Here is a 61,918-nt window from a genome sequence, read left to right as displayed (position 1 = left end):
CTGCATAACTCATTACATTCCTCTCAGATCAACCAATCCCTCCACCCAACAGCACAACCTCTGCACCATTTACTGAATTACAGACAATTTGGTCCCCAGGATTCCCTTTCTATACGCACAGTTCTGCCATTTTTGTGTCTTGTTTATCTATTCAAGAAATGTTTGTCACATTGATGACTAGTCTATAACATTCATTCTGAATCTCTCCATGCATGAGCCATTTCGCTGCAGCATAACTGAGCTTCCACATGCACTGTAAGCTTGTCTAAAGCAGCCATTGATTCATGGAGCATCCGCTCAAACCTGACAGGCTGCTGTCACGAGAAAAAAAACTGTTTCGTTTGCTTTTGGAGCCAATAACAATGTTGGCGCTGGGTTCGCACAGCCCACGCGAGACAGCCGCGGATGGTGCTGCAGGCTTAACAGAGGGGAGTCGTGTTGGCTGCTATCACAGAGCAGATATCAGGGCGGCTCTCTCTGTTCTTTCTCAGGGGGCGAGTCATGTGCATCAGGCACGCCCAGGATGTTGTGTCCACGGATAGGCATTGCCCATGGACACGTCTCCTGTGGTTCGCTCTCTCGGAGTGACTCCACCCTAGAGGATGGGAGAGAACCTCAGGGAACGGATTAAACAGAACAGCTAATTATGAGCAGGACAGTAGTCAGGAGAGGTTCGGGATGATGTTTCCATGCGGTTTAGTTTTCTAAAATGTTTTATACCTTAGTTCCTCTTTTCATATCGATTGTTAATTATCATTACAAAAACTAAATCAAAACAAAAGCATGCACATCACTGGAAAAACTCAATAAAATTCAGTCTGATGAAAAGCCTGAAATGTCACTTATGTGATAGTCTGTTATTCAAGTTTTGTAATTTTGGAGCCTAGGTGTGCCAACTTTTTTCTATTTTTAAATAGTCATTAAAAGCAATACATTTTAGGCAATCTGAAATGATTATATTATTATTATAAATTATTATATTAATTATTATAAAATTGTTATTCTTAGGAATAACATTCTACAAATAACAAATAATTAAATATTAAATTAAATATTGATAGAATAAAGTATAATTCTATAAATATACATTTCAGGATTTGGGATGATGTTTGCATTTAGTTTAGTTTTGTAAACTGCTTTATGCATTATAACATGCTCTTTAGCTTCTATTTTCCTTTAGGTTGAAATTAATGAATGAACGAGGCATTTATATAGCATTTTCATTGTGTATTGCTGTACACGTTATCATTCAATGCAATACATTTGACCATGTATGGATATTAAATATTTAAGTATTTCCAGGCTGTCAGAATTTTTTTAAAATAGTATTTTACTATTTACTGTTAATAACATTCTATAATTCTATATAAATGACATTTAATAAAAACTTTATTTAACATTAAATTAAAATAAACATACAATTAACAAAAATTAAACTAAATTAAATAATTGTTTTATAAAGTAGGAAAGAGTCCAAGAAACATTTCAGGATGTTGTAAAGATTACAAAAGGATATTATTATAAAATTATATTATTATTATATTATTAATAATATTCTATAGTTCTGTATAAACTAAATGTAGTAAAATATTAATTAAACATTATTTTAAAATAATAAAAAAAGAAAAGAAAAGAAAAAAATATTCCAGGAAATATTTCAGGATTCTCAGTGATTTGAGACCTTAGTTCATATTCTGTGCTTGTTCCGGAGAAGAGCAACAATACTAACCCCCTTGACATGATATTATTTATATGCAAAGGTAGGATGATGCTTTTGGACAGGATTAGTTTTGATACAATAAGTGTTTCCCATAAATTTGTATTTTCAGCAGATCTCTTGCTGTCCCTCACTGGCTTTTTTTTTTAAATTACCCATTACAGTTATGAATAGTCACTGTGTCTGGATGGTCCCTGGAGCTCTGGCTATATTCTGCCCTAACAAGCATTTCTGTGGCAGAGCATCAGCACCGGAGCTGCCGCTCTTGCAGCTGTTGGGCTGGAGAATCCCTTACAAAAGCACACATGCCTGCAGCTCTCCCTGGACTCTACTCACATGCTGCTTCATTTCATCTAGAAGTGGCTTACAATAGATGACAGAATCTTACCGGATGTTCCTCTGCATGGGAATGAATGTTATCTGTGCCAGTAGAGAGAAAAAGAACAAAATGAGTCAAAATCCCAATTACCGTTAGAAAACGGCTATAAATAAAATTTAAATAAAATTGTTTGTCTGTATTCATAGTATAAAAGTATTTGAAAATCTAAGAAATGAACTCATTTTGCTAAACAGATAATATACATGAAGATACGTTTTAGGAAATGTAATTTTCTAATTGGTATTCATTCTAATTGTGACATATAATTCCTCCTCAAAACATATTTAGATTAAATTATGTAAATTATCATTAAAAGTGCAATACATTTTAGTCAGTATGGACTTCTGAATGTTTTAATATTTCTTGGCTGCCAGAAGTTGCAAAAATCGTGCAGTAATATTCTAACATTTTACTATATATATTATCATTTTTTAATTCTTTAATTTGATTTATTATTATTTAATTTGATTTAAATGTTTTTCGCTGGGTTTTATTTCAATTTCCAATATATGTGTGTGTGTGTGCGTTTGTGTGTGTAATAATATTATAGTTTTATATTCTATTCAATTTAATGTAATAAAATGTTTTGTAATAAAATTTTTGCAATTTTTCTTATTTTATAGTTCTCCAAACAGTAAATTAAATTTTATTAAAAAAAAAAGAATCCAGTGAAATGAAAAACAAATAAACATACTAAAAAAAATAAATAAAACCCCCAAAATTTAATAAAGTAAAAAAAAAAAAAAAAAACAACAACAACAAAAATATATATATCTCAGTTAGCATCATAGACATTTTTTTGACTTTAGACTTTTTAATGAGATTACATGTCTGAATAAAGAAAAGAAAAAAACATTCTCAAATGACTGTAAATAATGGCTGCAAGTCTGTACTTTTGAATGTTATGTGCTGGTAATAATCGATATTATCTTATCATCAGCTTTCAGGCACCAGAATATGAACAAACACAGAATATGTAAAAAACAAAACGATTTCTCTTCAACTTTCTTGTCACAAACGTTTAAGATTTGACGTGTGTTTGATTTCATTAATACCAGCAGCCGAGTGTAATGTGAATGAACTCCTTTTACAGGAGAGGTCCTGCCTAATAAAGGTAACTTCCATGAATCACTGGGAACTAAATTAAATTGCGAATCTTTCCCACACAGGAGAATAAGTGCTTGATTGGGCTGACCTGCTGCTGGGAATCTATGTATTGATCATATATAGACGGTTTCATCGGGTGCATGCGCCTGGCCCTAAGTTAACTTCCGGTCTGTGTTGTGTACATCGGTCTGGCTGCGGTGCCTTCTACAAACGCTGTTAAAGTCAAGGTAGTGAGTAGACTGAAGTTGGGCTCAGGTGGTTGGTATGTGGGATGTGTTTCCCATACATTTATTTATTTTTGGAGACTCGCCACGATTTTAAAACTGATCGATTTTCAAAAAGGCTTCGTTGAATAAACATGAGTAACGTTACGTACTGCATGTTTAATAATAATAATTCCTTACATTTATATGTTTAAATATCAAAAAGAGGCACGTGTGTTTATATATATTATTTCTGAAGGAAGACTTGCATGTTATATGCCTGATAACGCAGCGTTTGTGAGCGTAGCTCTGCTGTGTTTACAGCTGTTACTGGGGAAACCTCTATTTCTCGTGCTTTATGCATCTCCTGCTCGGAAATAATTAATCAGTATTTTCATTAAGTCCACCTGATTTACGCAGCAAACATATTTTGTTTGTTATCAAAAAAACATCTACTCTAGAGGGACTTGGCTGTTGTTATTGATTCTATTTGGAAGTCTACCGGAAGTTAAGTTAGGGCCACAACAGTGCTGAAAAAATAAAATAAACACTTTGATCTGAATAATGCATCTCTTCTGATCTCTGTTCAAAAGGAAATGTAAGAAATGTCTGTCGTTTGGCCTGTTTATTACTGGAATCTGTATAATGATTTTGGGTGTGTTTTCTGCATGCGAGTAAAGAAGTGCTGACCCTTTCCTTTATTGTGATTATGACACAGTAACCCCACCCTGCCTCATTGACCACTGACCACCACCCACCTGCCGGCCTGCTATTGGCTCTCCACACTGATTCACGCCCAGCAGGACTCTACTGGCACAATGCAATAAAACAGCACTGGAGGAGAGACAGAGAGAGAAAGAGAGAGAATGAAAGGAGCCACTGAATGAAAGTGGCATCATAATAGTACCTTTGATAAGTCATTCCAACTACAATTTCATTTTGTAACTCAAACTATACATTTCCACTACTATTCCAGCAAAATTATGAATTAAAGTAAATGTCTACAGTATTTAAAATGTCCACCACAGTCTTTTCTGCCAGAGAATACTACTAAAAAACAACATATGTTGGACATTTATTTGAAATTACATTTACAGTAGTTCAGAAAAGATAACCAAAAGTAACTGAAATCTGCTGTGATGCTGGATATTCTTTAATAATTTGTGAGTTTATGCAGAATTTTTGAGCACGAGACTGTCGGGTTTGACTCTGCACAGTAATCAAAGCCTGACTGTTACTCTTCCAGCCGTACAACCCATCAGACAAAACCCTCACACAGGCTTACAGTGTTGCTTAGTAACAAAAGCACATGGCTGACCTTATGTGTGGTCATGAAAAAGTTGTTTTATTTATTTCTCGATTTTGTTTCTCACTTGCAGTTGTGTCTCACCAGTAGCGGAATGACTGTGTGCAGATCATTATTGACTGATATTTGTTTTTATATAACTGAATAGTATTGCTGCATTTTTTCACTTTTAATTTGAACACAATTATAATAATAAGCAATACGCAATACGCAATTATATTATATTATATATACAGTATATACATATATATACAGTATATATATATATAGTATTTTTTTACAGTATATTGCTATAAAAAATTCAATTGCAAATAAATGCATCTAATGTTTTCAACATTGATAAAAAATAATTACAATATATGTTTATTGAGCAGCAAATCAGCATATTAGAATGATTTCTGAAGGATCTTATGACTCTGAAGACTGCAGTAAAGGCTGCTGAAAATTTAGCTTTACATCATGGGAATAAGTTTAATTTTCAAATATATTAAATTAGAAAACTCTTATTTTGTGGGTTTTATATATTAATATATATTATATATTATCAGTGTTGGGGAAAGTTACTTTAAATGTGATGCATTACAATATTGCGTTACTCCCTAAAAAAGTAACTAATTACTTTTTAAATATGAGCAGGGCTCAAAATAATAAAAGAAGTTCTATTTTTAGTAAATATAAAAGCCCTTTCATAACAAAAAGTGTAATGAATAAATCCCAGGCTGAAGGAAAAGTAAATTCACGTCTGTAGAGTAGAATACAGGAGAAGAAGGTTCAACCCTCTTCCGCAATAAAAAACAATGAAGCACCATTGTTAGTTTATCTAAAGTCTTTTCTGCCTATATGGTTGAACTGGATCATCAAAGGTCAGCAACAAAGACACTGGTTAATAAAATGGAATTAGATACATATGTGTTATTTAACATATTTAATTATTGCAGGTTTGCGTCATATTCTGAGTTTGCATTTCACTGTTTTAATTCATTTTGACGAATACTAAATCAGTTTTTTGTGAGTAGGATGAATTAATGCACATTCACATTTAGCCTAGAACTAAAGTAAGCAATGCCTCTGTACTCCGATTTCTCCCAATTTGAGGACAGGAGATTTGCCAGTCAATAAAACAAAGAAACTACAATATTTTCTTGTAAATTAAAAAGTAATGCTTTACTTTACGAGTTACCTGAAAAAAGTAATCTGATTACGTAACTCACGTTACTTGTAATGCTTTACCCCAAACACTGTATATTATGTATATATTTTTTACGTTTTTGAAGGAAGTTTCTCTCTCTCTGTATCTCTTCTATTACTTTTTGTATAATTTTGCAAGGTTAGGAAAAGTTTAGTCCAGTGAATACTGCCTTTTTATTTTACACTTACATTGCAAACCTCACCCTGTCTACAGAACTGCCGGCCAGTTGCTGTGTTTAAGGCCAGCAGCAGCTGAGTCGCTCAACGGGACATTCCCCCCGTCTGTCCCACAGGACACACAGATGTTGGGCTTGCTGTCTGCATAGCTGTAGGCCTGCCACGCACGGCGGATCCTGCAAACTGTCTGACGGAGAGACGGCAGGTTGGCACAGATGGCATGGAGGTGTACCGGGGGCTGGAGGGAGTAAGCTGGCAATGGAAATAGAAAGGCAGGTACCAACATATCCTCCATCTGGACTCATCACTGGAGAACAGCCACGGGACGTTAACATCGCTGCGGCTGAAGACCTGTCAACATGACAGACAGATAAATGTACAGAGCTGCGCTTGGAACGTGCACACAAAAATAAGCCAAATGACACAAAGCAATTTCCTGATTGCAGACTTAAGTGTTATTAGTATTTATTTTTATTATATGATTATATAAATAAATAAATAATCATTTAATTGGCATTATTATTTTTATGTATTATATAAATACAAAATACAATTAAAATGAAAGAGTTTGAATTCAGGAATTTATGATTGCACACATTCGTATGATATATTTTAGAATTATACAAAAAATGCATTATTGTTATATTACATAATTATATAAATAAAATATACATAAAAATGTAATTAATTAAAATTAAGTTAAAAAAAAGACAATTGCTTTTAAACGTTTTTATTTCTGGCGGGAGACTTTTGTATTATTTTTTATTTTATATTATATAATTGTATTGGAATTTCTGATACTTTATTATTTTGGGAAATCGGAGAACAGTATGAGATGTTAATGAGGCATTGTCTTGAACTCTAGAGGAGACACGTGAGATTTGAGGATCCATTTCTCAGGAGAAACATCTGAGGAATAGAAGACTTAAGCTAAAGTCTCACATTGTCTACATTTAACCTCATTGCTGTCCAAGACGCACAACTGTGAGACTGAAGAGTTCTTTCTTACGACTTTTCTTTCTCACAGAAACACTGGGAGAGTGAGACTTACATGCACCGCCACAGCTTCCTCTGATCCAAAACCAGATTCCTCTTCCCTTTCATCTTAAAGCAACACAGATGGACTTCAGCTCAACTTTAAAGGCAATTCAAATCCAAGCTGCAACAGAAAGTTTATTGCTCTATAAAGTCTTAGAAAGCTTTCAGGTGTTTGCATCTGAATATACTGCATTGTTTTCAAAACTGGCAATGCTAATAGATGCCAAACCTTTAAAACAGGCATTATGGGTTTAATGACACCCTGTTGAATGTATTTTGCGATGCTTGTTGATAAAGATGGTTAAATTGATGTTGATGGTGATAGAGAATTCTAGCAAAGTAAGCTCGAATCTAGATTTAAAGGTCATTTCAGTGACCATTTTCATTTCAGTGTAAATATGCAATGCAGTTCTGGAAACAAGATTTTTTTGTTATTTATTTACCTCTCCATTTAATTCACATGCTGTTCGGTTCAGTAGGCCATAAAATGAGGTGTTGTTTCATTAATGGGAAATAAAAGATGATTGCATCCTGGAGAAAAAAAAATGTAAACACTAATTGTGTTATTCTACAGCTGTCTCAATTTATTTGCCTCAATTACACTGTATCACATAAAACATTGAATTAAAGAAATGAGACGAGGATGGACCATCAGTGTGCAGCTCTGGTTTATTTCTGTGGCAGAAGCCCAGAGAAGCTGGAGACTTCATTCATCATCAGAGAAGGTGTCAATCACTCCTGTAGAGGACATGCTTTACTGCTGCCCGAGGGCTCCTGTGTGACCTAAATACAAAACTGTCAACAGAAAGACTGACCAACACAGAACAAGCTGAAGAGAATCGCAGAGAATATTCTGTCTCGGATTAATGCATACATTTCTATTTATAATGCATACAGAAGAACTGAAATGCAATCACTGCTATTTATACCAGGTTCCAAGGCATGTATAGCCTACGTATGAAAACTCTTTGCAAACAACAAATATATTTAATCAAAACTGTTGTCAAAAATGGTATATGAAAAAAAAAACGGCATGACATATATATATATTAATATATATATTAATTCAAAACTGTTGTCAAATATGAATCAAATGTGTTGTCTGTAGGCCTATTCAAAGTGTAGGCTACAGGAAATCTTTCTCGATTTGGTTTATTAAATCAAAACTGTCATAAAACATTTTTACATGGACGCTATGAGCTTACTTTCCATAACTTTTACTGAATTATTATTAACCTATTTCTTTTAAAGGATTTGGATTTAAATGTAGACTGACCAAAAAAGTGTTTTTTCAGCCAATCTGTAGCAATATCGTCAAAAACACTTTGACGCTTCCAGATTTTCTATTTTTAAGCAGATAAGTGAGAGAAACTGAAGGGAACCCCCACAACTTCGATCTGTGCGCTTTGTTTAGGTTATTCCTGACAGTCCGTGACGCCGCCTTCTGTTTGTCAGGAGAACTGCATAGACACACTAACGCATCACACACTTCACGCTTTTATTATTTCCTTTTTAGCATCTACAATGCAGTGTAAAAAAAATCTCTACATATTTAGATTAAGAGCACCTTAATTTTGCATCAAAATCTCTACATATTTAGATTAAGAGCACCTTAATTTTGCATCAAAAAAATAAAATAAATCCTATAAATCCTGATTAGGCTAATGTTTGATTTTAGCTACAAACGTTGTCAAAACATAAGATTCATCACCCGTTCAGGCAAAGACGATGGTGCAGAGTTAAAAAAAAAGGAAAGATAAGAAAGCAATAAAAAAAATATTCTTGGACATTTCCTATATAAGGAAATAATTTGATGTCAGCAGGTAGTGTTCCTCTAATAAGCCTAATATTGCTCGTGTTGCTGAGGTGAGCTGATAGTTGATGCTATTAGCTGATCTTAAATGCAGCACAGAGTGCTGATGTTCAGTAGAACCGCACACAGCAGCACAGGGAACCTATGGACGCTGCTAACGCTGATGTATGACATCGACCTCAAGAACACACACAGAGAGAGAGAGAGAGGGAGAGAGAAACTAAACCCATAACTGCCCAGTAACAAGCTCTCTCCCCTCATTGGCTGCAGAGGCAAGTGTATTTGATCAGGCCCTCAGACTAAATGACACACTCTGTTTGATGGGTGGACAGTCTGGACACTAAACCTCATGTGAGAGCTAAAGGAAGACCTCAGCATCTGTCCTGTCTGAAGAATCTGCCCTGCTCACAACTGGGTAGTTCACAAAAACATGCCAAATTCTGCCAAACCCCATCTGTCTTCTCTAGAACATAAAATGAGATGTTACGCAGTACATCATGGCTGCTCTTTTCTGTGTAATGGTTTAAAATGGTATAAAACTGGTTTATCACTTGTTTGTTACATGTACACAAGTCTTCTGAGGACATAATATGATTGAAAATAAGATATTAAATCTCATTTATACATGGCACGACATTACTGTGTAAAATTGAAATCATACCTGCAGTTTGACCCTTTTTATAGTATGTTTATGCTCCTTTTATCATTTTTGGAGCTTGACTGCATGTGTATATTTACTTTCATTGAATGGAAATAATTAGATAATTTATCTACAAATGATCTTTTGTGACACAAAGTGAGTAAATCATTTCAGTTTTTAGCCTTTAGCTTCCCTGATGCACTTGGGAGAATAGATATTTCAGATGCAGATGAGACAAACAAAGCGAAACACCAAACCAAAAATAAATAAATAAAACGGCATTGAATGCAGCAATGCAAAATAAAATAAATGTATTAAAAAAAAATAAAAAATCCATTTGACAAATTCAAAATCAATGTCTGTGGTTTGAATTAATTGCTCTTGTTAAATATATATATATATATATATATATAAAAATCTTAATAAAACCATTTCATATATATAATATACAATAATATATCCTTTAAAATTCATTCATTCATTATCATAACTAAGCTCTAGCGCAGCCCGGGTCAGGCCTAAATCAGCATGACATTTTGGGGTTTATGGACTTTTCAGCATATTTTCCCCAGTTGGGGGATGTGGGGGGGGGGGGGGGGGGGTATTACGGGAAGCAGGTTTGTTTGTCAACACACCGTGGGTTCCCTGCCAACATTTTCCTCTCACAGAGACTGAGAATAAAGCTGAAGATGAAATGTGTTCCCAGGCTGCCGTGTAATTGCGTAGCCCTTATGTTGAACCCCTTGAGCATTCATTCAAATGAGGCCGTAATTGTCACATCTGTTAACCCCGTGAAGAGCCTTCAGCCGAGTGTCACGCATCTGCTAATTGGTACAAACAGGTAGCAGACGCTGATCTCCTCCACTGAGCATCTGCCGATTAGAGTCGCAAATTCAATGAGCGGTAGTTAAAGGTCCTGCTAAAATGGCAAAGGAGAGGTTGAAATACTGCTGCTGAATATGCTATAACACTTCATAATGGTGATTAACTGGGAGCCAGGAACCATGAGGACTGCGTGGGTTGGTGCGAATTCATTGTTTTAGGGGTGAAAAACTGAGGAAAAAGGGTCATAGGAGTTTTACTCCTGTGGTTTGGTTTGCTGATTGTGAAGCCTTAATGCTCCATAAATCCATAAAATATTATATATATTCAGTAGGGGGTTCTGTTACTCTTACAGTTGAATCATTCAGTTACAGGTTTAAAAAAATTAAATAATGTAATATAATATATATAGTCTTCAACAGTCCATATATAATATTTTCAAATACCTTTATATAAATGTTAAATATAAAAAATGATATAGCTTCATTTAATAACATTCTACAAATTAATATGACCTTGGACATTATATTATAGAATACATATCATAATATCCATGCATCCATGTATAATACATGTATAAAATCTTTAAAATATAATAGTGCAAGTCATCAAACGTGTAACATAAATTATGTGACCCAGATTTTATTAAGTTAGAATATGGGAGGTTGACATGAAAATGGATTTGAGAAATGATGCATAATAGACCATTTAAAACAATTTTTAAAAAACGTTAAACTTATTAAGCTTAGATTATATATGCACCTTTTTTCCCTCATTTAAATTCAGAGACAACATTTAATCAATTATGTTTTCAATTATGTTTATATTTCATTAAATCACAAAGATCAATCAAAAATCAAAAAGACAAAATATTGATATTGAATCTATGTCCAGTCAAACATTTATATACATTTTAACATAAAATCTTGATGTTGTAAAAACAATTTCAGCTATCCACATAGTTTTTTTTTTTTTTTTGCCTGTTATTTTATCCAATACTGTAATAATGCAAATGTGAACTGTTGTGGTGGCAAAGAAACCCAGAGAACAGAAACACGTCAGTGATGTAAAACCTCATGGTCAGGTAGAGATTTTTATTTAAATCATTTGTACAATTGTGTTCTTTATACAAAACATAAAAAAAAAAATAATAATAGCATATTGTAGCATAATTTGCAATTAGCTTCATTATTGACACTGGTGAAAATAAATAACTGGTTCTTTTAGATTTATGTGAATACATTTATATGAAAACAAAAGACTACAAAAAAAAAATCTCTCACATTAAAGGTCCCCTGGACCTTGTAACAGTTCCTGAGAGTTAGCGATTTGGATCAGTTGCTCTTCTCAAAAAGCTTTTTTATTAAAAAGCTAATATCTCTGGAAAAAAGAATATTGTATTTTAGTTTTTCTTACTGCATATTATTTTTATACCTAATATTTAGAATTCATTTCAGTTTTATATAAACTACTTTTTACATTTTAGTTCATACAAAATTAGGGTAAAACAAAACAAAGAGGTAGTTTTCTTCTTGTGTAATAGTAATAATAATAATAATAATAACAATACATTTTATGTGGCACAGTTTGGGTTTATATTTAAAATCTTACCCGCATTTGTTCATATATCCAGTCAAGGAAGTAGGTCACATTTCCATAGACTCCAGGCTTGTTTCTGAAAGCACATCCATCACCCCAGCTAGTGTCCCCAACCAGCCACCATAGAGAATTCTCCTTTATGACCAGAGGACCCCCACTATCCCCCTGTGTAGAAGATCACGTGTTTAATTTGGCTTTTGGCACATACATTACATTTACAGTGCTCGAATTTGCTCTTTTGAATGATCAAGCAGATTCTAACTGTGTTGATCCAGAGAGTGTTTCTGACCTGACAGGAGTCCACGCCGCCCTCCAGCCTGCCAGCACAGATCATGGTGTCTGTGATTCGTCCGTTATACACTGCTCGGCTGTTGCAAGTCGTTCTGTCGATTAGCTGGATTTTGGCTTCTTGTAAGGTTTGTGAGGCAGGTCCTTTAAGAAAACAAAATTAGCTTGACACGCTTTTCAGTTTCAGAAATGTAGAGGCATGAGTTATTTTGTCTAATATGAATCACTACATATGTATTTGGATCTGTAAATGGTTTAGTACAGGTCTGTTGGGATTTGCTTTTCAAAAAGTTTCAAACCTCCACTAAACAGTGCCCCCCATCCAGTGATGTAACTTTCCCGCGGGGCAGCAAAGTACATGCCTTTAGGGGGAAGACAAACTGGCCTGACGTCCGCTGAAACAAGAAACAAAATGCAAACTGTGAACTTCCAAAACAAAGGAGGAGATATTTTGCAGAAAATTTCAAGCTGCTGTTTTCCACACAATAGAAACTTCTGTCTCCAAAAATCACCACAAAGATGGTCCATTCAACTTATTCCTTTTCTTCTGAAGTCACGAACAGGCTGATAAACAAGGAGTTCTATGAAAAAACAGCTTTACTATTCTACAAAAGCTCTCTCTTTAGGTTCGACACAATAAATATCTTTTGAACAACCTGATGGTGAGTAAATTATGATTCTTTCACCTATAACTCAATTAGCGAAGATATGTTCTATATTACAAATATTTTACTCTTGGGAAAAAAAAAATTACCCAGAAATTGCTAGTAAGAAACACACGTAATTAAATGTGAAATTATGAAGCAGAAAAACTGAAATAGCATTTTCTTGCTAAACATACTCCTCGATAATCGGTTCCATTTAAAACTATGAAAAAATATTTTTATTAATATAATTATTAATACTATGAAATAAAATATTAAATAAAAAAAAATGTCATTTATAAATATAAAATCCAAAAAGAATTATTAAATAAAAATACAGAAATGTTGACTTTCCAACTAACTAAAATGTAATTTTTAATCAATTCAAATGACAAGCACATAACAGAATTACTAAAGCTTACGCTTCAATAAATTTAAACCTGAAAATATTCTCATAAAAGCTATATTGTAAATAATACCTAAATAACAGTGTGAAACAAAAACACTTTCATTTCAGTTATTATCATTATCATATTATCATGAAATTTTCTTATTGGCTGGGGGGAAATGTGAAATTCAATCTTACATGTAAATGTGAGTGGATGGTTTAGCTTCATCAGGGCAATGTCATTTTCGTTGGTCCTCGGGTTAAAGTTGTGCATGACAATTCGGTTTACAGAATTGCCAGTGGCCGACCGCATCTCAGCACGAGTCAGATATCCAGCATACACAGTCCAATCCCTTGCATTTGAAAACCTACACCAGTTTGTCAGTTATTAGAGTCATAACTTGTCAAATGAGACTGGACTAAATGAGAGAACTTACTCATTAACACAGTGAGCCGCAGTGATGATCCAGTAAGGTGTAATGATAGACCCGCCACACAAATGGTTTCCAGAAATTTGCAGGCTGACCTGCCATGGCCACACCCCCTTAGAGGTCACAGTGGTTCCTCCCACGATTCGGGTCCCGCTGTTCCGTCCACAATCTACAACAGAATTCAATAATCATTATCAGTGTATGTGGAAACGTAGCTTTCCTGGCTACAAGCTACACTTCATATTAATACTTTAGAATATTTAAAATGATGGTTCACCCAAAAATGAAAATTGTCATCATTCATATGAGAGTGAGTAAAAGATGTACATCGTGATCACTGTTATTGTTTTATATTTATTCACTTTTATAGTATTTGCTTTAATTTTTGCATTTTCAGTTTTCATTTCATTTTAGTTATAGTTATGCTATGATGTGCTTTTGACATTTTTTTTTAATTTAACTTCTGTTTTATTCCAGTTTTATATATTTTTGTACTTATTTTCATTTAGTAGCCAATGCATTTAAAAGTTTTTCTCATATTATGTTTTAGTTTTTCTTACTACATATTATTATTATTATTATACCTAATATTTAGAATTCATTTCAGTTTTATAGAAACTACTTTTAACATTTTAGTTCATACAAAATTAGGGTAAAACGCACAACAAAAAAGAACACACACACACAAAATAATAATAAAAAATAGAAAATTAATAGATGCAATTATTATCTTACCTATACATTTGAGTGACACTGCTTTGTTAGATGGACAGTCTGAACTGAATTATTATAAGATAAATATAAAAAGAGTTTTTATAACATAACCAACATGCAAAACCTAAACATTTTAGATGTGAAAAACTGGAAAATTCTGTATATACAGTGTGTGACGCACCTTTTACTGAGAAAACTTGTCAGATTGAAAGAGCTGGGAGTATCTGTCTTCACCAGCATGTAGTCAGACGATGCTCTAGAATTAATCTCCACATAACCCACATAAGTGTTCCTAAGAGATAAACCACACACAAACACACAGCACATATTACAAATCACCTCTTTCAAAACCCATTCAAAAGCCATTTGATGGCAAAGCTGAATTTTCAGCATCATTTTTCTATCATCTTCAATGTCACACGATCCTTCAGAAATCATTCAAAAAATGTTGATTTGGTGCTCTTAAAACACTTATTATTATTATTGATGTTGAAAACAGTTGTGCTGCTTATTTTTTTTTTTTTTTTTGTGGCAACTAAAACATTTAAGGATTCTTTTATGAATAGAAAGTTTAAAAGAACAGCATTTATTTAAAACAAAAATCTTTTGTGTAGGTCGTTATATAGTAGCAGTCGCAGACTTCCTCTGAGATGAGTCGCACTAATATTACCTCTCGTATCCCATCTCCTCACATGCTTGTTTCCCGAGGTTGTCACTCCATCCATCTATACAGACATTCTCCCATTTTTGGGTCTCACGTGAGTTCATCTGAAGAAGCGAGTTAGATCCATACAGACGATCTACAAAAAAAGGTACAGTAAAGAGCTTTGAATGGGATCAGTTCATCATGTCAGACCATATGCTTAAGGGATTCTTACAGCAATGAGTTTCATCGTCTCCTGATGGACAGTTCTGCACGCCGTCACACCACTGTGAGAAGCTGATACATTTGTTATCTGTTTTACAGCGACGCCCTTGCAAACAATCAAACTCACCTGTTGGAGTAGATGGAGGATATCAGAGCAAGAAATAACTGGATAGATGTATAGTAGGATAACCAGTGTGTGGGTTTCTTACCGTAAAACCAAAGCACCACAGCTATGACCCCAGCAACAACCAGTAGGGTGATGACTATGGAAAGGATCAACGGCCATTTTTTTCTCCTGGAAGCTGTTGGAAAATCAAAGCTCATAAAAATAAAAAAAATTGTAAACATAAAAATGATAAAAGAGGTTAAAGGGAGAGCTCACCCAAACTTGTATGAATTTATTTTGTCTGTTGAACACAAATCAATATATTTTGAAAAATGTGAGTAGCTAGAGGGTTGTTGGTCCCCATTGGCTTAAATAGTATGGGGGAAAAAATAACAAAATACTATGGAAGTCTATTGGATACCAGAAACTGTTTGGCTACCTGCATTCTTCAAAATATCTTCTTTTGTGTTCAACACCACAACAGCTTGGATGAACTTGAAGACATGTAAATGATACAAAATTGTAATTTTTTGGCTGAACTAAGCATTAAATACCTTTGTGAACCGGATTAACTTCAAGGTAGAGTCCAGGTGTGACCGTGTGGTGTGTGTTTACAGGTGCTGTTTGAGGCGTATACTGATGCAGGCTCTGAGCAGGCGAGTATCTCTCTGAAAAGTTTTGTGGCGGAGAATTCTGGTGTATATACTGTGGGTTTTGGGAACCGGGGTGCTGAGGTAAAGCCGGGTTTACTCCAGAAGATGGTGCATATGGAGGGGGGCGCTTCTCTTCATGTTGGAAACCATGGTTCACGTGAGAAACATTGTCGGAAATCTGAGAGAAATTTGGTTTTTGTCAGTTTCTCAGGATTAATAATGTGACAAATCAGACTGAAAAAGATATCAAATTAGAAAAATATTCATCAAAAAGTAACTTTAGACTACTGTGTGAATATTAACAATTACAATATGACTAACAGCAACAATGTGCAGACTGTTCCAGGAAATACTTGCCTATTAAATACACATTTTTCTTTATTTAAACAATAATATGCAATATTTACTCCTTTATTGACATGTTTTATTATATGTAATAAATGGTTAACTATGGAACTTAACACGCCTTAAGAGTAATCCAATATTTCATCTGATCAACATTTTATTGCAGTAGAGACAGGAAATGAGCTGCACTTGCTTATATCTTACAACACTGAAAAAAATGAATATTTTTTTTTCTTATTTCAGATTTCATGTACTTAAGTCTAAATGTCCAATATAGACTACTGAAATTAAATGTTATATTGTTACCTCCCCCAAATTAATGAATATATATATATATATATATATATATATATATATATATATATATATATATATATATATATATATATATACGCACTCAAAGGCCACTTTATTAGGTACACCTGTTCAATTGCTTGGTAATACAAATTGCTAATCAGCCAATAACATGGCAGCAACTCTACGCATTTAGGCATCTAGATGTGGTGAAGATGACTTGCTGAAGTTCAAACCGAGCATCTGAATGGGGAAGAAAGGGGATTTTAAGTGACTTACCTGACGGGCTGGTCTGAGTACAACCCGAATTCCGGAAAAGTTGGGACGTTTTTTAAATTTGAATAAAATGAAAACTAAAAGACTTTCAAATCACATGAGCCAATATTTTATTCACAATAGAACATAGATAACATAGCAAATGTTTAAACTGAGGAAGTTTACAATTTTATGCACAAAATGAGCTCATTTAAATTTTGATTTCTGCTACAGGTCTCAAAATAGTTGGGACGGGGCATGTTTACCATGTTGTAGCATCTCCTTTTCTTTTCAAAACAGTTTGAAGACGTCTGGGCATTGAGGCTATGAGTTGCTGGAGTTTTGCTGTTGGAATTTTTGTCCCATTCTTGCCTTATATAGATTTCCAGCTGCTGAAGAGTTCGTGGTCGTCTTTGACGTATTTTTCGTTTAATGATGCGCCAAATGTTCTCTATAGGTGAAAGATCTGGACTGCAGGCAGGCCAGGCTAGCACCCGGACTCTTCTACGACGAAGCCATGCTGTTGTTATAGCTGCAGTATGTGGTTTTGCATTTTCCTGCTGAAATAAACAAGGCCTTCCCTGAAATAGACGTTGTTTGGAGGGAAGCATATGTTGCTCTAAAACCTTTATATACCTTTCAGCATTCACAGAGCCTTCCAAAACATGCAAGCTGCCCATACCGTATGCACTTATGCACCCCCATACCATCAGAGATGCTGGCTTTTAAACTGAACGCTGATAACATGCTGGAAGGTCTCCCTCCTCTTTAGCCCGGAGGACATGGCGTCCGTGATTTCCAACAAGAATGTCAAATTTGGACTCGTCTGACCATAAAACACTATTCCACTTTGAAATAGTCAATTTTTAATGAGCCTTGGCCCACAGGACACAACGGCGCTTCTGGACCATGTTCACATATGGCTTCCTTTTTGCATGATGGAGCTTTAGTTGGCATCTGCTGATGGCACGGCGGATTGTGTTTACCGACAGTGGTTTCTGAAAGTATTCCTGGGCCCATTTAGTAATGTCATTGACACAATCATGCCGATGAGTGATGCAGTGTCGTCTGAGAGCCCGAAGACTACGGGCATCCAATAAAGGTCTCCAGCCTTGTCCCTTACGCACAGAGATTTCTCCAGTTTCTCTGAATCTTTTGATGATGTTATGCACTGTAGATGATGAGATTTGCAAAGCCTTTGCAATTTGACGTTGAGGAACATTGTTTTTAAAGTTTTCCACAATTTTTTTACGCAGTCTTTCACAGATTGGAGAGCCCCGCCCATCTTTACTTCTGAGAGACTCTGCTTCTCTAAGACAAAGCTTTTATAGCTAATCATGTTACAGACCTGATATCAATTAACTTAATTAATCACTAGATGTTCTCCCAGCTGAATCTTTTCAAAACTGCTTGCTTTTTTAGCCATTTGTTGCCCCCGTGCCAACTTTTTTGAGACCTGTAGCAGGCATTAAATTTTAAATGAGCTAATTAAGTGGATAAAAGTGTAAAATTTCTCAGTTTAAACATTTGCTACGTTATCTATGTTCTATTGTGAATAAAATATTGGCTCATGTGATTTGAAATTCCTTTAGTTTTCATTTTATTAAAATTTAAAAAACGTCCCAACTTTTCCGGAATTCGGGTTGTATTTCAAAAACTCCTGATCTTCACGCACAACCAACTCTAGGGTTTACAGAGAATGGTCCGAAAAAGAGAAAATATCAAGTGAGCGGCAATTGTGTGGATGAAAATACCTTGTTGATGTCAGAGTATAATGGGCAGACTGGTTAGAGATGATAGAAAGGCACTCGTTACATCCAAGGTATGCAGAATACCATCTCTGAATGCACAACACATCGAACCCTGAAACAGATCGGCAACAGCAGCAGAAGACCACACCGGGTGCCACTCCTGTCAGCTAAGAACAGGAAATGGAGGCTAAAATTCGAAGAATTGGAAATTGGAAAAATGTTGCCTGGTCTGATGAGTCTCGATTTCTGCTGCAACATTCAAATGGTAGGGTCAGAATTTGATGTAAAGAACATGAAAGCATGGATCCATCCTGCCTTGTAATGGTGTGGGGGATATTTTCTTGGCACACTTTGGGCCCATTACTACCAATTGAGCATCGTTTAAACGCCACGGCCTACCTGAGTTTTGTTGATGAGAATGTCCATCCCTTTATGACTACAGTGTACCCATCTTCTGTTGGCTACTTCCAGCAGGATAATGCACCATGTCACAAGGCTCGAATCATCTCATACTGGTTTCTTGAACATGACAATGAGTTCACTTTACTCACATGGCCTTCACGGTCACCAGATCTCAATCCAAACAGAGCAGCTTTGGGATGTGGTGGAACGGGAGATTCGCGTCATGGATGTGCAGCCGACCAATCTGCAGCAACTGTGTGATGCTATCATGTCAATATGGACCAAAATCTCTGAAGAATGTTTCCAAAACCTTGCTGAATCTGTGCCATGAAGAATTAAGGCAGTTCTGAAGACAAAAGGGGGTCCAACCCGGTACTAGCGAGGTGTACCTAATAAAGTGGCCAGTGAGTGAATATATATATAAATAGTTTTGGTTGTATTCCCATCTGAATAAAGAAAGGCTATTTTGGTTTCAATTTAATTGTTTGCATACATTTTTCAGGTACAATAGTAAAGTTCCCTGTAGCTTATTCAGAAAAAAGTTCCTTATGGAAATGATGTATGAATCAGGCCATTATCCATTGTGTCTAATGTTATCATTATTTTTCATGAATTCAATTCTAACTGCCTTTCCATTATAAAAGACCAAATGGCCTTTCTGATGAATCATTCATTAAGTGCTTGGTTTGTCCTCAGGATAGTTAATGCTTTACAAATATATCTGTTGACTGACAGTATCTGCATTGTTCCATAAAATCAATGACAAACAAAAGACAACGGGAACTAAAAGATCCAAGCTTGACAGAAGAGGGTGTTCAGACAGGAGTTAAGATAAGAAAAAACAACTATTTTATGTCATTACCGTATCTGTCGTCTGCATCTTTTGCCTTTGGCTTGTTTGAACTAAAATCACTTGAACTTCAAGCTCAATCTAAGATCTGCTGAGTAAACATACATTAAAACATACATTAGTCTTAGAAGCAGCTACAGATCTGTATGAAATGATACATAATGTCATACAAATTATAATAATATACAGTAAAACTCACCTGGGTTCTCCTTGTGTTTGAGTGTTAGTGGACTCTCTGTCCGCTCTCTGTGTGTGTAATGAGCAGCCAACGCCACACCTTTGCTTGGTAGATCAGCTAAAACACTCACCAGTCAGGTGACCAGAACTAAGGGTTTATTATTCAGAGCATTTGATTGGTTTTCTTTTCAATGACTATCTGTCCTCACATTTCTCAAAAACAGAAGACGCAACTTTGCATTGTAAATTACCAAGCAAACAAGTTGTGTCAATAATAAGGAAAAAAATATTCTTTCTGTCAAAGGAGCTTCCTTCTTGCAAACTTCATTTCACAACATTTTGAACGGTCACAAATTCAATATAAAAATATATAAAATTACATCTGTTTTTGATTTATTTATTTATTTTTTTAAGTTTTCTAGTCTCGTAAATGCAAATCTACATTAACTTCAGTCTCTGTGATTTGAATGCTATGGTTCAAGTCTGCTGAAGTCATATGATAGCTTTGTGTGAGAATTTAGCCAAGTTTAGTTCCTATACACTGAAAACCTTCCATTCATAGCTCAAATCTAATTTGTACAAATAAAGCATGCTTTTGCCTACTGCAAGTGTGCACTAAATATTCCCTTTCACTTGAAGAAGGAAATATTTGGTACATCACAATAGATTAGAAGACACGAGAATCAAACATATTAGGTATTGTTGATGCACCAGTGTTATTATAGTATCATATGCCATCATAGGTTTTATTAATATTTAAAGAAGCAATTAGTTTTTTTTTTATTTTATTTAAATTTGATTTGAAAGTTTTCATCATTTTTAGTAGTTTTTCCCCCTTTAATATTTTAGTAAACTTTAAGACTTTAAGGAAAGATATATATATATATATATATATATATATATATATATATATATATATATATATATATACACATACTTATATACACACACACAATTATTTTAGTTTACGTTTTACTTAACTATAATTGGAATATATATACTGACTACTGTTATTGTACTTTCAATGGTTCTTTTCAACTTTTTTGGCAAAATGACAAAAATATGAATAATTAGTTGTACTATTCCATACCCCTTTAAATCACAGCACACAGCAAATCAAACACTATCCCCCATGTGTGTCAACTTTCTGTGCATCAGAGAAAACTAAACACTCTTATGTTTCACAAGAGTGCTGTTCTTTTCAGTGAAAGCTTCAAAATCATGTATGAACATAATTTCAGTGTCATGTATGAACAAATATGGAGAGGAAATAAATATGAACAAACTCAACTGTAAGTTATTTAAATAATTTTGTACACAGAATCACCTGAACTGCTTAAAGCTATAAATTCTTTACAAGGCTTTATTTGATGAAAGTTTAATCGGTTACAAGCTGTAACTAGACTTCCTGTTCAATTTCCTGACACAACACAATTTCCACATGAAAAACAAGCTGTAAAGATCATCTGCACTATGAAAATGTGTGGCTTTCCAAACTCATCTCTCGCACAGGGGTCAATCTCAGCCCTGCTGTTATTCAGTAACTAAGTCAATGAGCCGATACTTTGAGATCCATGACGTTACAAGTGCTCTCACAACATCATGTTAATATTTGACTCCCACGCCTGTCTCTTAGACTGAAGCACAATAGCATTTCAATGACAAATAGAAGGAAGAAACTGAACATTTGAACTGGATAAACATTCTCTGTGTACTCAGTAAAATCAACATACGGTGTTATGTGACGTGGTAAGTCTGGCGTCTGGAGGTGGAGCCAAAGTTTGTTTTCGGTCAAGGTGTTGGATTATTGATACAGACCCGGAAAGAAGCTCTGTCAAGTTCTCAGGAGGAAATAAATGTTCCTTTTCACTTGCTGAAATCCTGGTTACAACCTAGAAAAATTCTGGGGCAAAGTTAACTCATTTCTGTTAAATAGTTAACAGGCATTTTCAAGGTGAAGTGACTGAAAATTAGCTATTCAGATTTACTTCGAAGTTTTTCACTTCTAATTTTTTTTTTTTTTTTTTTTTTTCTAATTTTTCTTTGTGATTAATGAGGGTGATTATTTCCCAGCAAGTAATTTAAATGCTCTCAGCCATATAAGTTTGGAATGACATTAAAGTGAATCGTTTATAACAAGTTATTGTCATTGACATATTTAGCATCTAGTTGCTTCTAGTTCTACCCCTTTGGCAAAACATATTTTACAAAATTTTCTAGTAACACAGGCAATTTAATAAACAAATAAGTATTTAAATGAGCATAATTTCTGCAAAAGAAAAAAAAAGATCCTCAAGGACTCATCTGACAATAACCAGGAACATCAGTAACAAATTCTAATTATGAAACTTGAGATATTGCACATACAGTACGAACTTAAAATTTAATTTATGTGATGCTTAACCAATGCTATTGTATAGGTAATAGTGATCTATCATAAAAATAAACTGATTCTGAGTTATTTTATTATTATTCATTTTGTTTTGCCTTTTGTCGTTGGTTTTTCCCACTCTTTTTTTAACAATCAAACGTAATATTACAAAATCTTTTTCATTAAAATAATAATAATAACCTTTTAAATGAGGAAAATATATAGAGAGACTGATTAAGAGACTGCTTAAAGATTAAGAAGAGTAAAATATGTCATATTTACCATTTTGTTTGTAGTTTAATGCTTTGGGAAAATAATGGTACATTAGTTTTTTTTTTTTTTTTTAAACCTTTGTTAGAATCAAGATTTTAATCTGCCTCATTATAGTCTGTGAAAAGCATCCATTAGCCAATCAGCACACAGAGCTCAAAGCACACGCCATCTGGTGTTCATTCAGGTGAAATGCATTGTGTTATTTCTGAATATATTCATTACACATTCAACATCAACGAAACCAACCAATAATCTATTTCATTGCAAACACACATTTTAACATTCTAAACCCTTTTATTAAACCATTATTTTGAGAATGAACACCATGTAACAAAATATGTAACAAGAGCAGAGAAATGTGTACTGTATGACCATTCACAAGTTTGTTTCCTATTTTAAGAAAAAAACAGGACTGACATCGCATTAATAATGCAAGTATGATGATATATCTGGCACAAGGACCAAATCCTACATGCATTCTGTAGATTAAAGTGCAAGTCCTAATATTTCTGGATCAGAATAGAGGAGGCGCCACCTCCTCCATTGCAGATTCCGGCCAGGCCGTACTGTCCCGATTTCAGATTGTGCACCATGTGTCCTACGATTCTCGCCCCCGACATTCTAGAAATCACATTAATTATTGAGCGGATATAATTACAGTATGTCAATATAGTGAACAGTGATGCATGAGAAAGATGCTGCATATATTTACCCAATTGGATGTCCAAGAGAAACAGCTCCTCCGTTGATATTGACTTTGTCGGGGTCGATGTCTAACATCTTGATGTTGGCCAGCACCACAACACTGAAGGCCTCGTTGATCTCCCACATGGCAATGTCTTCTTTCTTCACACCAGCTGCTTTTAGGACCTGTGCGAAACAGATGTTACCGAAGGACTTCAAAAACTTCACTTAGCAATAAACACATAAACATCAGCTAACCTTGGGGACGGCAATGGCTGGAGCGATAGGGAAATCGATGGGGGCGACAGCAGCATCAGCAAAACCTGTGAATTAGAATAAAATGGTGATCTAGATGTGGAACTATAATTCTTTGATAAAACAAACCATAAATGAGTAGCTAACTAGCATGACAGTACCACAATTGTTCAGTCCAAATAGTGTAGTTTTCCCAGTAACAAGACTTTTGTTTCTTCTCAAGGGGTGGAGCTATGGCCAAACTCAAATGCTGCTTCTGTCTCTTTTTTTCTTGACAAGAATTGCATTTATTTAGACACAGAACATCTTTAAGACCACATATATATGAAATATATGCTTTAGGTAAAGCATACTTTTTTATTTAGTTTACAGCATGTATGCATTATGTATAGATTATTTATTTTATATTTTAAGAGTGATAATTTTACCATCAGTCTGGGACTGCAGATGTTAAAGAGCCTTATGGATAATTCTTGTAAATTTACGTATTACTGATGTGCATTGTCCCTGTGAATTAAACCTGAATAATAATAAATAGGATGTCAGACCTGCGTCATGTCTCATTAGAAGTTATTTTTTAATAGTCTAAGAAATCTAAACATTGATAGTTCTCAATTATACTGTGATGTTGAATGGCTTTAGTCAGTGGTTAAATATTAGGAGGGAAAAAAGTTCATTGAGACATCAGTAGTATTTGTATCAGTGATACATTCTGGCCATCAGTCATAAAAAAAGATACCATTAAACAAATATTACAAAATATACTGTCCTTATGTTGTCTTTATATTAATTTGAATATTGAATGTGAAAATATTGCAATTTAAAAGTTAAGTGGGACTTTTTTGCGATTCATTTCATGAACAAATGCGATTATCTAATTTATTTATTTTTCATTGATTGACCACACTGGTTGATGATATATAAGAAAATCTTAGAATCGCTTCTATGCTGTAATATGATAGATAATACATTTTAGTTCATCTCTGAATTTAAATGTGTTCTTTGTTGCAAAAACGATACTAAAAGAAAAACTCAAATATAAAAAAAAAATTATAATAATAATTTGATGCGTTAGTAACATTTCGTTTTTAGCATGTAGCTAACTACTTTATTAAAAGGGTAGTTTAACAAGCTTAACTAGTTTATTAAAAAAAATTAGATTAATTATTAAAGTATCTTTGAATGAAGATACTTCTATCTTGGTGTAGTTCTACAAAAAATATTCAGGTGGATTTATCATAGAGCATGTATCACAGTATCATTCAAATTAATAAAATAGACATAAAATGTCATTTAATTTTAAACAGGTGCAAAATGGCTCACCAACGATCTTTGCAAGCGGCGTGATGTTGAGTCTCTTTGCCGCATCTGCGGTCATGAGCACGAGAGCCGCCGCGCCATCGTTTAGCGTACTAGCGTTGGCTGCCGTCACTGTGCCTGCAAAAACAAATGTTTTTCAATAACCTCACATATGGAAAAGAAGCACTTTAACATACTTTTTAAAACAGCAATTATTACGGAAATAATCTAGTTTAAAAGAAACTTAAGTGAACACTAAATATGTTTTCAGACACTTAATTGCATGTTTTATGCAATTACATGAAAATGTATTATAGTTTAAATCTATAATAAACACAATTAGCTAAAATTCAGAGTGTTTTTTTATCCCATTTAAGTAAGCGTTAAGTGCATCTTTAAATGTAATTTCATAATTACTTCTATTGTCTACTGAATGTACTGACAAGCGTTTAAGTTAACTAAAATATACTTTAAAGTCATTTTTTATTGAAACTTGTATGTCAGCTATTTGAATATATTTGTAATTATTACATTTGCTCTGATGAAGCTGCAATGAATAACATTTAAAATCTATTAACTTTAAATGTAATATTGAATAACACACTAGAGTTAATTCATAATCAAGTACTCTAATCTGCTTTAATGTTAGTCAGCACATCAAAATAGGTGGACAAAATATTATTAAAACAATGACTTTTTAGTCAAATTTTTAATTTGAGATTAATACGATGTGATTAATATTTATATTATTTTCAGGTAGAGTTTTGTAAGAAATATGCTTTTAAAATGTGAAGAACACTATGTTCAGTACTTTTCCACTAGGGCTAATGATAATCATGTACCGTTCTCTTTCTGGAACACAGCCCTCAGTTTGGGGACTTTGCTGAAGTCAACCTTCTTATATTCTTCATCTTCCTTCACAACGATGTCTGGTTTTCCTATATGGCGAGAGAGCATATTTTATTGCAATTTTGTATCATATTTATATATTATGCAATCAAATATTTTAATTCTTGGGGAATGATGAAACTTAAACCAACCTTTCTGAGGAATGCTCACAGGAACCACTTCCTTGGCCAGGATGCCAGACTCCCATGCTGCTTTGCTGCGGCTGTACGAGTTTATGGCAAACGCGTCCTGCTCCTCCCTGGAGATACCACTGTTCTTAGCTGTATTTTCAGCACAGCTGCCCTAAAAATGGGGATATGTGGAGGTGTTTTACACAGTCATGGTCTCTACAGTGTTATACGCACTGTACATTTGCTGTCAAAATGTTACTTATTAACAGGCTTAACTTTTATGCAAATACAATGCATTTGGTTTTACCATGTGGAATTTGTTGTAGACGTCCGTCAACCCATCCTTAACAATCAGATCCTCCATCTTCACACCACCATAAGGGGGCGCTTCTCTAGCCATAACATAAGGAACCTGAGACATGCTTTCCATTCCACCAGCAACCATCACATCCTGAAAGACATCATGTAGATTTACTATCTCTGCTGTATTACCACGCTAAAGGCTGTTACTTTCACACAAAACACTTTCTGAATCTCTGGCAACGTGTCTTTCACATTACCTGATGCCCACACATGAGACTCTGAGCAGCCATCATGATGGACTTCATCCCGGAAGCACACACTTTATTGATGGTAGTTGCCGGAGTGGATAGAGGGAGACCTACACGAGGAAGATCACAAACATCACTGCATTTTTAAATTCCTAAATAAAAGTTGCATTTTTTTGTTTGTTTATGTGAATGATATAGGACTCACCTGCACCCAGAAGAGCCTGCCTGGTTGGTGCTTGTCCTTCTCCTGCCTGCAACACATTGCCCATATAAACTTCCTTCACCTCTTCAACAGGAATTCCTGTGGATGACACATAAACTTTTTTATCATGCAGACAGCTAGAACAAATAAGACTTAAAAATGCAGAAATAGTGAAGTGAAGTGACATTCAGCCAAGTATGGTGACCCATACTCAGAATTTGTGCTCTGCATTTAACCCATCCGAAATGCACACACACAGAGCAGTGAACACACACACACACACTGTGAGCACACACCCGGAGCAGTGGGCAGCCATTTATGCTGCGGCACCCGGGGAGCAGTTGGGGGTTCGATGCCTTGCTCAAGGGCACCTAAGTCGTGGTATTGAAGGTATTGATATATTAACATGCATATCAATGCATTAGAATACAAAATATCAAACTGTGTTGCACTAGTCGTAGAAAAAAATAGCACACCTTTCTGATTACCATTATAATTTCTCTAGATTATTTGATAAACAGAGGCTCCAAAGAACAGTGTTTATACAAAATAATTTTTTTGGTAACATTATAAATGTTTTACTTTCACTTTGGCTCAATTTAATGCATTATTGCTAATTAAAATTATTATTTCTTTTCAAAATGTAATTATACCGACTCAAAACTTAAAGGTGAATTAGTGTACATTTGAAAATATTTATTAATAAAAAATATGAACTATAATTAGCTATATTCTTAAACTACATAATTATAAAATCTGCATAATATAATATGAAATGAAATATGAATTCCTCCTAAAACCATCAGAATTTTACCTGCTTTCTCGACGGCTCCTTTAATAGCAATGGAACCCAGTTTAGTTGCAGGGACTGTGGAAAGGCTTCCTTTGAAAGAGCCCATAGGAGTCCTGACTGCACTGACGATGACAACTTCCTGTGCAGACAGAAATGAGAGGAAGATAACGCTCAATCAATGCAGAGCATATTCAATGAAGGAACCAGCGCTGGCTCCGTAAACTGATAAAATCGCATAATATTTTACTCACATTTAGAGATGGTCGTGTGCTGTAGGTCCTGTTCAGATATTTATGTGCCTGCAACGGCAGATTCAAAAACTATTTTGCTGGCGAAATAAATGGCTGCATTTATATGATCACCTCATATTTTGCGTATCTACAATTTAAGAGGTGAGGTGCACTGTTTAAAACAGTACTGGGTAACTTCGGTTCTAAAATAATGAAACAGGCCTACAGTCAAACAAACTACTGTATGCGCCGTTAAGTCTCGCGGCATAGTCAATATCGGCTATCGATATCGATTTATGTATTTCAGACTCACCATATGTCTGCACAGGTTTGTGCGTGTACTGTAAAGTGCGCAGGACGTCATAATCGCGATGGAAAACTGCATACAGAACAGCAAATTTCACCTTCAATCCTCTGAATGAGAGCGTACAGCGTAGTACTTGCAAAAAGCAGCCAATCACAGTAAGAGAAGTGTCTGCGTCACATGGCGACGTCCAGTGCATTATGGGTAATGTAGTTTATGTCAAGGCGTTCATATATAGCGCCAGCACACCAAAACAACGTCTACCTGATTACTAGACTAAGTTGTCTTCGCTTCTGATTGATTTTGCGCCTAAAACTGTCACCAAAACACACATTGTTTAGCTAAACACAGAAGGTTATGTCTAAAATGAAAGTAAACAGTTCAGAGAGCAACAGATGCTTGTAGCTCTTAAAGTGACAGTAAACATGCTGCAGCTTCTCATTAAAGGAATAGTTCAACCCCAAATTAAATTTCTGCCTTTATTTGCTCACTCACACGTTGTCCCAAACCTGTATTAATATGTTTCTCTTGCTGTACATAAAATAAGATATTTTGAAGAATGTGGGTAACTAAACAGTTTATTTTCTTATAACAAAGATAAAATAATAATACAGACATGGCCGTAGCTGGGGTTTGCGGGGCCCCGGTGCAGGTTGTACCAGTGGGCCCTGTTTGAAATTGTTTAATTTATGTTAATTCTATTTATTTATTTGTGCTAGTTGCACAATGTTTAAGTTATTTCATGTTTGTGTCCAGGTACAGAAAACAAATTATTAAATATTAAATAGCACTGCATAGTCTTCACTGTAAAAATTTAATTAACTGTCAAACCAAAATGTATTCAGACACCTTCAACATTTCTTACATTATCACAGTTTATTTGCTCTAGTTTATAAAATGGTAATAAAATATGATAAGAAATCAGAGTTGAACTGTCAGAACAAATTCATTTTGATAATATCAGATAACTTTGATAGAAAGATATGTAATGGATAACAATCAAACCAAACTTCAGACAACTGTTAGTATGGCAATATTTACACAACTATCAATACTTTGTTGAACAATTACCAAGCAATGCTTAATTCTGCTCAGTGAGTCTGTGGTGTGAAAAGGTTGCATTAGCAATTAAAGAAAGAAAAAAACACATAAGCAAAACATGAGGTCAGAGTGTCTGAATAATTTGGTCCCATTTTTTTTCTATCAATTACACTAGTTGTCCACTGTATGAAGGTTTTTTTTTTTGGGGGGGGGGGGGTATAATATGTCACAGTTCGCTTTATTTTGCTATACTCACTTACCTAAATTAATTATAGTGTCCTGTATCTACTAATAAAACTTTTTTTTTTTTATAATATATGGTGTCTGAATAGTTTTTGGTTTGAATGTGCAATCATTCTTGTTAAAACTACGGAGTAATTCAGTCAAGATCAGTGAGTGATTTTCTTAATTTAATTTTCTTGGATTAACATTACAGCAGCCAGTAGCTAAATTAGGCGCAGTCACTTTAAGAGACAATGAATGCATCCAATATAATACACATCCGATTTTTTTCTCAACTGTTTACTTTCACTTAAGACATAACCAACAGTTTTTTCAAACATACTTTCCAAGACGGGTATTTTGACATATTTTGTATTTATTTGTCGGCACAAGAGCAAAAAAGAGGCTAATTCTGTGTTCAAGTGTTTTGAGATGCCTTTCTCTGCTTGAGCCATAAACACCAGAACACCGCGGTGCTGAATTGGGCTTTTTCACATCCGTTTCTGTTTGTTTAAACTGCGATTTGTATTTATTCCTTCAGGTGCAGGAGGAAGTTCGAGGAGAACTCCGCAAACGAGAGCTCGGTTCAGTGTTGCTGTCTGTGAGACGCGGCTCTGAGAGTGTGAGATGTGTGCGCACCGAACACAGCGCACGAGTAACCAGTTCAGCTTTTTACGCGTCTTGTGTTTGAATGATTTAAACTCTTTTGAATGTTTAAATTGGAAAGTGGCCAGGCTTAAAAACATATGAAAATGATAAGCTTTCGTGACGACACGCAGCAGTGGCCTGTCAACTGTCCTGATCGTCGTTTTAGGCTAGCCTCAGCCAGACGGTTGAGATCACAGGGGGCCCCCACTCATCCATGGGCCCCTATAATCGTCAACGTATATGAATGTATATATATATGTGTGTGTGTGTTATTCAGTTTAAAAAATTAAAGGCTTTCACATTTTCTTTTTTTTATTATATTAAAAGATGAGTTACAACTGAATTGCAAGTTTTTGCAACAAAAAACAACAACAACAACAAATATTTGTATTAAGATTTCTTTAAAAAACAATAACAAAACAAACAACAAAAAAAGAACAATATAGGTACACTATTATGAAAACTGAAACTTAACTCATTTAATTTCTTTTTCATTTAAATATTTAGTAGCAGTCCAGCCATCCGTAGTTCAACAGCACCCGATTCACTCGTCTTGAGGTGAAATCATACTCCGTTTGCCTTGAACCTTCTGAAAAATACAGATAACCTAAAAAGAATACATAAATTAATAAATAATTCAAGGAAACGGCATTAAATGAATAAGGAACTATTTAATAGTTTTGTTTTTTTTTAATAGCATTTAAGCTTACCATAATTTTCAAACGCAGCATCCACCCGTGACCCGATGCCAGGGAAATGATGTCGAATAGTTTTAGGAAAGCCGCTGTCCATTTGAGCTTTTCTTTCATTGAAGCTACACCATTGTTAAAATTATGTTAGTTTTGATGTTATTTTGAAAAATCAACACAATGTTAAGAGGAGACAATGTGATGTATAAAGGTTCATTTAAGCTATTCAGTCATTTAGGTTTTTCTTACCTCCAGTATTTTGTTCCAACAAAAAACAAAGTGTGGCCTGTTGATTTTACATATACAGCTGCATCAATCTTTCTCACGTATGTGGGAATCCCGAATGTGGATATGGGTTTGGGATATCCAGGCAAAGTAGTGGTGCCCTTTACTGCCCAGTACTGCTGACCTGTATGTGGAAGACCACACAACTACATTTACTGAAACCTTGTTATACACCACTCAAAATCTCTTTAGGAATTATGACTTTACCTTTGAAGAGGAAGCTAATGTCTCTGTCACTGAACTCATAAGCAGCATCAACAGAGTCAATGGATGGCCAGGTAGTTTTTACTTCATTCATTGAAAGTCCACTGTAGTAGCCCTTCTTCCAGTAATAACTGATGCAAATGAAGAATTAAATATGAAATATTAAAATTAAATATTTTAAAATCAAACACACATAGTGTTTTTATTATTATGATTATTATTATTATTTACGTGTGTGTGTGTGTGTGTGTGTGTGTGTGTAATTAAATATAAAAAATTAAATAAATTCTTACCCATTTTTAAAGAAGAACAGTTCTCCACGAATGCTGGTTGCTGCATCAAATACTAAGTCACGTTTACACCGTTCTGGTGGAGTCGGTCCAGGATTTGGTTCTGGTTTTGGTTTATTTGTTGATGGTCTAACTCCTAAAACATAACACAAAAAACATAACAAATTATATTTATTGATTTTTGTATAATTGATAATGCTCACTAATGACCATGCAATATGATCTACTGTTTTTTATTTATTGATATTGCACTTTTCCTTCTCTATCACAAAAAACATTTACCATACAGAGCCTGGACCCCAAGTCGGTCATCACGGGGGAGTGTATAGCCATTCGTGTTGACATATCGGTAAGTTGGGTACATGAGAGCCAAAGGGTCTTTGGAGTGGTCTAGTCCCAGTGCATGTCCGAATTCATGAGCAGCCACCAAAAGCAGGTTTATATCTAAAGCAGATTTATGATTTTTTAAATGATAAATAATAAAAAGTTAACATGCACATTAGCATGTGATTCTGTGTGATTTGTGCATTTACCTCGTGAATGCAGGGTCCACCTCTCATCATCATCAAAGTGTGTGTCTCCTCCCTGCTCTGGACCAGGTGAGTTGGCATGAGCCAGAACCCCGTTAGGCCCATCAAACGGGTAAAAATCTCCATGATCTAACAGGAACCATACATGGAATAATTACATTTTTTTATGGTTTTTTTTTTTTTTGGAAAAAAAAACTAAAACAGTAATATTGTGACATATTAATACAATTATTATCAATACTGATTTATTAATAAAGCTTTATATGGAAACTTTGCTAAAAAAAAGCCAGCTTTTTCAGGAAAAGAAATTAACAGCATTTATTTAAAATAGAAATCTTGCATAACATTATAAATATTTTTACTTTCACTTTTGAACCATTTTAGTATGTCCTATTTTTGTATAAAAATCGTATCTACCCCAAACTTTGAAATGGTAAATTAAGCAGCACAACTGTTTTCAGCATTGATATAATAATAAGAGCACCAAATCAGCATATTAAAATAATTTCTGAAGGATCATGTGACACTGAAGACTGGAGTAATGATGCTGACAATTCAGGTTTCCTGCCACAATAAGTTACATTTAAAAATATATCACAATAGAAAACAGTTTAGGTAAATGCAGCCTTGGTGAGCATTTGAGATTTCTTTCAAAAACAATGGAAAAAGTTTTAACTATTCCAAACTTTTAATGGTCCTGTACGTATACCCACATCCTGCTTTGAAGAGGATCATGATGTCGGCTGTGCCGCTGTAGATCTGTTTGAAGTCAAGTGGAATAACATCACTGTAGAGCTTGAAAGCTTTAGCGATGGTGGCGTCCACCTCTTTCTTGCTCAGCTGTGATGTATATTCAGTTATTCTAAGAGAAAAACAGCAGTTTGTAGTCTGAAATTCAATACTAAACAGTTGCATTGAAAAAAAAACAACAACAACAACTAATTTTCTCAGTCTGACAAGGTCTGTTCTGATTGGTTGATTTATATGAACAAAATTAAGGAGCTACATCTACCTGTATGTCACAACGCTCTGCTTCCACTTGGGACTCCCTTGGAAGTGTCCGTATTTGGCCACATCAGTGACTCCACAGCGTGGCAGCTTCATCGTCTCAAGAGTGTTCGAGTCCAGCTTACCCGTGACCTCCAGTCCAAAAAACTCCTGCATGGCCTTCAGTTCATTTTCCAGATCTGGGAGGAACATCATTCTGCCAAGGAATGTAGTTGCATTCGGGTCCCTGTAGAACTGTGACAGATAAGCCTGGGAAGAAAGAGGAAGGAACATGTTTACACTGATTTTACAATGAAATAGAGCAGATAAATATCATAGTTTCATATCACAAAGTTAGATCTGTAGATTTTTTGTGTCATAATAAAAGAAAAATGCATAAAGTGATTAAGTTAGTAAATAGATAATAGGTACCGACCTCTGCTATTTGATGGTCCTCCGTTGATGCTGTCGTGGGAGCGCCATCGCAAAGAGCTAAAAACCCAAAAAGCATCAGGCTGAGAGCTGTCAAGTGCTCCATACTTCAGTCTTCTTCCTCTGCAGGGAAAGAAAATTGATCTCCACGGTGTCTGTTTCTGACTTTTATAAGTGGTCTTAAAGGGGCTTGTCCAGTGTTTTATCATTTCCGATCAGTGGCTGTATTAGCGGGGGTGGAAGTGGGAAACTCAGGGTTGCAGGTTTTTTTGGTTGCTGTCTGAACATGTCAGATAGATGTTTGTATTGTCGATGACATAGCTCTGACGCAGCTGCTAAATAGGCCGCCTTCAGAAATATTTGAGGTTTTGTATTCCCTGCCTTTGCTTTTGTTTTGTTTTCTTTCTGGGGACTTTCTAATGAGGGGATAAGCTTTCTCCAAAAAAAAAAAAAAAAAACACTGAAAAAAAAATTATGGAATAATTAATATTAATTCTAAGTTTAGGTCTGATATATATATATAGTATGAATTACACTGCATTTCTACAATGTCTAAATTTCTACATTAAAATGACACAAAATGCATAATGAAGAAAAGGCATCAATTCATAGAAATTATATCAAACATTCACCAAGCAGAACATGATGAGCTTCATAGTTTTGTTTTGTACTAAGAATTTGAAAATGTACCATGAGAAAATATTGCCAAAGTGATAAACTCTAAAAGTCTAAATACTTCCTAAAGTTGGCCTGCTGAGTGTTTATCTTCACCAATCAGCAGACATACCAATGGGGGTATGTGAGAACTGACTTGAAGGGGTTTTCGGAAGTCAAACTGATACAACTGAATTGAATTAAGGACTATCCCAAGAAGGAATTCACTCTGGTAATTTATATATACGTTTTTTAAATATTGTGGACTGACATTTTAGTTAGTTTAGGTAACATCGTTAGTTTTTATCATTAATCTATAAATGATTAGAGCTTGTGGTTCAAAAATGTTAAAATAGTCAATAAAAAAAAGCTTCATATATATATATATATATATATATATATATATATATATATATATATATATATATATATATATATATATATATATATATAGTCTAGCTAGCCAGTGACAGCTATTTTAGGTTTGCATAATCACTGGAATTCCCTTCAGGGCACATCAAGTGCATACACGTTTCCCAAACCCTCACATGAATGAAAGATGAAAATACAAAAGCACAACCCCAGAGGCTGTTTAACAGAGGCACTCCCTTGTTCATGTCCTAAAATGTAACCACAGAAATTATGTCCATATATGTCTGAGTGACCCATTTAACAGAAAGACTATGTTTGTTTTTATTGTACATACACATGGTGATGACAAAACAGTTTTCTAAGAAATTCCAAATACTGTATCAACCACAAGTGTCAACAGGCTTTGACAAAAGGTCTGCCCTTTTATAAAGCTTTAGAGGTCTACTTATTATTGAGAATTTAGATGGTTTGATATTTTACAAAGCTGTTTACTGATATTGGATTTGCAGTAGATACTGTATATAGGTCTGCTCTGTAAATCAGGTCGGAGTCTTTTAAAATGTTAAAGTCAAAAGTATTTCTACACCAAAATCAGTCTTGCTTACAAAATGAAGACACTCACGTGCTGTTTAGTTGTATTAGACATTTTTGTTTATTTGGAAAAAATAACATTAAATTGATTCTGTAAAAATACATTACATTGATTCTACACAAAAACCGAATGTGGGCAGCCACGCCATCATTTTCAAAGTCTCCGTTTTGATCTGTTTACACTGAAATGCAACCCCAGAGTTTTCAGACTAAAACGGGGTCTGCAACGTTTTCAAAAATCTCAGTTTTCGAAGGAAGAAAACGTCGGAGTAGTGTAAACGAGGCGTAACCGTAGCAAAAGTTATGCGTTTTAAAACGAAAAGGCACTGGTGTAAACATGGCAGCACGGAGGGAAGAATATCCAAACTTTTTCAGACTACTACAGCTTGCACTCACGCTGCCTGTTGGTTCGGCTACATCATCAGTAAGTTTCTCAGTTATGAGGAGAATAAGAAATTGGCTCTGATCTACCACACAGAAAACAATTTGACTGATTTTTTTTTGTCTTTGTACAGCAGTTATTGTTCATTCTAAATGTAGTTTAATGTAGAATATGTGTTACATAAATACATAAAATACAGAACATATAAAAAAGTGCTCGTGGCTCGTCTACCAGTGGGTGCCCTCCCCCCACGCATAAAAGTGAAGCTCCGCCTGTGTATCCAAACTCATACACATTTCTCCCACTGTAGAGATAAATGTAACCTGGAAGACAAAAATCATTCAATTTCACTAAGTATAATCATTGCACATTAACGCTTGTGGGAAAAGATTAGAAACACCTACCATTGGACATGTGGGCTGCTGTAACCTCTCCAGTCAACCCTGGAAATCCACTTTCCACTCGTTGGGGATACCCTCTGTCCATTTTCTTTGCCCTTTCATCATAGCTACCAAAAAAAAAGGGGGAATTCCATCAGCTTTTCAGTGACAACTGCTTTTGTTTATGATGCAGCACTAGACCCACCTGTAGTAAACCTTGTCAACAAAGAGCAGTGTTTTTCTTGAGTTTTTGTCATAGACGGCAGCACTAACTTCTCTCACTGATGATGGCAGACCAAAGCTGCTGAGAGTCTTGGGATATCCGCGCTCAAGATTGATGCCATTAAATGCCCAGACTTGTCTACCTGTAAACAAAGACAGACTACAATAAGAGTTTTTCTGAGCATGGATAGAGATTGTAAGGGTGATTGTGGTTTCAGAATCCCCATATTGTTTGAGAAGGTACCTTTGAATAGGAAAAGTTTATCTTGCACTGGATCCTCATAAGCAGCATCTATATTATCTGGAGCACTGGCCCAGAAACTCTTGATCTGATGTTGCGTCACAGTTCTGTTCAGAAAAAGCTGAAGAGAGACATGAAAATATTATAGGTCTATTTATATAAAAATACACTTAATTTTTATTTAATTTGTATATAACCCATCCTTGAAGAACATTGTTTCATCTGTTAGAGTTGTATCTGCATCTAAGATCACATTAGGGTCACAAGCCTTAGGAGTTGCTTGTACTTCTTGATGAGTTTGGGTGGGGGTTATGTCTCTGTTTGGGCCTGAAGGAAATAATATATATATATTACATTTAATGTGCAACATGTCTAGCCTAGTCAAAGTTTAGATGTAATACTATTTTAAATAGTAATTATAATACAATAAACAGAATGTGTACTCTGAAAGATTAAACCCCTGAAATAAAACTGAGCAAAAAAGAAAAAAGAAAAACCCAGAGATGTCTAGATCTCATGTCAAATTCTTAATTTGAATCAATAAAATCAATCACAATAAGAAGACATGTTGGATATTAACAATCAAATTAAAAATTAAATAATCAGCTACTTTTTTAAATAATATGAAACTACAACCACTAGGCCAAGTAGGTGGCAACACGTGACTGTGGGTTGAATCCTTAAATCAACCATTAAATCAATTTAACATTACACTTTGCAAAACTGATTGAATAATTTACTGCTCCGTGTAACACCGAAGAACAAAACACAGTGTTGCTCAGAGATGCAGCAGTTCTGCTGTTTGTTCAATTTTTTTTTTGTGGAAGAAACAAAATTTTTTTTTTTTTTTTTTTGAAGAAACAAAATGGAATTTTGTGTCTGAAAGTTACTCAGTAACTTATTGTTTATTGTACATTTGCGATTGTGTAGATATTCTGTGTATGTGCGATAAGTTAAGTCCTATATCATAGACATATGACATATGAAAAACAAAAACTCATTAAATGGCACATTAAAAAAAATAAATCATTTTGATGAAATTTTACATAATGCCCCACCATATGTGATGGCAGTGAGATGGTGGGAGAGAGCGCTCAAAAACTTCAGATCGTATAATTTAGCGGACCATTAATGTAATATAGAATCGTCCCCTTTAAAGAAATGAGGTGAGAGCATATGAGAATGTATTATTATCTTTATAAATGTGCGCTCTTTTGGGCTAAACGCTTGACGGGGCTGTTTAAATTAGCCACGTGATGACAAATGAACCAGCGCAAAAGCAATGTTAATTTGATATGTGTGTGTGTGTGTGTGTGTGTGTGTCCTTTTTCTATGTGAAATTATCGCAAATACCAGTTTGTGCTATTTGATTATGGCCTCGAAGGTCACAGTTGGAAGCTGTTAGCCCTGGCCGGTCCATTTAGTGCTTTGTCTGCACAGTGGAAATGAGACTAATAATTTTTGACTGTCATGGCTGAACAAACCAAACAATGTGAACTGGTAATGGCAGCACAGTCAAGCCCAATGATCATTCCGGCCTTGAGAAGCACCATAGTCTCCTAAAACTCTTTTTTGTGTGAGACCAAGAGAACTGTTATTACACACACCTGTAAGTGAGCCTGTTGGTCTGCCATTTGGGTTTGCCTCCAAATGTGGAGTACGCAGCAACATCTGGAACTCCACAGCGGGGCTTCTTCATCACCTTCAGTGTTTCTTTGTCCAGCTTGCCAGTGACCTTAAGTCCAAAAAACTTCTGCATCCCTTTCATCTTCTCAATCAGTGGACTGGTTTCTCTTCGGAAGGCTGTTGTTTCATTTGTTATATCGGTTAGAGTGTAGAAGCTCTGCAGGTAATGCTAAAGGTGGAATCATTAGAGCAATTATGAGCAACAACAAACAAAACATACAAACATGAATTTTATATATATATATATATATATATATATATATATATATATATATATATATATATATATATATCATACCTCTGCAGTGGCTTCATCTTTGTCAGCGTACTTTAAAATCGGTGCAGTGTAAATAACAAGCACCAGGCTTGCAAGAAAACAAAGCTGGCTATGAATCCTCATTTTGAGAGTTGCTTCTTATGCTCCTGTGCTTTGCTTCTGGTTGGCAAAAGTCTGATGGAGGCTTATATACTCCTAAAACTGTGAGGGTTTTAGCAACAGGTTAAGTCATCAGCTGTGAGTTTCTGAGTAAACCATTAAACTGGCTGACCGATTAACGCCTTCCTTTAACACAAACCTCTTCCTTCTTTCCCAGATATTAATTTGATTTATGTTCCACACACCTTTATTTAACAGCAATATTTCTTAATATTTATATCTATACACACAAACTTTGTTTAAATGTAAAGGAATAAACTAGCAAATGTGGTTTTCAGAACTTTCCTGTTAAAAATACAGTGAGGATTATTACAGGTATCTTATTAAGTATATACTTTGGGCTTTTGCAAAGTTTGAAAATATGTAATCTTTACAGTTGTTAATTTTCCATGTAATTGACAAATTACCAGTTAACAGTTTTTGGACATTTTTATGGGTAAGACTGAACCACAAAACCTCAAGTGCAGGAGTGAAGTTTGACATGTTATTTTTTAGTCTGAAATAATGCAACCATTGTTCCCTTATCAGAATGGAACAGCAAGAAATCAATAGCCATACATGGACATGTCAGACATAGTCAAGTTCCTAATTCATCGTCATCTCTGGTTGTGATTCACTGGGGTGGCATCAGTCACCAAACAACAACCGGGACGTCCACTCTGTACATGTGTGTGCGTGCAGTTACAGTAGGAGCTAATGGAGGATTGAAATGCTGATGCACATTCAAACTAACCTTAAACACCTCCTCTTATATCCTCAAGAGGAAAGTGGTGTTTATATTCACTTAGAAAATGATAAAAGTTGTATTTTTAAGGTTAGAATTTGTTTAATTTTTTACCATTTCAAAATATATCAAAGAGATCCCCAGTTTATAAAAAGAGGCTATGCACGTATATGAATATCTGCATAAGACACTTTGAAAATAATGCCAAAAGCACCAAGGAGCTATTATGAAAGTGGTTTATATGCACTATACCGTATTTAAAATATATGGGATAGTGTAGTGTAATGTAGTTGTCAGGGTTATGTTTGGCTTGTGTTCTAGTTTTCATTGTGTTTTTCATGTCCATATGTCCACAAAGTAAACAAACAACTCAATATTTCGGTAATAATGGGCACCCCAAATTTTGTTTCCCTCTTTTTGTTTTTTTAAGAGACTAACGTTACATGAATTTAAGTGTTATCTGTAAGAGGCAGTGATGAGGCATTTACAGAACGTTCTGGCAAAAGGCCAGAATGCTGCAGATTCTAATCTGTGTGTATCTCATCATTTCCTACAGGTATGTAAAATGGGTAATATAGATTAATATCTATCAATATTGAAACTATATTAAGATATACATGAATGTTCAGAGATGATGTTTGTACTGTTAAAGTGATTTGTCTCGTTTTTAAAAGATTAGTTAATTTGTGATTCAGTTTATGTAATTTTTAGTTGAGTAAACAGTTTAAAATTCATTATCCTGTTAAAAATGTGAAGTGTTAGAAATATGAAACAATCTACATTCCCCACGTAATCTTGATAGATTTCCCAGGTTGAGCTCGACAATGTGCTATATTGAGTTTACTCTATCAATATTGTTTATGTGGAAAAGTTTTCTGTCAGATTTACACTCTAAGGGTTAAAAACATCATACTTGTCAATTAAGATTTTAATTAACAGGTTATTCCATTAAATATATGTGCTGTTGCATTGTAGTGAAACTGATTTCTCTCTGTATAGATACTATACCTAAAATAGACATAGTGAAACATTAAAGACAAATTGAAATGTTGAGTGAACACATATGCTGATGGTTAGGCACAAGACAGGTTTTTAGTTGTATCCAGATGTTTACTGATGCATAAAAAAAGTACAACCAAAGAGAAATGTTCAAATGTGTTACTTTTTTCCAACTTAATGGACATACATTTAAATTCTGTGAACTGAATTGTCCAGAAAGCATGACCTGTAAAGGAATATTGTAAATGGTTATGATTTCAAATGTGTTATACTTGCCAGAAGAGAAACAAAAGGGATAAAAAGAAAAAATACATTTAAAGAAAGCGCCAGAACACTTCAGAATCTAATCTGTGTGTATATTATTTCCTACTAGCTCTCATCCTTCCATGTTTGGGGCTGATTAAGGATAAAGGGACTGAATCCCTCTGATGTCATCATTGGACAGAGAGAAACGATCCGGATCAATAAAGCTGTATGTGGGAAACATCAGAGAGCCGGGAACGTCAGAATGAGAAAGACCCAAAGAGTGACCAAACTCATGAGCGGCCACCAAGAACAGGACAAGTCCTGTGGAAAAATTAAGCAGAAAAGTTTAGGTACAAATTTAAAAAGATTAATTGCCGATTAAAATTTTTTTACTTGAAATCAAAATGGTTTCAAAGTTGAAATTTAGAAAAATATTCCAGCAAAAAAAAAAAAAAATCACCTTTTGATGAGCGCAAGGTGAAAAACTCATCTTCATCAAAATGTGCATCTCCACCGATTCCAGGAGAAGGAGGAAAAGCATGAGCCAGTATGCCTTGTGGTCCATCAAATGCCTGAACATCACCATGCTCTGTGGGTAAGAGTTTAGTTGACTTCTTCTCTTCTTACATTCATATATTGGTGAAACGTTGAGAATTTGCATTTAAAAAAAACTTGTTGTGCATTGATCTGAGTTGAACTTTTTTAATCTAATCTGAACTTTCTTTTAATATTTATATCACCAAAGTACTACGTTTAAATTTAGTTCAAAAGAATTCAACAAAATGAAAAGCACATGGTTGTTAAAATATGAATATAAATAAATTGATAGATGTATCTTACCCCCTGTAGCAAAGGAGATCATGATGTCAGCTATGCCTTTGTTAATACGAGTGAATCTCAGAGGAGTGACATCGGCCCAGACCTGCAGCGCTTTCTTTATGGATTGATCCACATCTGTTTTTGACATGTCAGGAGTGTAGTTCACGATTCTGTGGAACAGGACCATTATCTGTATCTGCTCCTTTTACTCTTTCTTTTTCCAGTCACGCAAAGAAAACTGCTATCAGACACACACCTGTAAGTGAGCCTGTTGGTGTTCCATTTGGGTTTGCCTCCAAATGTGGAGTACGCAGCAACATCTGGAACTCCACAGCGGGGCTTCTTCATCACCTCCAGTGTTTCTCTATTCAGAGTTCCAGTGACCTTAAGCCTGAAAAACTTCTGCATCTCTTTCAGCTTATCGGACAGTGGATTGATCTCTTCTTCTGGGTGAAAATCGGAAGTGCTCATTACATCTTTCAGATTGTAGAAGTTTCTCAGGTAATCCTAAAAGGCAAACAGACATGTAGTTATTGGAGAAATTATGGTCAGTTGCACAGCATCCAAAAGACTATTATATGAGGGGAAAAACATACCCTTGCAATGGCTACTTCTTTTTCAGTGGGCCTTAAAATCGGTGTGGCGTGAATAACCAGCACCAGGCTTGCAAGAAAACACAGCTGGCTCTGAATCCCCATGTTGAGAGTTGTTTCTTCTGCTCGTGTGCTTCACTTCTGACTGACGAAGGTCTGGTAATGACTTATATACACTTAAAACTGTGAGGTGTTGAGCAACAGGTGAAATTAAACCATTAAACTGACAGGCAAGACAATTATAACAGGATTTTCAGCTTGACACAGCCTCCTCGCCCAGATATTAATATTATTTATTTTTGTCATACCTTTATTTAATGACAATATTAATAATTAATATGAATAAAAGCATGTTTATGTATTATAGGAATGCCCTTTTGTACATTTTACTCAAACATTGTTTTAACAATATTTTACCTTAAATGTACATATTGTCTTGTTGAATATAATACACTGCAGCAGCTAAAATTAGGTTACCTTTAAGTTCAAATGCATGTTGTCTAATAAAATATTATATTAATTACTCTAAATAGTAATGTAATTGTACTACAAGCTGTACTACAGCAAAAGTATTTATTTTATTTTATGAAATGCTGAAGAAATTATCAGCGCTTAAAACACTTCCTCTCAAAATGGTATAACTGGTTTATTCAGTTATAAAATGGTAAATGTTGCATTTTTAAGGTTATGAATTCCATAGAGTTTGGTAATTTACTTCATTTTAGAACACAAAATAAATCAAGGGAAAGCCCCAGAGTATGAGGTGTGCTTAGGGCGTTATGAAATATTTGTAGGTAATGCCAACTGTTGTCAATCTTTATTTACTCTGAATGAGTAATAACTTATAATGAATACTCCATGACTGAGACTTTCAAGCCTCAAAAATAATGCATAAGCACTTTAAATCAATCATGAAAGTGATGCATATGACTTGTGCACTATATTTCAGTGTTTCTAAAGCCATATGATAGTTTTATGTGATGAACTGACAGAAATGTATGTCAGTCATTAACAAGTAGAACTTCTACTGTGTGCAGAACTGCAGAAACATGCCTCCAGAAGTTACTTGGACAGGTTTTCAGTGTTTCACTTTAACACTTTACGCACATAAAAAAAATACAAATAAATGAGGGTTGATGGTGGGAGCATGTGAAGACGTCAACAATGGAGCAAATTACGGATGATGGAATTAGAGAATGCGGGTTAGGCAGAGATTCACATGAGTCAGGAGGACAGCAAAGAGCAGATTCTGGATTTGGGTGAAATAGGTAAACAAAACATGTTAATTAATGTTTTAATTTAATTAATGAAACGACTGACATCGCCCTTGAAAAACAGTTGCTGATTTCATTGTTTTTGATGTTGTTTCCCATACACAGGAGTTTCCTTTTTAGGCATGAAGGAAATATTTAAATAAACTTACATTAAAATTATACATAAACATAAAATTATATACATTTATTTTGTCCTCACATTCTTTCATGTAACTCGTCCCTCTCAGTCACACAGCTGACTGAAAGGCTCATTATGCAGCTCATTATGCGGGTCTTTGTCTTCTCGGGTGTAAATCACAATGATATTCATGATAGTTGATGCATACTCGCATATGACATTTACAAACAAAAAGTGTCTTAGAAAATTTAAATAAATATATTGTTTTCTGTGAGTGAGTAAACAAGATGATTTTCACATAATTTAGAAAGAAAAATTCTAGGCTACAAGATCCAGTTCTCAAATGTCCCTGGAACCGATGTTCTGTATGTGTTTTATGGCCTTATTCAAGTGATTTAACATTTTTAGTTTTTCACTAACTACGCATAAACATTGTTTTCTCAAAAAAACAATCACGTACATACATGCTGCTCACATATTATTATAGCCAAGTTTGTGCTGATTACAGTGAAATTAGACTTTAGCCATTTAGATGTTTATAAGCAACTGAAGAAAGCAGCGGCACAGATGGGATTTTTTAACTGGGGGGACCAACCTGCCCAGCAGTCAAATTTTTTCAGTCCAGAAAAATCACCAGCTCAGTCATAGACAACAGCACAATTGCATCTCAAAAAGTTTGAATATCATAGAAAAGGTCTTGTAACTTAATTCAAAAAAGCAAACTTTCTTATATTCTAGATTCATTGCACACAAACTGAAATATTTCAATATTTTTTTGTTTTAATTCTGATGGTTACGACTTACAGCTTAAGAAAATCAAAAATTCAGTATCTCAAAAAATTTGAATATTCTATTTTGAGCTTGAATAGTTTGATTAATTCTGAGTATAAATACAGGGTACCTCCTGGGCTAGTTTAGAACATGCAACCACAATTATGGGAAAGACTACAGTTTGACAGTTGTCCAGAAGACAATCATCAACACCCTCCACAAGGAGGTTAAGCCCCAGAAGGTCATTGCTGAAAGGACTGGCTGTTCACAGAGTGCTGTATCAAAATATATTCATAGACAGTTGATTAAAAGGAAAAGGTGTGGTAGGAAAAGGTGCACAAGCAACAGGGATGACCACCGCCTTGAGAAGATTATCAGGAAAAGCCGATTCAAGAACTTTGAAGAGTGTCACAAGGAGTGGACTGAAGCTGGAGTCAGCGCATCAAGAGTCACCTCACTCAGACGTCTTCAGGAAAAGGGCTACAGCTGTCACATTCCTAGAAACAAGCCACTCCTGAACCAGAAAAAAAACATCAGAAGCATTTCACCTGGGGTAAGGAGAAAAATATCTGGACTGCTGCTCAGTGGTCCACAGTCCTCTTTTCAGATGAAAGTAAATTTAGCATTTCATTTGGAAATCAATGTCTGGAGTCTGGAGGAAGACTGGAGAGGCACAGAATCAAAAGTCCAGTGTGAAGTTTTTGAAGTCAGAGGTGATTTGGGGAGCCGTGATGTCTGCTGGTGTTGCTCCATTGAGTTTTATCAAGTTCAAAGTTAATGCAGCCATTTACCAGGAGAGTTTTGGGAGCACTTCCATCTTCCATCTGCTGACAAGCTTTATGAAGATGCTGATTTCCTCTTCCAGCAGGACCAAAGTGTTGACCATGATACTACTGTGCTTGATTGGCCAGCCAGCTCACCTGACCTGAACCTCACAGAGAATCTATGGGGTAATGTGAAGAGGAAGAGAAGTAACATCTGACAAACAATACAGAGGAGCTGAAGGGCGCTATCAAAGCAACCTGGGCTTCAATAACACTTAAGCAGTGCCACAGGCTGATTGCCTTCATGCCACACCACACTGAAGCCCCAACCAAGTTTGAGTGCATAATTAAGCCTACTTTGGATTTAAATTTTTCTGTAAAAGTTTCCTACTTTTAATTTTTCTAAGCTGTAAGTCACCATCAGAATTAAAACAAAAAACTCTTGACGTATTTCAGTCTGTGTGCAATGAATCTAGTATATAAGAAAGTTTGCTTTTTTGAATTAAATTACAAAAAATAAAGAACTTTTCCATGACATTAACATTTTTTGAGATGCACCTGTATATGATCACTATGGTTACCTCTACAGGCACAATTGAGGCAGCTACCATGTCCTTGTACGACCCCGGGGTCAGGAGTCATAGCACATACACACAAAGAGAACGTAAACGTCAGTGGCAGCACCATCGTCGTGTGTTTATTGACAACAGAACAGCTTGTAGTGAGAAGGTTGGGACAAAGTAATGGTTAGATTATTATTGTGCTTCAGCCTGCTTCTGCCCTGACCCGATTCTTTAGCAACAAAACAAACACACCCATACCCCAACAGGACCTGCTACGGTGGCCGAGAGAGCTAAACGTGCTGCAAATTACAAAAATACCTGCAAATTAAGAAAACATCTTCATCAGTTTGACAACACTTGCTGCAAAAACTCACAATACAAACAAATAAAGAAATGTGCTGCAAAAACACAGACCACATCAGAAATATTTAAGGGAACCGTAAAGTGACAAATATGGCTGGGACATAATTTATCAATGTTTGCTCTGAAAATATCTTTGTTTATTTTAACAATCCTGGTCATACGATTCCTTAGCTTTTTTTGTGTGTGGATATTATTAGGCTAAATAAGCTGACTAAATACACAATTACTGTAACTGTGAACAGTTATGTAAGCTGCCTAACTTACTTTTACAACTTACCTTACAAAAACTAAACATAGCCTATGGTTTTACTATTGAAATGAATGAATTAATAAATGCATTTATTATATAAAAAAAGCAAACAAAAAATGGTTACTGTAATCATGCACAAATTAACCATTGATTTACTACTCTAACCATAGTTTAACCATGGTATTTGTACAAGTGTGGTTATAAAAATGGTAATCAATACTCAAAATAAAAATTTGCATTTTGTTGCAGCTTGTTTTTGTCAGGAGAAAGCAGGCTGGATTCAGGTGCGGGTAAACTCAAGGCTTTATTCACAAAGCGGAGAAAGAGAAGAAAGAGTCACGTTCCACAGGTTTCACTCGCAGTGACAGGATGAACAGCAGATGAGTCACGTTTCACAGGATTCACTCGTAGTGACAGGATGAACAGCAGATGAGTCACGTTTCACAGGATTCACTCGTAGTGACAGGATGAACAGCAGATGAGTCACGTTTCACAGGATTCACTCGTAGTGACAGGATGAACAGCAGAAGCTACTAGGAGCTCTGGGCTTGTAAGAACTAGAGCAGAGAAATAAGCCAAACACACTGGAGCCTGAGGACAAGACACGACAGGGTGAGTACAAAGAGCTGCTAGATGATCGGAGCTATTGGAACGAATAACAACAGTCTGACAATAGACAGAGAAACACAGGGAATAATAAAGGGGAAAAAATTAGAAGGACATAGAGAACAGGTGGCGAGCAATTATGGTTAACAACGGGGAACAAGGGAGGCGGGGAAAACACAAACAGGCAGACATGGTGAGCTGTCAAACCATCCCAACACACACACACACCCACACCAAAAAGACAGGTGATTAACCCCGAGACCCGACAGTACCCCCCCTCCCAGGAGCGTCACCTGGCGCTCTAGGAAGGGGCCTACCTCGATGCCGCCGGAAGTCCTCAATCAACGAGCGGTCCAGAATGTCCCGGGACGGCACCCAACACCTCTCCTCTGGACCATACCCCTCCCAGTCCACAAGATACTGAAACCCCCTGCCGCGGCGCCGCTCATCGAGTAATCTCTTAACCGTATAGGTAGGAGATCCATCCACAAGACGAGGGGGTGGGGGGGTGGGGCGACTGCAAGCAGGATTAAGGGGGGAAGAGAACACAGGCTTGACCCTGGAAACATGAAACACCGGGTGAACCCGACCAAGAGTAGGAGGGAGCTTGAGCCTGATCGCCACCGGACTAACCACCTTGGTGATGCGGAAAGGCCCAATGAATCTGGGTGCCAGCTTACGAGAAGGCGCCCGGAGAGGCAGATCCTTGGTAGAGAGCCAAACCCGTTGACCACACACATAGGTAGGAGGAGAGGACCGGCGACGATCAGCTGCAGCCTTGGTTCTGTCAGAGGCTTGGACCAAAATCCTCCTGACTCTCTCCCAGGTGCGACGGCAGCGCTGGACGAAAGCCAGGGCGGATGGAACCGCTGCGTCGGGTTCCTGTGATGGGAACAGAGGTGGATTATAACCAACAGCACACTCAAAAGGGGACATACCTGACGCGGCCGCAGGAAGGGTGTTATGGGCGTATTCTGCCCAGGAGAGCTGCTGACACCAGGAACTCGGATTGTTGGATGCTAGACAGCGGAGCATTCTTCCTAGATCCTGGTTGGCCCGCTCACACTGCCCATTGGTCTGAGGATGAAAACCAGATGACAGACTAGCAGAGGCCCCAATCTGTCTACAAAATTCCCTCCAGAACCGGGAGACGAACTGGGGACCCCTATCAGAAACCACATCCACCGGTAACCCGTGGAGACGGAAGACGTGATCCACCACCAGTTGGGCGGTCTCCCGGGCGGAGGGTAGCTTGGGCAGGGGAATAAAATGAACCGCTTTGGAAAAGCGATCCACCACCGTGAGAATTACAGTGTTTCCCTTCGACGGAGGAAGCCCAGAGACGAAATCAAGGGCAATGTGTGACCAAGGACGGGAAGGGATAGGGAGAGGATGCAGTAGACCATCAGGAGGGCGATTGACAGGCTTACTTTGGGCACATGTGGGGCAGGCCAACACAAACTGTCTAACATCTGCGGCCATAGTAGGCCACCAAAAACGCTGTCGGATGGCAGACAACGTTCTCCGAATACCTGGATGGCAGACTAACCTGGATGAGTGACCCCACTCAAGGACCTCAGAGCGCAGCGCAGCCGGCACCAGCAACCTGCCTGCCGGACACTCTCCCGGCACCTGCACCCCTCGACCGGCCTCCTCAACTCGCTGCTCGATACCCCACGAAAGAGCCCCGACCACCACCCCCTCAGGAAGGATGACCTCGGCCGCAAACTCCCCCCCCGGAGCACCGAACAGGCGAGAGAGGGCATCAGGCTTGGTGTTCTTTGATCCCGGCCGGTACGAGAGGGTGAAATTGAATCTGGCAAAGAAGAGCGCCCAGCGGGCCTGACGCGAGCTCAGCCTCTTGGCCGAACAGATGTATTCTAGGTTCTTGTGATCCGTCCAGACCAAGAAGGGCTGCGCTGACCCCTCCAACCAATGACGCCACTCACCCAAGGCCAATCGTACCGCCAGCAGCTCTCTGTTGCCGATGTCATAGTTACGTTCTGCAGGGCTGAGACGACGAGAGAAGAATGCACAAGGATGAACCTTCCCATCATGGAGGGAACGCTGAGATAGAACTGCGCCAACCCCAACGTCAGAAGCATCAACCTCGACAATGAACTGGGCCTCCGGATCTGGAACCATCAGAATAGGTGCAGAGACAAAACGGGACTTTAAAATGTCAAAGGCTACCTGCGCTTCCCGGTTCCACCTGAAAGACACCTTAGTGGAGGTTAAGGCTGTCAGCGGTGCAGCGATCTGACCAAAATTCCGGATGTAACGCCGGTAGAAGTTGGCAAAACCCAGGAAACGCTGCAGAGCCTTCCGGGAGTCAGGGACCGGCCACTGGGCAACAGCTTCAATCTTAGCGGGATCAGGCTTGATCCCCTCCGTAGAAATAATATGGCCAAGGAACGTAACAGACTCAGCGTGGAATTCGCACTTCTCCGCCTTGACAAACAACTGGTTCTCTAGTAACCGCTGGAGAACCCGTCTGACATGCTGGGTGTGTAATTGGAGAGAAGAAGAAAAAATCAAAATATCATCCAAATACACAAAGACAAATTGATTAATCATGTCACCCAACACGCTGTTGACGAGTCCCTGGAAAACGGCTGGAGCATTGGTCAGACCAAACGGAAGAACCAAGTACTCGTAGTGTCCCGAAGGGGTGTTAAATGCCGTCTTCCACTCATCCCCCTCCCGAATGCGCACCAAGTGGTAGGCGTTGCGCAGGTCTAACTTGGTGAAGACCCGAGCTCCCTGTAATAATTCAAAAGCAGAAGACATTAAAGGTAGGGGGTACCTGTTCTTGATAGTAATGTCATTCAAACCTCTGTAATCAATACAAGGGCGCAGGGAGCCGTCCTTCTTCTGAACAAAGAAAAACCCTGCACCAGCGGGAGAGGAGGAATGGCGGATGAGCCCAGCCTGAAGTGACTCACGTATGTACTTGTCCATGGCCTCTCTCTCTGGACCTGAAAGGGAATATAAACGACCCTTAGGCGGAGAAGAGCCCGGGAGGAGATCAATGGCACAGTCGTAGGGGCGATGCGGAGGTAGCGAGGTGGCCCGGACCCTACTGAACCCTACGCCGGAACACCAGTCAGGTCAGAGGGATCCTCCTGAGGAACACAAGACACAGAGACAGGACAAAAAGCAGCACCCAAACATGACACGTGACAAGACTGACTCCAGGCTAAAACAGAATTATAGACCCAATCAATGTGGGGATTGTGCTTGTGCAACCATGGGTGTCCCAGAACTAAAGGAGCCTTAGGGGAATCAATAATAAACAGTTCAATCCGCTCATGATGACTGGCAGCAATATGGAGGTCTATCTTGGGAGTGACGTGGGTGATGGTGGTAAGGGGACGGCCAGCTAATGACCATGCTGAAACGGGGCTAGTCAAAGGAACAAGCGGGATCTTCCAACGTTGAGCAGAGGCAGCATCAAGGAAGTTCCCCTCAGCCCCTGAGTCCACAAGGGCGAGTCCAGTGTGTGAATGACTCTGGAAGGAGAGTTGGAACGGCAGCTGAGTGCGTGTTGCAGGAGAGCTTGAGCTGAGAAACGCTTGACAGGCGTTAGGATCGCCATCGTAGACCGGCGGATTGTTGGCATGGGGTTCGGACTCGTGTGACATACCGGTGTGAGGAACGGGACCCCGGCTCGTTGCCTCTTGCTGAAGATCGTCCACCCGTGTGAGGAGTTCGGAGACTCGGGCACTGAGAACCTCCACATCCAGCGCGTTGGTGTTGAGCTGAGTGGCATGCTGCCCGATCAACACTCCCTGTTGAGCGAGAGCCGCGCGAAGCGGACCAGATCCCGCTGAATCCATAATATGGTCAGACTGTTCTGTCAGGAGAAAGCAGGCTGGATTCAGGTGCGGGTAAACTCAAGGCTTTATTCACAAAGCGGAGACAGAGAAGAAAGAGTCACGTTCCACAGGTTTCACTCGCAGTGACAGGATGAACAGCAGATGAGTCACGTTTCACAGGATTCACTCGTAGTGACAGGATGAACAGCAGATGAGTCACGTTTCACAGGATTCACTCGTAGTGACAGGATGAACAGCAGATGAGTCACGTTTCACAGGATTCACTCGTAGTGACAGGATGAACAGCAGAAGCTACTAGGAGCTCTGGGCTTGTAAGAACTAGAGCAGAGAAATAAGCCAAACACACTGGAGCCTGAGGACAAGACACAACAGGGTGAGTACAAAGAGCTGCTAGATGATCGGAGCTATTGGAACGAATAACAACAGTCTGACAATAGACAGAGAAACACAGGGAATAATAAAGGGGGACAATTAGAAGGACATAGAGAACAGGTGGCGAGCAATTATGGTTAACAACGGGGAACAAGGGAGGCGGGGAAAACACAAACAGGCAGACGTGGTGAGCTGTCAAACCATCCCAACACACACACACACCCACACCAAAAAGACAGGTGATTAACCCCGAGACCCGACAGTTTTTGTATTTCGTTGTGTTGTGAGTATTTGCAGCATGTGTGCTGTCAAACTGATGAAGAACTTTTCTTGATTTGCTGGTGCTTTTTCTATTTAAACGCGTTTTGTGACGTTGCAGCGCGTTGAGCTCTCTCGGCCACCGTGCCTTACCCCTATTTTGAAATCTTCACCCCACACGTACATACGCTACCATGGCAACGACGATCGCGGAAACAAGCAAAGATGACACACAAGCATATTCAAACAAAAGCCAACATGGATAGGTTGTGTGAAACAATGCAAAATCAACGTTACTCACCTATCAAAAAGAAACAAAGAAACCTTGGCATCCGATTCGAGCCCTTCCCAATCCTTGAGTTTCTCTCCACCACTGGAAAGCTGCCCCAATATTTAAGCGGGTCCTGCCTCTTGCCTGATTGTAAACCCTCTTTTTTATCTGCCATCTCTCTAATTCTGTAGTATACTGCACTCACTATCACAGGAGAGAGAAGGAGAAGGGCTATCAGCAATAGCACAGAGGCTGCAGAGAAGGCTTCGAGGTGGCTCTGGATTAAAAGAGCAGATCCTTGGTTAAATGCTGCTAGGGCATAAGCTGATCAACCTCAGCTGGGTCACCTGCGAGGTCAAAAACACCTGCGAGGAGCTGGAGGGGTGGCTGAAGAAGGTCAATAAAACTGGGCTCCCTGGAAAATTTAAGGCATGGGTGTACCAGCATGGGATTCTGCCAAAGATACTGTGGCCTCTGCTTCTGTACGAGTTTCCGATTTCCACCATCTCTGAATTACAAAAGAGAGTCAGCCGCTAACTAAGGAGATGGCTGGGATTCCCGAGGAGTTTAAGCAGCATTGCCCTTTATGGAAACACCTGCAAGCTACAGCTACCACTAAAATCCATCGATGAGGAGTTCAAGGTCTTGCACGTAAGAGAATTGCGGCAGCTCCATGAATCTAGGGACCCCACAGTCTCTGAGGCAGGGGTAGAGTTAAAGACTGGTAGAAAATGGAGGGCAGAGGTGGCAGTGGACCAGGCAGAGTCACGGCTTCGCCATGGTGTTCTAGTGGGAGCAGTGGCCAGAGGAAGGGCTGGGCTAGGAACCTTTCAAGGGCCCAGATTTGACAAGGCTCGGGGAAAGAAGCGGAGACAGCTGGTTCAAAATGAGGTAAGGGCAGCGGTGGAGGAGGAGAGGTCCAGCAAAGCAGTGGGAATGACATGTCAGGGTGCCTGGACTAGATGGGAACAAGCTGTGGAGAGGAATATCACGTAGACAGACCTCTGGCAGGCAGAGCCACACTGCTTCAAGCTCCTAGTTCAGGCAGTCTATGACGTCCTCCCCAGCCCGTCCAACCTGCACACCTGGGGTCTGGTCGATACTCCAGCATGTCCCCTTGCCAGAGAAAGGGAACCCTTGAGCACATCTTGAGCTGCTACCCAAGAGCTTTGGGAGAAGGCCGATATCGCTGGCGGCATGACCAGGTGCTGGAAACAATTGCAGAGAGCATCCAGGTTAGCATCATTAGCTGTCGGAGGTCAAAGCGCTCCAAGCAAACCATTAGCTTCATCAGGGCTGGAGAGAGACCAGAAAGATCTTCCAGGATAACAGCAGGGATTCTGAACACTGCAAAGGATAGGCAGCTGATAGTTGACTTGGGCAGACAGCTTAAATTTCTCCAGCATAATCTTAAAACCACTCTGAGACCTGACATTGTCTTGGTATCCGAGGCTACAAAGAACCTGGTCATGTTGGAGCTCACTGTGCCATGGGAAGACCGAATGGAGGAAGCCTATGAAAGGAAGAGGGAGAAATATGATGGCCCTGTCAACGACTTACCACAACCAAGGCTGAAAGCCAAGGTGCTTACCTGTGGAGGTGGGGTGCAGAGGCTTTGCGGGGAAGTCCCTCTATGGGGCCTATACTGCACTCGGCATCACAGGAGAGAGAAGCAGAAGGGCTATCAGCAATAGCACAGAGGCTGCAGAGAAGGCTTTGAGGTGGCCCTGGATTAAAAGAGCGGATCCGTTGTTAAATGTTGCTAGGGCACAAGCTGAGGCCTGATCAACCTCAGCAGGGTCGCCTGAAGGAGGGTGTCTGATGTTTCGAAAGACCTGAAACACCCAGTGAGATCAGAAACATCACTGATGATGTGCCCTAGCGTTGCATCAGAAGATGTATCATTACAAAAGAGATAAAACTTTACATACACACTCTGGGGACAAGAGAACAATTTAAAATATTGTATCAATGCATTCTATGGCACCTTTAACAGAAAGGGATCAGGGTGTCTTAAGATTTATTATTTATTATATATGGCATCTACGCTAATATTTGTCTGTTTCTCTCTTATTCTGAGGTCACCGTAGCCACCAGATCCAGTCTGTATCCAGATCAGAGGGTCACTGCAGTCACCCGGATCCAGTACGTATCCAGACCAGATGGTGGATCAGCACCTAGAAAGGACCTCTACTGCCCTGAAAGACAGGACAACTAGAGCCCCAGATACAGATCCCCTGTAAAGATCTTGTCTCAGAGGACCACCAGGACAAGACCACTGGAAACAGATGATTCTTCTGCACAATCTGACTTTGCTGCAGCCTGGAATTGAACTACTGGTTTCGTCTGGTCAGAGGAGAACTGGCCCCCCAACTGAGCCTGGTTTCTCCCAAGGTTTTTTTCTCCATTCTGTCACCGATGGAGTTTCGGTTCCTTGCCGCTGTCGCCTCTGGCTTGCTTAGTTGGGGTCACTTCATCTACAGCGATATCGTTGACTTGATTGCAAATAAATGCACAGACACTATTTAACTGAACAGAGATGACATCACTGAATTCAATGATGAACTGCCTTTAACTATCATTTTGCATTATTGACACACTGTTTTCCTAATGAATGTTGTTCAGTTGCTTTGACGCAATGTATTTTGTTTAAAGCGCTATATAAATAAAGGTGACTGGACTTGACTATAAAAATGGATAGTTCTGGTCTCTGATTGGTTGAGCCGCATTCAAAGCTGTTGTAATTTACAAACTTACACCTTGTTTACTTTGTGTTGCTCGGCAACCACTTTGTTGTAACAACTGTTTCTGAGGAACTACATTGTTTGGTGGAAGAATCATTTTTTATTTATATCTTTACACTTTATTTGCTCTGTTTTATTCTGTAAAACATTATATGTATATGGAATAACCGTTTTATAAAAGCAATAAGCCCCACTTCACGTCGTGCCTAACAACGCCCCTTAGCTTTTATAAATTCACAGTAAACCATGGCTTCTTGGGGCTTATTGCTTTATTTTTAATAATTACATGACTCTGTGGAATATTTGATTCTGATTGTTCAATCGCGACATTCCAAGGTATGTTATCCCTGGGTATGTTATAGGTATGTTATTCCAAGGTATGTTAAGCTGCTGCCATTTTGTTTTATAAGAGAACTAACAAACTTGTAAGTTTTTAAAATATTTTCATCTTAATTCTTTTATTGCCTTAATTATTTTTGTGGTGAATTGTTGTGTAATACGTGGTTTCCCTTAAATGTCCATTCAGTTTGAATTTTCAGCTTGCTCGCAACTGCTGTCTTTGGCTTTGCGTTCAAATATTTAAACTCAAATCAATATTTTGCATCGAATTATTTACTTATGTGGCAAAGGGCCGTGTAATAAGCGGGTTATAAGCATGTAATAAGGCCCCATCAGGGTCCTGATCACCCTGTCTGGGTTTATTCTGCGAGAACATCCGGCTGGATGTACAATTATCATTTACATAACACCTTTTGTACTTTTGAAAAGCTTGAACATTGATTTGCTTCGATCTTACTTTTTCAGATTCATACAAATCAGGACCTTTCCAAAGATTTTCATGCAGTCCTCTTCGCATCGGGTGGATCTTTGCCTCCGTGTTGTGCATTAAAATCATTTAATGCACAGCTAGCCTTACAGTAGACTATCTCTTAATTATACCCTCTACAGATGCACAAAATTTAGAGAGTATTCAGACAGCCTGCCAGTGTGATTTGGGCATAGGCTTAACGAAGAGAGAATGGAATGATGCTCTAAGCCAGGTAAATTTTGTGCATCTATAAAATCTCCCTATGCTCTCATCCTATTTAAGATACTTTCCAGACTTTATTTCAACTCAAAACTAGCTAAGATTTATCCCATTGTTAGTTTTGCATGCAAAGGGTGCTCGCACTCACCTGCCACAACAGCTCATATGTTTTGGTCTTGTCCCAGGTTGGAGGAATTTTGGAGGGAGATCTTTGAATCCTATAAAATATCTTTGATTTTATTATTGACCCTGATCCCTAGCCAATAGCCATCTTGGGTATAGAGAAGAGAGAGAAATATATAGAGTTATTGCCATTATTTCACTTTTAGCAAGGTGTTCCATTACAGTAGAAAAGGGTTGATCCTCCAAACCATGGTAGAAGGATTAAAGAGGTTATGACCTAAATTCTACTTGAAAAGACAAAATTTACCATTTGAGGCTCAAAACGGAAGTTGCATAAACAGCCTCGGTTAGCCAAGAGGTAATCAGTCTTATTTTTGGATACAACTAAACTAATGAATGCTCTTATGTAACTGTACTTATATAACTTGTATGTAAAAAAAAAATTAAATAGATGACTAACTTGTAAGACTAGTCTAAACCTGTCACAAAACACTCACAGACTCTACAAAAGATCCAAGTGCGGCATTTAATGAAGTAACCCACATGAAACAAAAGCGCAAAAAACATCACACAAGCCGAAAACAGCAAGCATAGTACAATTCCACCACAATCCAAAGCTTAGTTAGCCAAATATATATACAGGTGAGCTAAATGGGTAAATCACACACAGCTGGAGGCAATGAGACTTGATAGGCCAGGCAAAGGATGATGGGAGTTGTAGTTCAATGCAAGAAGCAGTGATATCAGAGAAATGCCCTCTGGTGGCTGTCAAGGGCAATTCAGCTGCTGGCTGTGACAAAACCTTATATGCAACTGCCCTAGACTCCCTTTCTGAGATCTTTTGAAGAATCACACCTGCTTAAAGAATGATTCTAATCCCCCCTTACCACCTTTAATATCAATTATTTTATGAATCTGTATATATGTATCTGTTTATTTACTTATTTGTTTGTTTGCTTTACCTTGCATTATTATGTATTCTGTTATTGTTATTAAATTTTTTCTTGGTTTTCAACATTTAAAAAACTTCTATTTAACTATTTATTTATTTATTTACTTACTTTTTTGTCATTTTTGTGATGTATGTGTGATACTTTTCTCTTAGTTCAGCCTTCTACGGGGAACAACAGGTGATAAGCTGGATAAACAAGGGACATTGTAACTTTTGTGTTTGTAATTGTAATTGAACTTTTTCATTTTTATCATGAACTCCAATAAATAAAGTATTTAAAAATAATAATATTAAAAAAAATTCAGTGTTTTATGACATCATATGTTTTGTGAACATTTTAGGTAGGTGTTAGATATTTATTACTATTAATAAGATAAAATTAGAAATTTAATGTTAGAAAATTAGAGTGGGTTCATCAATTTTGATTGAAAAGCCCTCTTGATATTTTAGCCCTGTAAGGCATGAATTTTTATTTTGACTGGAAAAAAAATATTTCATCCCATTTTTCTAAGTATGACCTGAACTATATGACTACCATCCCAGAAAGCCCGACTCAGTTTTCCAGTCTCTCTAGTAGTATATTGTGATCAACAGTGTCAAACGCAGCACTGAGATTTAGTAGTACCAATAGTACTACTAGTAATGGACAATTATATGTCACTCATGAATGATTAAATACAAAATTAATAGTAGTTATTAAGATTGATGTTGTTTGGAATTGATAAAATGTGCTTGAAAAAAAAATCATCAGAATATCAACGTACCCCAAAATAATACAAGCAATGTAAATCAATAAAGGTTTATGTAACACTTTATAATAAAGTCTCATTTGTAAATATTAATAAATGTATTAACTAACGAACTAACAATGAACAATATATTTTCACCAAATTTATAAATGTTTGTTGATTTAAAAAAAAAAAAAAAAAAAAGTCTGGTCTATTTTTCATGTATGTGTTATATTCTTGCTCTTCTGTAAAAAACTTTGGTCAGCCGGGAGGCTGTTGTAAATGCGCTATAGAAATAAAATTGAAATTGAAATTGAAATTGAAATGTTTTTTGATGATAGTTCACAGTGCATAAACTAATGTTAACAGATAAAACTTTTTTTTTTATGTTTAAGTTTTGAATATTAACTGGCATTAATACATGCTATATAATTATTGTTCACGTTAATTAATATAGTTAATGTTAATAACTGAAACCTTATTGTAAAGTGTAACTAAAGTTTTATATATCGTTTTGTGTATGTTTGTTTCAGTCTTGATGGTTTGGATTAACCCTTTAATTTCTGTATCCCTTAAAACCAGACTGCCAGAGGGTTACTGTAAATGCATATGCCTGCTGGGCACAATTTTCCTGATGCCACTGAGGTGGTGTTTGCACTGATGGCTATATATATATTTATTTTTCTTAGAAATATCAACCTCAAAATGTGCTGTGATCTGATATTTAAAAAAAAATGTGTTGTTGGATTTATAGCTGATTTGATCTATCAGTTTTTATGAAGTTTATAATTTATGTTGGTTTTAGATTAAATGTTAGTTAAGTCTGAAAGGCTTTGGGGTCTGAGTATTTCCCTGCCAAAATGAACATTCTGACACTCTTGAATTAAGTTCTTCAATTTATTTGAAAATAATCAATAACACTAAAACGATCCTGTAACAATTCATTCTTTTAAAATGGTAACAGCAGTAAACTAGAAGTCCAGTGACAACTGTAAACAGCAGTTCGCAGAGATACAGTGAACAATTAATTAAATGTTCCTTTTATTAAAGTGCTGTAGTTTTAAAATAATGTGTTACACTCCATCTCCATCCATGTTTCAGGGAACCTGACAGGGCAGGAAGTAATCGCTCTTCAGCAAACGAAGGAGATTTCTGTTGTTTGAGCTGAACTCATACAAATTTGCCCCGCTGTAGAGATAAATGTTATCTGGAAGAAAATAAGTAATTGAACTTCATGAAATTGTACAGTAATGTTAGAATAATTGATTTGTATTGTTGCAGATGTGCAGAAAGTAAAGTAACAAACACCTACTGTTGGACATGTGGGCTGCTGTAACCTCTCCAGTAAACCCTGGAAATCCATTTTCCACTCGTTTGGGATTCCCACTGTCCATCTTCTCTTCTCTCTCATCATAGCTACCAAAAACGGGGACATTTTAAATTCTAATATCTTTTCAGAGCAAATGTTAAGGATTTTTGTTTATGATGCAGCACTTGACCCACCTGTAGTAATATATGTCAAAGAAGAGCAGTGTTTTTCCTGAGTTCTTGTTGTGGACGGCAGCATCAACTTTTGTCACAGATGCTGGCAGACCAAAACTGCTGAGAGGCTTAGGATAGCCTGGCTCAAGATTTTTGTAATTAAATGCCCAGACTTGTTTACCTATAAATAAATACAAGCCAGGATAAGAGTTTTTCAGAGCATGGATAGAGATTGTAAGGGTGATTGTGGTTTCAGAATCCCCATATTGTTTGAGGAGGTACCTTTGAATAGGAAAAGTTTATCTTGCACTGGATCCTCATAAGCAGCATCTATATTATCTGGAGCGTTGGGCCAGAAACTTTTGATGGGAAGTTGAGCTGTGCTTCTGCTCGGAGATATACGCCAGAAAAAGCTGAAGAGAGAGACATTCAATTTAAATATTTTATGTTTATACTGTATAAAAAAATACATAAGACTGCCTGTTTTTATGTGTTACCTATCCTTAAAAAACATTGTTTCTCCCTTAAAAGTCGTCACTGCATCCCAGACCAGATGACAAGGAGTAATTGCTGGTTCTCGATCAGGTTGACCTGATGTGATTACCACATAGTTAACAACAACCCAATATTTTTGACTCAGAAATTATATATTATAGTTATCCTCTTGATGAACATAATACCATAGAGTGACTGAATCCCTCTGATGTCATCACTGGGCAGAGAGAAACGATCCGGATCAGTAAAGCTGTATGTGGGAAACATCAGAGAGCCAGGAACGTCAGAATGAGAAAGACCCAAAGAGTGACCAAACTCATGGGCGGCCACCAAGAACAGGACATGACCTGTGGAGAAATTAAGCAGAAAAGTTTAGGTGCAATTTAAAAGATGAATTGCCGCTTTAGATTTTTGATGTGATGTCAAAGTTGAAACTTTGAAAAGTATTACAGCCAAAAAAAAAAAAAACTCACCTTTAGATGAGCGGAATGTGAAAGACTCATCATCATCGAAATGTGCATCTCCACCGATTCCAGGAGAAGGTTTAAACGCATGAGCCAATGTGCCTAGTGGTCCGTCAAATGGCTGACCATCGCCATGATCTGTAGGTAAGAGTTTAGTTTTACATCTATCTGTTTTACATTGAATTAAAATAATCTCCAAAAAAAAATAGTTTAAATTTAGTTCAAAAGAATTCAACAAAATGAAAAGCACATGGTTGTTAAAATATAAATATAGATACACTGATAGATGTATCTTACCCCTTGTAGCAAAGGAGATCATGATGTCAGCTATGCCTTTGTTAATACGAGTGAATCTCAGAGGAGTGACATCGGCCCAGACCTGCAGCGCTTTCTTTATGGATTGATCCACTTCAGCAGTTGACATGTCAGGAGTGTAGTTCACGATTCTGTGGAAAAGGACCATTATCTTTATCTGCTCCTTTTACTCTTTCTTTTTCCATTCATGCAAAGAAAACTACTCAGACACACACCTGTAGGTGACCTGTTTGGTCTGCCATTTGGGTTTGCCTCCAAATGTGGAGTACGCAGCAACATCTGGAACTCCACAGCGGGGCTTCTTCATCACCTCCAGTGTTTCTTTGTCCAGCTTTCCAGTGACCTTAAGCCTGAAAAACTTCTGCATCTCTTCCAATTTACTGGTTAGTGGATCTGGCTGCTTTCCTGTGGGACTAGGAGGTCTATATACCAGATTGTAGAAGCTTATCAAATATCCCTAAAAATAAAAAAAAAACAAGGATTATTGTATTAATTATATATTTATATATTAATTATTTATATATAAATTATATTTATATATATAAACCTTTGCAATCTCATAATCATCAGCGGGCTTTGAAGTCGGTGCGGCGTGAATAACCAGCACCAGGCTTGCAAGAAAACATAGCTGGCTCTGAATCCCCATGTTGAGAGTTGATTCTTCTGCTCTTGTGCTTCACTTCTGACTGACGAAGGTCTGGTAATGACTTATATACACTTAAAACTGTGAGGTGTTGGGCAACAGGTGAAATTAAACCATCAAACTGACAGGAAAGACAATTATAACAGGATTTTCAGCTTGACACAGCCTCTTCCTTCTTCGCCCAGATATTAATATAATTTCTCTTCCTCATACCTTTATTTAACGGCAAAACATTTGTTGTTAGCTTTTTCTGTGTTTTATAAGCACAAACAAGAGCAAACTATTGTTTATGTTTTTAAATTTTATGCTCCATTATTAAAATACAGTGATAAAATTACAAGCATTACTAGGGATATAAAATACTTAGTACAAATGAGACTTGATTACTGTGCTTAAGCATTATTTTGGGGGATTTGTACCTTACTCAATTACTATTTATAATGACTTCTTGTACCTACTTGATTACATTTCTGAAGAAAAAACATTGTACTTCTTACAGTTTTATGGTAACTTGTAAAGTACTGATTACATTTTTGCATTTTATTTTTCTTCTGCATTTGCAGTTCAGCTTCAGTTATTATTTTCATCATGGAAATTACTGGCTTTGAAAATAGCCTGGAAAAAGTCGCTTTTCCCCCAAAAAAGTTTCTTCGTTGTTTTGTCCATTTTAAATTAACTTTATATGTTAAATTAATCATAAAAACAAGTTTAGTGATGGGTCTTATCAGGAATTGGATGAATGGTATCATAATGATTTATTGATATTACATGATTTGCTCATTAATTCATTAATCGTAAATAATTACATATCAATATTTGCAGAGGGAAAAACATTTGAAATGCCCTAAAAATAAATTTAGACAAGGCAGACAAGGGCGCTAAATAGACAACATAAAAACTGGCTTTTCAAGAAGTCAGTACTGTATGACACAATTTTCTATTGACATATTTTATTTATGTATACTTTTTGCTTATAAAAGCATTGTTTTAACATTATTTTAACTTAAATCTAAACATAATGCCTTGTTTAAAATAATACACAGTTGCAGCATATACACGGTAGCAATTTCACACTTTTATCCTCAAGTTAAAATGTATTGTCTCTAAAAGTTATATATTAATGATTATAAATTGAAAAGTAACCCAAATGGAAAAGTAACCTGGTAAAGTAGTCTGTTACTACATTAAAACATTTTTATTCAGTGAAATGCTGAAACATCCAAAGAAGTTAGCAACACTTAGACCTCCTCTCACATCCAGAAAAAGAAAAATGTTATCTTTATTCGCTTATAAAATGGTAAATGTAGAATTTTTTAGGGTTAGGATTTCCGTTAGTGTTAATTGCTATCTGCTTCATTTCAGAACAAAATAAATCAAAGGTGTGCTTGAGGAGTTATGTAAGATCTGCAGGTAACGCCGATCGTTGTCTCTCTTCATTGTCAGAGGAATGAGTAATAATTTATAACGAATGACCGAGACTTTCAAAAAAATGCATGATGTCTTTGTGAGGAAGTAAAGTGGAGAAATGTGCCTCAAGAAGTTACTTGAACAGGTTTCACCCTTTTTTTTAGACACATTAAAAAAAGAGGGTTGATGATGGGAGCATGTGAAGACATGGATATAATAGCAGATTACAGATGATGGAAATAGAGGATGTGGGTTAGGCAAGGACAAGGATGAGTCAAGA

The 61,918-nt window shown here is 36.9% G+C and overlaps 5 protein-coding genes across 5 annotated transcripts; all 5 read right to left on the bottom strand.

Annotated features, from left to right (window-relative positions):
- Nucleotides 1-11,455: 11,455 nt before the first annotated feature.
- Nucleotides 11,456-20,253, bottom strand: LOC132132780 (transmembrane protease serine 2-like). Its single transcript, XM_059545304.1, has 14 exons — nt 20,178-20,253; nt 19,991-20,069; nt 15,983-16,259; nt 15,532-15,624; nt 15,333-15,449; nt 15,125-15,254; nt 14,636-14,746; nt 14,476-14,519; nt 13,747-13,909; nt 13,508-13,677; nt 12,577-12,672; nt 12,279-12,421; nt 12,002-12,154; nt 11,456-11,770 (listed from the first exon to the last, which is right to left on the bottom strand). The coding sequence occupies exons 2-14, from the start codon at nt 20,006-20,008 to the stop codon at nt 11,762-11,764; spliced, it is 1,524 nt and encodes a 507-aa protein (XP_059401287.1). The 5' UTR covers nt 20,009-20,069; nt 20,178-20,253; the 3' UTR covers nt 11,456-11,761.
- Nucleotides 20,254-23,073: 2,820 nt separating this feature from the next.
- Nucleotides 23,074-28,298, bottom strand: LOC132132557 (acetyl-CoA acetyltransferase, mitochondrial). Its single transcript, XM_059544978.1, has 12 exons — nt 28,146-28,298; nt 27,854-27,901; nt 27,624-27,741; nt 26,813-26,908; nt 26,617-26,717; nt 26,364-26,507; nt 26,078-26,228; nt 25,880-25,975; nt 25,062-25,175; nt 23,742-23,806; nt 23,512-23,669; nt 23,074-23,420 (listed from the first exon to the last, which is right to left on the bottom strand). Exons 1-12 carry the CDS (start codon nt 28,215-28,217, stop codon nt 23,300-23,302), a joined length of 1,284 nt encoding a protein of 427 aa, XP_059400961.1. The 5' UTR covers nt 28,218-28,298; the 3' UTR covers nt 23,074-23,299.
- Nucleotides 28,299-30,429: 2,131 nt separating this feature from the next.
- On the bottom strand, nt 30,430-60,247 carry mmp30 (matrix metallopeptidase 30). Its single transcript, XM_059544705.1, is given in 20 exon segments — nt 30,430-30,654; nt 30,758-30,861; nt 30,986-31,145; nt 31,229-31,356; nt 31,519-31,651; nt 31,798-31,959; nt 32,049-32,174; nt 32,759-32,907; nt 33,058-33,302; nt 33,469-33,571; nt 35,630-35,786; nt 35,868-35,971; nt 36,049-36,208; nt 36,310-36,413; nt 36,477-36,633; nt 58,995-59,156; nt 59,283-59,411; nt 59,571-59,719; nt 59,804-60,045; nt 60,136-60,247. Coding segments are annotated over 20 exon segments (2,877 nt in total). The 5' UTR covers nt 60,235-60,247; the 3' UTR covers nt 30,430-30,550.
- Nucleotides 37,722-38,418, bottom strand: LOC132132916 (stromelysin-2-like). Its single transcript, XM_059545481.1, has 2 exons — nt 38,291-38,418; nt 37,722-38,161 (listed from the first exon to the last, which is right to left on the bottom strand). Exons 1-2 carry the CDS (start codon nt 38,390-38,392, stop codon nt 37,904-37,906), a joined length of 360 nt encoding a protein of 119 aa, XP_059401464.1. The 5' UTR covers nt 38,393-38,418; the 3' UTR covers nt 37,722-37,903.
- On the bottom strand, nt 40,240-41,934 carry LOC132132915 (collagenase 3-like). The gene is made up of 5 exons (XM_059545479.1): nt 41,813-41,934; nt 41,473-41,723; nt 41,238-41,386; nt 40,858-40,986; nt 40,240-40,718 (listed from the first exon to the last, which is right to left on the bottom strand). Exons 1-5 carry the CDS (start codon nt 41,912-41,914, stop codon nt 40,552-40,554), a joined length of 798 nt encoding a protein of 265 aa, XP_059401462.1. The 5' UTR covers nt 41,915-41,934; the 3' UTR covers nt 40,240-40,551.
- Nucleotides 60,248-61,918: the final 1,671 nt, after the last annotated feature.

Source organism: Carassius carassius, chromosome 49 (genome assembly GCF_963082965.1).
Source record: "Carassius carassius chromosome 49, fCarCar2.1, whole genome shotgun sequence".
NCBI classification, from domain to species: Eukaryota; Metazoa; Chordata; class Actinopteri; order Cypriniformes; family Cyprinidae; genus Carassius; species Carassius carassius.
Note: the sequence above shows the minus strand (reverse complement) of the source record. Positions and strands in the feature narration are given on the sequence as shown.

Coding starts and splice junctions, on each gene's coding strand:
- LOC132132916 (XM_059545481.1), bottom strand. CDS start 38,392: ATGAGGATTCATAGCCAGCTTTGTTTTCTTGCAAGCCTGGTGCTTGTT. Junction 38,162..38,290: donor AAGATGAAGCCACTGCAGAG/GTATGATATATA, acceptor TTCCACCTTTAG/CATTACCTGCAGAGCTTCTA.
- LOC132132780 (XM_059545304.1), bottom strand. Junction 13,678..13,746: donor GCGGCTCACTGTGTTAATGA/GTAAGTTCTCTC, acceptor AAACTGGTGTAG/GTTTTCAAATGCAAGGGATT. Junction 12,673..13,507: donor CCATCCACTCACATTTACAT/GTAAGATTGAAT, acceptor TTCTTGTTTCAG/CGGACGTCAGGCCAGTTTGT.
- LOC132132557 (XM_059544978.1), bottom strand. CDS start 28,217: ATGCAGTTTTCCATCGCGATTATGACGTCCTGCGCACTTTACAGTACA. Junction 26,718..26,812: donor GCAGGCTCTTCTGGGTGCAG/GTGAGTCCTATA, acceptor TTCCTCGTGTAG/GTCTCCCTCTATCCACTCCG. Junction 25,976..26,077: donor TGTGAGCATTCCTCAGAAAG/GTTGGTTTAAGT, acceptor CTCGCCATATAG/GAAAACCAGACATCGTTGTG.
- LOC132132915 (XM_059545479.1), bottom strand. CDS start 41,914: ATGGGGATTCAGAGCCAGCTGTGTTTTCTTGCAAGCCTGGTGCTGGTT. Junction 41,724..41,812: donor AAGAAGTAGCCATTGCAAGG/GTATGTTTTTCC, acceptor TTTGCCTTTTAG/GATTACCTGAGAAACTTCTA. Junction 40,719..40,857: donor CACCTTGCGCTCATCAAAAG/GTGATTTTTTTT, acceptor ATTTTTCCACAG/GACTTGTCCTGTTCTTGGTG.